This window comes from Pecten maximus, chromosome 7 (assembly GCF_902652985.1).
Source record: "Pecten maximus chromosome 7, xPecMax1.1, whole genome shotgun sequence".
NCBI lineage: Eukaryota > Metazoa > Mollusca > Bivalvia > Pectinida > Pectinidae > Pecten > Pecten maximus.
In genome coordinates, this window is record NC_047021.1 from 13,234,663 (window position 1) to 13,306,751 (window position 72,089).

General features: G+C 38.1%; 3 protein-coding genes across 3 annotated transcripts in view; 2 read left to right on the forward strand and 1 right to left on the reverse strand.

Annotated features, from left to right (window-relative positions):
* The first annotated feature begins 210 nt into the window (after positions 1-210).
* LOC117331662 (universal stress protein in QAH/OAS sulfhydrylase 3'region-like) lies at positions 211-35,519 on the forward strand. The gene is made up of 4 exons (XM_033890488.1): positions 211-632; positions 31,757-31,852; positions 32,228-32,334; positions 34,462-35,519. The coding sequence occupies exons 1-4, from the start codon at positions 545-547 to the stop codon at positions 34,657-34,659; spliced, it is 489 nt and encodes a 162-aa protein (XP_033746379.1). The 5' UTR covers positions 211-544; the 3' UTR covers positions 34,660-35,519.
* Positions 35,520-37,988: 2,469 nt separating this feature from the next.
* Positions 37,989-44,746, forward strand: LOC117331663. The gene is made up of 4 exons (XM_033890489.1): positions 37,989-38,185; positions 42,216-42,299; positions 42,770-42,873; positions 43,180-44,746. The coding sequence occupies exons 1-4, from the start codon at positions 38,071-38,073 to the stop codon at positions 43,315-43,317; spliced, it is 441 nt and encodes a 146-aa protein (XP_033746380.1). The 5' UTR covers positions 37,989-38,070; the 3' UTR covers positions 43,318-44,746.
* A 20,433-nt stretch (positions 44,747-65,179) lies between these two features.
* LOC117331664 (ficolin-1-like) overlaps positions 65,180-72,089 on the reverse strand; it is a 15,864-nt gene continuing 8,954 nt past the window's right edge. The window contains exons 3-5 of the mRNA XM_033890490.1: positions 68,510-68,606; positions 66,914-67,078; positions 65,180-66,078 (exon numbers count right to left, since the gene is read on the reverse strand). Of these exons, the coding sequence (XP_033746381.1) occupies positions 65,828-66,078; positions 66,914-67,078; positions 68,510-68,606 (513 nt within the window). The 3' untranslated portion in view covers positions 65,180-65,827. The remainder of the gene's footprint in view (positions 66,079-66,913; positions 67,079-68,509; positions 68,607-72,089) is intronic.

Genomic DNA, 72,089 nt, shown 5'->3' on the forward strand with positions numbered 1-72,089 from the left:
GACAGATTCGATTAAAGATTAACGAAACGAACTCCTTAAATGCTTCTCTGAAAGCAAAAGTAATTGTTTTAATTGTGTATGGGTGTTTGAGATGGCGTGAGGGTAATTAGAGTTTAAGATTTGACAACATTTTCTAATCTCGCGTGCCGACTGTCAGTCCAGGCTCAGTGGTTGGTGAGGCAGTGTGTATTGATTAGTGACAGGAGGCTCAGTATAACTCTAGGGCAACCGCGGTGGATACCTGTGTGTGATAGTACTCCGGGGTTATATTTACTGTATATTCCTAAACACGCCTCGTCCAGTGGTGTTGAGTGTCCAGTCAGCGTCTTCTTGACGTTTTACATATTACGTATTATCTACAGAGAAATGTGCCTATGTTGTAAAACAGACACATCTATGAATCTATTTACTTTGTGAGGTCAAAAGTTCAAATTGGGATACGGGCACGTGATATGTTTACGGATTTTATTAGTAGAGTGTGATTCACAGTGAGAGACATCTGATTTTTAAAATCCGGTAAAATTCTGCTACCAAGACTGCCATCATGGCTTCCGAGAGTGCCAGTAAACCAGCGGGCAAGACAGTGTGTATCGCGATAGACGGTAGCGACACAGCCAAATACGCCCTCGACTGTAAGTATCGACTACTGAACTCTAGGAGTCATGTTTATTAATATGCGGTTTAGGACTTGTTAACACGTTTCGTGAGTTATCCTGTACCAATGTATATAATATTATCTACGCAATGTATATTGTTTTATAAGACCGCACTGAAACATGACATGCATGATGAGTATAATATATCATTATGTAAAATACACTGGATTGTTAGCACACCTGTATCCTAAACACTTGTATTATAATCGTTACTGCCTACCTGCAGCAGACAACAAACTGGTGCTGAAATCTTAGACTGGCATATACTACATTCTTGGAGAACATTTTGATACATTTAAACTTTATCAAACTTCAACAAGGTTAGCATAATCATGAATTCCTTAAAATTTAGATACTTTAAATGCATTTAGTTCTGCTGTTATGCGGATGTTAAAACGTATTTAAATCAGTTACGATAACAGTGCTTTAACACTATAATGTCAACGGCTGTAGTTCTATCATACCTACATACATGTATGTAATTGGACTCGTGTAAAACTTGTTCCCGAACACGATGTGCTAACAACATGTGTTATCTATGAACTGCCTAAGACAAGGTCATCCTCTGCCTTAGATAAGGACTATTTACGACAGTTAATAGGAAATTACTGTTACAGATCCAGGACTTCACCTGTCGTGTACAAAGGTTATCTTCTCTGCTTTACTCTTGAAGGCAGAGGTCGTTTTCTTTAGGCGAGCGTCAAAGGAAATCGGGATATATTGTCTCTCAATAATGAAGATATCATCACGGAAGGAGCACCATGCTCCATATCATAAATATCGTTATCAGTAAAGTGTCGTCATCACGAACCTTTATCAAGGCAGTTTATCATCATTTGAAGACCACTTTTCCTTCTATACTGAACCTATGGGAGTACATATGCGATTTTTGTATTAGTTTAACAGTATGTCCTCTCTGGTCAGAAGCATAAATATGACTTAGTAATGTGTAGTGCATGCATACTTCTTATTGCTACTAGTGTACCCCAAGGAATATTGATGTATTCCAGACATGCCATTGACGTATAATAAATAATTAATTGTACATGTTTCTATATGTATAACACTAGCAGGAACATCAGAAACGGCATGTCTACCAATATAAGGACCGGAGGAAAACGAAATATGTATTGCCAATATCACGTTCATATCACTTTCATATTACATTCGGGCTGCCCTTTATAGTTATAATAGTATTGAAACGTACTAACTGTGTATAGACACTTCTGACATATGGAAATAATGCGTCCCTAGGTCAACTTTCATCAATAGTATTATAGCACACTGTTTCAGAGTAATATCGCTCTCACGTTCAACATGCTCTAACTCTAGAAATTCGTCAGAAAACGCCAACATACATGTAATGGTGTTCTGTCCTATAGTGAAATATGTATGACGAGTGTAATCTCCTAGCCTGCTATTTACCCGATAACCACCCGCTGTACACATTTCTACCCTAGTACGAACTAGGAATACACTCTTCCAGCCTTCTTTTCAACTGATAAACATGGCTAACAATGGATTCACTCTTCCAGCCTTCTATTCAACTGATATTTATGTTTTTATTCAGTAAAATGCGCTGTAAATATTTCTGTTCTAGTGCTAACAATGAATTCCCTATTTCAGTCTTGTATTCACCTGATATTTGTGTTTTTATTCAGTAAAATGCGCTGTAAATATTTCTGTTCTAGTGCAATACATACAATGATTCCTTCAAACATTGTTGAACCTGTTTGATTCAGTAAATCGCTCCATTTCATGATTACATTTGCTCCTGCGGTACACCATGATCGTCGTGTTTTGATTACATTTACTCCTGCGGTACACCATGATCGTCGTGTTTTGATTACATTTACTCCTGCGGTACACCATGATCGTCGTGTTTTGATTCAGTAAATCGCACCATTTCATGATTACATTTACTCCTGTGGTACACCATGATCGTCGTGTTTTGATTCAGTAAATCGCTCCATTTCATGATTATATTTACTCCTGCGGTACACCATGATCGTCGTGTTTTGATTCAGTAAACAATTCGGATAATGATCAAACTCATCCCTTCTCACAGTACTGAGTCTAATTCGGCATACACTATAAACATAGTCCCCACGGACCTGTCCTCACGAGGCAGTTAATATAATGAAATCAACGTGTTTCAAATTAGTTCGTTTGATTCCAGCGAATGCGATGCCCACAGATGTGAGTACTTAGCTACCATATGCTGCGGTGAAGTGAGCACTTGTTTGTCTTGTTTTCCCTCGAGATATTTATAATGGAGATGATGGCCTGTTATAAAAAGTGAGAAGGGCATGTAAATACCATATCAACGACATAATGAACATGTATGAGATGGCCAATGGCTACACGTTTGTTCTTGTCACATTGAGTTCCTCTGGCTTATAGAAACTAATTTTCGACTGTCATAAACAGAACACTATGCTAGCTAACGACTGATGAAAGATAATAAGGTCTTGTTTGACACCTTGTTAATACGTCGAAATTTCCAAAATACCAGACCATGGCGCATAAGTCGCATGTCTTGCATACAATCCTTCTTAAAATTCATATTCTGTAAACATTTTATAATTAATTTCTGTAATGATAAGTAATTGAACCGCGGGAACAATGCAGACAAATTGATGCAGAACTCTTCAAAGACGATTTGTTTTTATTAGAAGTTGTATTGGTTACCCAATCACCGTGTCAACTGTGCCGTCGTACCAGCTTCTAGCCCCAATATCGCTGTTTGTGACAAGTTTTATAAGCACTATCCCTGTAAATAGCTATGGTGGTAGACAAGAGTCCTGATAAACAATATCGACAAGTGCAAGAGTTACCTAATAGTTTAGGGCCGATTTATGTTACCTAAGTACACAACAATTTGTTGTACAGACTTCGATTATTATGTCTCTATGGCCGTACGTTATAATCACCATATACAGACTTTTCACCACATGATCGCGATACTGCTCACGCTGCCAAACAGTGTCAAAATACAAAGCTGATGGCACCTTCCGAACGAACGAATTAAGGTTGAGAGCAGTTTGCTGAATTTAGTGTTAATACTTTTAAAGAACTGCCAATATCTGATGTAAAGTATAAAAGTGCATCGTTTCCAGCAGACCTTATCAGTGCTGAAACTATTAATTATAGAAAGCCTGATCCTTTAAATGCACACTTTGGTGATAAAGTGAATGTGTAACTTTAATAGCTGTTGTTTTTATTTGAATAATAAGGATTGTTTTTCGTATCGGTTTCCCACAGAACACTATTGGCTCAGCCTCTTTGTCGTCTTATATCGTGATCGTTCCCAGCAATGTCACCTTAATGAACAGCTTTATCTCTTTATTCCTGTGACCAATTTGACGTTTGTTAAATTTTAATGACCACAACAGTCTAATCTGCCTACATTATGTATTCCCAATATTAAGTTTCTTTGTACCTTATAATTAAGACATGTTTGAAGTTCGTTGATGTGTCTGGTAGTTCCATGGTCGTTACCTGGGTTGGACCATGGTATGACCATGTGACTCAATACCAGGGGTGGACCTAACAGAAGACGTTTACCAGTACGGAACACCAGGTCCATGTTTTCTTCGTATTTTTGTTTAATGATGGTCTCAGTTTAATTCTGAATTTCGTTCATATATGTCTTAAATTTTATATGTTTTGAATTGGGATTACAGTTTCACTTACACCTCGATAGTTTCGTGATGATTTTATGAGCTATCAGGCCTCGGGATAGATGGATGAGTTCTCTAACGGTAAAAATCAGATGAAAAAATATGTGTGGCATATTCAGAAGTTCTGAAAGAAAATGTTACAATAGGTTTTAAAAGCACTTTGACCTCCGCTAGTTTGGAAAACACCAGACATACAATGTACATCGATCTTGTATAGATGGAATGGTGCAGTGAAAACGATAACTCTGGCTTAATGAGTTGAATTATTGTTTTTCTGAAGCGCTGAATATTTGCTTCTAAATTTCTAGGGACTATGTATGTATAATTGCCTTCAGGTTCCTGCGAAAAAAGCGGCGTTTCTCGCGGAGAGATTTTATTCTATTTGAAGAATACTTACGATTGAAGTTTTTGTATGCTGTTATCAGATACACTGTAACTTATATTGTATATTAGAAGACGGGTACTGTATGTGGTACAGGAAGTGATCCCACTTCCCGACCTGCCCGACCACGTGGGTTTCACGTGGTACTTCATTTTAAGATGCAGTCCAGTGCTTCCACCCGGGCCACCAAGAGTGATTGATATGTTAATAAAATTTGTTTCGCAATTGTTGTAAACGCAATAAAGTTAATATTTTGTCATAGTCAACATCTTATTTTGCGCGAGTTTTATGTTACATATACCATGTTTTCATTATAAAATGGCCAGTTAAATGTCAGCGTTATGTTCATTATTAATTAAGCTGTATACATAATTTGATAGTATACCCTATAAATGATGGGAATGAAGGTAGTGGAGAACCTGGACATTTAAAAGGCCCTCAGTTTTTATATTGATATCCCGTTGCGCTGCATCAGTATTGGCACATATACGCGGTATATAGATGTCCTGTTGAGAACCATTGATTTTACTGTACCGACATGTATTTACGTACCACTATAATGCTGGTAATGATCCATGAAAACCATATAACCCTCTTTATGTCGGACTAGTATATATACATATATAGCAATAATCGATAAAACAAAGAAGGTCTTTACAACATTTTGATAGGGTATCTTAAGAAGGCGATGATGTAAAGAGTTTGCCATATAGATATTCACTGAGGCGTGGTCAATTTCTGCCACAAACTGAAGGAGGTAACGATCGAAGGAATTTGTTCTTAAGGTAATGAAAATACTGTTAGCTTCTACCAGCATCTTAATGTGCATGACTAGCATCTGGTAAACAGGGTAAACGTTGATTTAAACACTAGTGAGTTTGAAATGTGATCCACTATTCCCAAAGGATGCTGTAGTGTCACGCTTGGTATCTAAAATATCATCGACTTAGCAGTAGTTCGTAGCTCGATAGTGCTGACAGATACTTCGAAGTGATCACAAATCTAGCCAAGCGTTTACTAATTTCATTAATACTGAAACGTTGAGATGCTAGGTTAAGATTGTCCGGAAGATCAACCAGAATAGTTGACAGAATCTATATCAGGCAATCATTCTCATTTCTCGATGAATTCACTGTGATACTTGTTTTCCCGCCGAGCTTCATTACCAGTCTGATCCCTTCGGGGCCTCGTGCACTGCTCAATCCAAATTTAATCATATCTCGTTTTCAGACATGATTATTTCTCGCGACCGTCTTTTATACATCCTCATTTACTGTTGTCTTCTGAAATCAACAGATACGGACATCAGCAGTTCCGAGTACATGTCCCAATTGAATTAAGTGTACTTTCAATGTTCATACCGATTTATTATTTTTTTAATCCCTAAAGGAGTAAGCTTATAAATATGATTTGTGTACCCTTGTTACCATTGTAATACATCGCCATGACGACGGTCATGTATTTAGCTGTCAGGATGCCCCCATTGGATCTGTAAATGGTATGTTAACGTTTTGTACTTGATGACTACTTGTTACACAAAGTTCGTAGGGAAAAATATGTCTATCAACTACACGATTTTCAATTAGGTGTATGTACTGTAAGAAACCTGAGATAGTAAATGTCAAAGATGTCATGAATATTGCATGATGTAATCAATGACGGCAAACATTTTATAATATCATTATGAACCGCGTTGTGATCTGTGTATAACGTATTGATTAGTAGACGACGTTGTGATTGGTGTTGCGATGTGTGGGCAGCCTTGTGATTGGTGGACGACGTTGTGATTGGTGTTGTGATTTGTAGGCAGCCTTGTGATTGGTGGACGACGTTGTGATTGGTGTTGTGATTTGTAGGCAGCCTTGTGATTGGTAGACGACGTTGTGATTGGTGTTGTGATTTGTAGGCAGCCTTGTGATTGGTAGACGACGTTGTGACTGGCGCTGTGATTTGTAGGCAGCCTTGTGATTGGTGGACGACGTTGTGATTGGTGTTGTGATGTGTGGCCAGCCTTGTGATTGGTGGACGACGTTGTGATTGGTGTTGTGATGTGTGGCCAGCCTTGTGATTAGTGGACGACGTTGTGATTGGTGTTGTGATGTGTGGCCAGCCTTGTGATTGGTGGACGACGTTATGATTCGTCGATGACATTTTTAAAGGTTGGATGATGTTGTGAAGGGTGATAGGGATTGTGAAATTGGGATGACGTTGTGGAGATAGATGATGATGTGAAGGGTCACTCGGCACGCGACCTCAGATTTGATAAGAAAGCTTCAATTTTGTAACTAGGTAACTATTCCTCTCGCAAACGTTCTAAATTCAATATTACGATTCATTAACTACACCAATAGTGTTTTCCTCACAGTCATTCAGGAGTGCATGTAAATGGTGTTCCGGCGAGCAAATTGCTTAATATTTTGACATTTTTCTACGCCTATCACATCCGGGGATTGCAGGAATGTGAAGGGTGGATGGATGGTGTTTTGAAGGATTGCAGGGATGTTAGGGGTGGATGGATGGTGTTTTGAATGATTGCAGGGATGTGAAGAGTGGATGGATGTTGTTTTGAAGGATGACAGGGGTGTGAAGGGTGGATGGATGGTATTGTGAAGGATTGCAGGGATGTGAAGAGTTGATGAATGTTGTTTTGAAGGATGGCAGGGGTGTGAAGGCTGGTAGGATGGTGTTGTGAAGGATGGTAGGAATGTGAAGGGTGGATGGATGGTGTTGTAATGGGTGGCAGGAGGTAAAGGGTGGGTGGATGGTATTTTGAAGGATGGTAGGGATGTGAAGGGTAGTAGGCATTGTGAAAAAGTAAATCAGGTTGTGAAGGGATAGTATTGTAAAGATTGAATGACGTTGTTTAGGTTGTATGATATATGTTTATTGTTGATATCAGGTGTTGTGAAAGATGGATACTGTTGTGGATGACGTCGCTGGGGGTTTTGATCTTAGCTGATTATGTTGTATCCTAAAATAAATCACAACGTGATTTCTAACGTCTGAACCTAAATGAAGATGAATTCCTTGACTCCGGGTTGGCTAGTACACTGATTGACCCAGTATGCAACTATCAAGGCTTAATAAAGGAATTATGCCATCTGGATTTCAATTATAAAATACCGAAATTACATGTATCTCAATAGCATACCCTTAAGATCCTCTCTATCAACTATTGATTACCCGTATTTCGAACTGGAACAATGCCACCGCAAAAATGTTGAATATGCCAACATTGTGCTAAGCCTAAGGAAGCTTTATCAGCGTGTACTGAATGCAGCTAGAAGGAAGGTTATTATCAAGATAAACGGTAACTATAAACAATATAAGGAAGAGTCTGTTTAATAATAGATGTTCTACATTATTCAATTATGTTTAAATTACTCATTATTTCATAATTAAGAATGACCTAAAGGGTCAACCGGATTTGACAACAGGACCCAGCGTGGCCATTTTCTTCTCTCTACCTTTATACGTATTGTCCAGATGGTTGTGATGTGCTACTTTCCATGAATCATCAAATATGCCACACCAAAATGAGTAATTGTGAACCAGGGAGCTAATCTTATTATAAAATAACCAAATAAGCCGCTCAGTTTGATGCTACCATCCCTAATTTGTTTCGATATTCGTCTTTCCTCATTGTCATTGATTTACTAAACAAACATATGTTGCGTCCACTGCAAGACAATTCGCCATTGCATGAACAGAGGTGATACAGAAACGTTTCTGGGAGGTCCCTTTGTAATAATTCATCAAAATTGCCAAGTCAAACCACTAATAAAATGAAACATTCCATTTATTTCATCAATCGTTTGATTTCTCGACGGCGATGATCGACATATCCTGACTGAAATTAATACCCAGTCATGTACGAAAGTTCACATGTAAAATGTATCGTTCAGGCATTTTTGGAATGTTAAAGAAAAGGAAGTACATTATGAATATCAGTAATAGAGTGATGTTTCATGCTACCTATAGAAGTCTGCATTGTCAAGTAAGATCGGTTGATTTAGGTACATCACGGGTTTTAGTGCGATTGGTCGGTATAGTGGATACATCATATCTGTCTTTTGTTGTTGACTACAGTTAGTCGGTATAGTGGACACATCATATCTGTCTTTTGTTGTTGACTACAGTTAGTCGGTATTGTGGACATCATATCTGTCTTTTGTTGTTGACTAGAGTTGGTCGGTATAGTGGACATCATATCTGTCTTTTATTATTGACTAGAGTTGGTCGGTATAGTGGACACATCATATCTGTCTTTTGTTGTTGACTACAGTTAGTCGGTATTGTGGACATCATATCTGTCTTTTGTTATTGACTAGAGTTGGTCGGTATAGTGGACACATCATATCTGTCTTTTGTTGTTGACTACAGTTAGTCGGTATTGTGGACATCATATCTGTCTTTTGTTATTGACTAGAGTTGGTCGGTATTGTGGACATCATATCTGTCTTTTGTTATTGACTAGAGTTGGTCGGTATAGTGGACACATCATATCTGTCTTTTGTTGTTGACTACAGTTAGTCGGTATTGTGGACATCATATCTGTCTTTTGTTATTGACTAGAGTTGGTCGGTATTGTGGACATCATATCTGTCTTTTGTTATTGACTAGAGTTGGTCGGTATAGTGGACACCATATCTGTCTTTTGTTATTGACTAGAGTTGGTCGGTATAGTGGATACATCATATCTGTCTTTTGTTGTTGACTACAGTTAGTCGGTATAGTGGACACATCATATCTGTCTTTTGTTGTTGACTACAGTTAGTCGGTATTGTGGACATCATATCTGTCTTTTGTTGTTGACTAGAGTTGGTCGGTATAGTGGACATCATATCTGTCTTTTATTATTGACTAGAGTTGGTCGGTATAGTGGACACATCATATCTGTCTTTTGTTGTTGACTACAGTTAGTCGGTATTGTGGACATCATATCTGTCTTTTGTTATTGACTAGAGTTGGTCGGTATAGTGGACACATCATATCTGTCTTTTGTTGTTGACTACAGTTAGTCGGTATTGTGGACATCATATCTGTCTTTTGTTATTGACTAGAGTTGGTCGGTATTGTGGACATCATATCTGTCTTTTGTTATTGACTAGAGTTGGTCGGTATAGTGGACACATCATATCTGTCTTTTGTTGTTGACTACAGTTAGTCGGTATTGTGGACATCATATCTGTCTTTTGTTATTGACTAGAGTTGGTCGGTATTGTGGACAAGAGTTGGTCGGTATAGTGGACACCATATCTGTCTTTTGTTATTGACTAGAGTTGGTCGGTATAGTGGACACATCAAATCTGTCTTTTGTTGTTGACTAGAGTTGGTCGGTATAGTGGACACATCATGCTCTTGTGTTCGTATATTCATGGTGATTTTTGATGAATGTTTTTGCAGCCAAATTACATTGAAGGTGGGTTTTGTTTGATGATTGATGTTTATCTGGGTCAAATCATGTCCATGTTGTGTTCCTGGCAGTGGCCGGTCGATATCAAGTCATTAAATGTGATTGTTCGACATGTACATATTAGTATTTGATTGTTGATGAGGTATCGCTTTAATTCTGATGATATGAACTATCTTCCTTGTCCTTTTGGATTTATATTTATGACGAAAGTGACTCTACTGAAGTTACATTTCAGATAATGTGTGTGCTCCATTTTTCAATATATTTCTAAAATTGGAGGGGGGGGGGGGGGGGGCATCAAACACATCGTATCACAAATCAAGTCTGAAAGTGAAGGTATGACATGTGTTGTAAATTTTGCCAATAAGTTTACAACCGAATACGTTGCTTGTGACAGCCTGTTTTCTCACACGAGGTAGAAAACAGTTAGATTTCAGATAAATTATCTTTTACTAAGATTCACCTTTACCAATAATATAGATCAATAACGTCATAGGGAAAAGTAGTTCCTAACGCTGAGGAACTTTTTCTTAACCTAGATTATATTGACCAGGAGGCACATCAAAGAAGGTAATGTTATATACCTAATACAGTGATAAAGTAAGTAAAAGACTCACATCTGACGTATCCAGTCATTTATCAACTTCAATCAGCTGATCTTAATGATGAAATCAATACTTGCTGCCTTTGATACTGAAGTCAATTTCGGCCAGCCTTCCCCCTGAAGGGTTATCTGTCATCCTGTGGATGTAGGTCTTCAGTGTGTCTGCCGATATTGGATCCACGAACATTCCATCAACATGATTGCCGAGTTTTTGTCGTGAGCAAATAATGCTAGTGTGTTAGGGGATACGTTATACTGTATCACACCTACACCTCTAGTGTGTAAGTCTCTATAGGATACGTTATACTGTATCACACCTACACCTCTAGTGTGTAAGTCTCTAGGGGATACGTTATACTGTATCACACCTACACCTCTAGTGTGTAAGTCTCTAGGGGATACGTTATACTGTATCACACCTACACCTCTAGTGTGTAAGTCTCTAGGGGATACGTTATACTGTATCACACCTACACCTCTAGTGTGTAAGTCTCTATAGGATACGTTATACTGTATCACACCTACACCTCTAGTGTGTAAGTCTCTATAGGATACGTTATACTGTATCACACCTACACCTCTAGTGTGTAAGTCTCTAGGGGATACGTTATACTGTATCACACCTACACCTCTAGTGTGTAAGTCTCTATGGATACGTTATACTGTATCACACCTACACCTCTAGTGTGTAAGTCTCTAGGGGATACGTTATACTGTATCACACCTACACCTCTAGTGTGTAAGTCTCTAGGGATACGTTATACTGTATCACACCTACACCTCTAGTGTGTAAGTCTCTATGGGATACGTTATACTGTATCACACCTACACCTCTAGTGTGTAAGTCTCTATAGGATACGTTATACTGTATCACACCTACACCTCTAGTGTGTAAGTCTCTATAGGATACGTTATACTGTATCACACCTACACCTCTAGTGTGTAAGTCTCTAGGGGATACGTTATACTGTATCACACCTACACCTCTAGTGTGTAAGTCTCTATAGGATACGTTATACTGTATCACACCTACACCTCTAGTGTGTAAGTCTCTAGGGGATACGTTATACTGTATCACACCTACACCTCTAGTGTGTAAGTCTCTAGGATACGTTATACTGTATCACACCTACACCTCTAGTGTGTAAGTCTCTAGGGGATACGTTATACTGTATCACACCTACACCTCTAGTGTGTAAGTCTCTAGGGGATACGTTATACTGTATCACACCTACACCTCTAGTGTGTAAGTCTCTAGGGGATACGTTATACTGTATCACACCTACACCTCTAGTGTGTAAGTCTCTAGGGGATACGTTATACTGTATCACACCTACACCTCTAGTGTGTAAGTCTCTATAGGATACGTTATACTGTATCACACCTACACCTCTAGTGTGTAAGTCTCTAGGGATACGTTATACTGTATCACACCTACACCTCTAGTGTGTAAGTCTCTAGGGGATACGTTATACTGTATCACACCTACACCTCTAGTGTGTAAGTCTCTAGGGGATACGTTATACTGTATCACACCTACACCTCTAGTGTGTAAGTCTCTAGGGATACGTTATACTGTATCACACCTACACCTCTAGTGTGTAAGTCTCTATAGGATACGTTATACTGTATCACACCTACACCTCTAGTGTGTAAGTCTCTAGTGGATACGTTATACTGTATCACACCTACACCTCTAGTGTGTAAGTCTCTAGGGGATACGTTATACTGTATCACACCTACACCTCTAGTGTGTAAGTCTCTAGGGGATACGTTATACTGTATCACACCTACACCTCTAGTGTGTAAGTCTCTATAGGATACGTTATACTGTATCACACCTACACCTCTAGTGTGTAAGTCACTAGGGGATACGTTATACTGTATCACACCTACACCTCTAGTGTGTAAGTCTCTATAGGATACGTTATACTGTATCACACCTACACCTCTAGTGTGTAAGTCTCTATAGGATACGTTATACTGTATCACACCTACACCTCTAGTGTGTAAGTCTCTAGTGGATACGTTATACTGTATCACACCTACACCTCTAGTGTGTAAGTCTCTAGTGGATACGTTATACTGTATCACACCTACACCTCTAGTGTGTAAGTCTCTATAGGATACGTTATACTGTACAACACTCAACCAAACTGATGATAGTCTAGTTAAAAGCGTGGTTGCAACGGACACATTGACTGAACATCTTAATTTGAGGAACACATCGTTAAGGTGACTGTTACGCAATAGTTAAAATGAAATTGAGAAAAAAAATGACCAAAATACTTCTAGTCGTGGAAAAACAATCTATGGGTGTTAAAGATTATGCTCTATTAAGACTCTGTAAAAAGAGCGGATATATTAAAGGAAACATGTTGACTGTTGTTGTTGGTTTTTTTTTACATCGAAACACGTGTTTGGTAATAAAACATCAGTGGTACTCTGAACAAGGCGAAACTGTTAGATGTTATTTCCTTTTTTGTTAGGTGTTATTTCCTATTGGTCCTAGTGGCCCTATCTGACAGTTCACTATTTGTGTCTGATGTGTTATAAAGTGTATACAGTGTTTTATTATAAGTTCTCGATGAAAAGTCTGACACGTTTATGTCTTCAAACCAAATCAAATTTCAAATAGGGAAGAAACAACCTTGAAGTCTCCAGTACCTAGGTAGACTATCGATTGTATGCAAGTTTTGTTTTTAAATGCAGTCCAAGGCCACGGCTTTCCCTACTGTATTAGACAATAAATATAGGGTACAACCTCTCCTGTACAAACATCTATGTAAGAATCTATCTGTGGCTAATAGTGAATGGCGACTGAAATATGGAAAAAGCTTAGGGTTATAACTATATAGATTCACTCTTGACCTTGAAGGAACTACAAAAGTTCACATGCATACCAAGATATACCGTATACGAAACTACAGTACACGCATGTATGTTAAAGGCTAGTATCTATAAACAAACATATTTACCCCAATGGTTATGTTAACAGGAAGCCTTACAAACACAGGTTTACCGAGAAATTGTACACCGAAACAAGTAATGCGTTTTGTGATCCGTTTTTCTATTCTTTTATGTCGAAATGTCTCGTGCAATATAAGTTACAACTTAAAGTTGAATAAGGATCATACGAACTGAATTTCTGGGAGGGTAAATGACTCCTGTTCCATCGCCGTCACGTGTTAATTCAGATAATCGGACATGTCGAAACTAACACCAACAAATGAATTATTTCCGTACAGGTCATTGTTATCCTTCAGCGGCATTTCTCGAAATCGGGGTTTTTCTTCTTTCAGCAGTCGATATCTTTCACGAAATAATGAAATAAGAAATAATTTGGAGAACATCTAACCGCCTATACACTCGACATTGGCATAAATAACACGAATATCGAATAACCTACGACACATAGGTATAGGAGAATGGTTAAGATAGGATGTGTGTTGTTGGATGATGTGTTGTGAGATGATGTGTTGTGAGAGGATGTGTTGTGAGATGATGTGTTGTGACAGGATGTGTTATGACAGGGTGTGTTGTGACAGGATGTGTTTTTTGATGATGTGTTGTGGGACGATGTGTTGTGACAGGATGTGTTGTTAGAGGATGTGTTGTGGGAGGATGTGTGTTGGGAGGATGTGTTGTGGGATGATGTGTTGTGGGAGGATGTGTTGTGAGAGGATGTGTTATGGGAGGATGTGTTGTGACAGGATGTGTTGTGAGAGGATGTGTTGTGGGAGGATGTGTTGTGGGAGGATGTGTTGTGGGAGGATGTGTGTTGGGAGGATGTGTTGTGGGAGGATGTGTTGTGAGAGGATGTGTTGTGGGATGATGTGTTGTGGGAGGATGTGTTGTGGGAGGATGTGTGTTGGGAGGATGTGTTGTGGGAGGATGTGTTGTGAGAGGATGTGTTGTGGGATGATGTGTGTTGGGAGGATGTGTTGTGGGATGATGTGTTGTGGAACGATGTGTTGTGGGACGATGTGTTGTGAGAGGATGTGTTGTTGGATGTGTTGTGAGAGGATGTGTTGTGGGAGGATGTGTTGTGGGATGATGTATTGTGGGATGTGTTGTTGGATGTGTTGTGGGATGATGTGTTGTGGAACGATGTGTTGTGAGAGGATGTGTTGTTGGATGTGTTGTGAGAGGATGTGTTGTGGGAGGATGTGTTGTGGGATGATGTGTTGTGGGATGATGTGTTGTGGGAGGATGTGTTGTGGGATGATGTGTTGTGGGATGATGTGTTGTGGGATGATGTGTTGTGAGAGGATGTGTTGTGACAGGATGTGTTGTGGGATGTGTTGTGAGAGGATATGTTGTTGTAGGATGTGTTGTGAGAGGATGTGTTGTGGGATGATGTGTTGTGGGATGATGTGTTGTGAGAGGATGTGTTGTGAGATGATGTGTTGTGGGATGATGTGTTTTTGGATGATGTGTTGTGAGAGGATTTGTTGTGGGATGTGTTGTGAGAGGATCTGTTGTGGTAGTGTGCACTGCGGAAGATGCAGTATCTTTCGATCGAGTGAGTCATTTCTGAACAAAAACAGTTAACAGCAATGCGACAACATGTTACTAATGATAGGGAATGATACAACGACATTGAATGCGTGAGACAGAGTTAAAACAGAAAGTTTTTATCCTAGTAATGTACTGAAAGGGTTACAATCGTCTCACTGCCAGTACGGCATACAGTATTGCTCTGACATCTGTACGATGTATAATAGAACTGTGGTAGGGATGATTATGATGACACGTTTCCACATGAGTATGTTTGCCTATTGATTGAGTTGTAGAAAACATTACTGATAAGACTGATGTTCTCTGTACTAAATCATCTTTGTCCGTCAGGGATGATAGAAAATCCTACTAATTAACCTCCAGTTAACCTCGACTCCTGTTTGTATACCCACATGTATTGTAATGTACCTACGTCACAGCCCTTGTTATCATTATCAGTTACGTTGTTCCTCTGATCACTGTCGTCTCACTGTGTGTGTCGTACAGCAATCTATATTAATCGTCAACAAAAGTGGTGTGTTACGCCATAAATGGTTTATTGAAGAGGCTAATTTCAAATGTATCGGACTTGTACCCAGATTTGGTATCCAGCATTAAGATGATAGATATTTTGAATTATATTAATGGAGGTATAAGTAATATGACTTTTTATCTGTTTCTTCTTTATTTCACACGTTACCGAACTTATTTACTTCTGACTGACTGAACCAGCACAGGGCTGGGATAAAAACTACACATTCTTAGATATTTCAATTTATTCCCGGGCCACGCGTTAAAATAAATAATTACTCATTTTTGGTACATGTCCTAATTCCCAAAGGATTACCGCAGAACCGATGTTTCTTAGGGGATGGCTATCTCAGAAGTTGTGACCCGGTCGACGGAAATGCCCTGTCTGGTTTACGATGCGCAGACAGGAAATGATAAACGTCAATGTTATCATATAGGCTTTCTATAGCAGATAATGGTTGTGGTCGAAACGGTCAGCCGAGGTTCATAACGTGGAATCAATGGACGTGTTGACCAGTTATGATCAGAGTGCGGCATTTTGTTGAAGCCTTATGTTGGAGTTATAAATATCTTATTGTATTGAATCTTTTGCCACTTACTGAAATACTTTGAAAACGACTATATGCAATGCTTAAGTTAGGGTTTTCCTCGTGCAATACTTGACCAGAATAGTGTGTACAACTGTTTAACTAGTGCGGGGCGCTAGATGAACTGAAATTTCAAAATACTTCTTCTATGTGTCCACATATGATAGAATCATATACTATTTGTGGATGAAAGGGATTTGAATTGCTTTACCAAACTCGTGCATGTTGGCCCTGACTGACCCAAGGGGCTGATATGTGGGCCCTAAAAGGAGAAATTACTGAAATAGCTCATAACTTGGTTGATGGTTGAGGCCCATAGACCTTTCTGTTATTTTAATACAGCTAGATGAATTGATAACTATCATAAACTCACTGTCTTGCATATTGATGACATCACCATTCCCAAGAATCATAAGATAATGATAGTCGACATGCCCTCGAAATTACAAATGTCATCAAAAATAAGGAATTCAGCTTGCATAATTATTCATTCGAACTCATTTTGTATAATATTTCATAACTCCTTACGAGTTTTGTAGTTAGGTAACATCTCATAAAGTAGAAAATGATAAACTCGTTTCAAGTATCTTATATAGAACAAAGGCAATGTCCACAATGTCAATATTGCTTATTAGAAAAGATGATACACACGGAAAGCATTTGGAAGTTGTAATGAATGTATTTTTTGGAATACAATCATGTTAAGCGCACTACATACACATATCTGTACACCGACAACTTTCGCTGAAGCTAGAGACGATCAAAGCTCCACTTCAATATTTAATGAATCTGGTCTGTTGACTCGGTTATCTCTGAATGCGCCAAGTTTATCGTCATATCGATTGTACTACAAATCCAGAAACATTTCCCTCGATCAAATTTGACACAAATTGATGTAATGCATCTAGAATAGGATTTTAAAGGATGAAGTTATTTAAACAATTATCGGAAAGTTTATTCCTAGCCGTACTTGTAATGTTACCAGCTAACACTTCGAACTCAACTGTCAGTCACCGTTAGTTTTTATGTTTGTCGGTAACGCTTTTTGCTCGTCGTTGAGTTTTGTCTAGTTTGTATGACGCTTAGTTTCCCTGGTTTGTATGAGGCTGAGTTTTGTCTAGTTTGTATGAGGCTGAGTTTCCCTAGTTTGTATGAGGCTGAGTTTTGTCTAGTTTGTATGAGGTTGTATGTTTCCTAGTTTGTATGAGGCTGAGTTTTGTCTAGTTTGCATGACGCTTAGTTTCCCTAGTTTGTATGAGGCTGAGTTTTGTCTAGTTTGTATGAGGTTGTATGTTTCCTAGTTTGTATGAGGTTGAGTTTTGTCTAGTTTGTATGAAGTTGTATGTTCCCTAGTTTGTATGAGGCTGTATGTTCCCTAGTTTGTATGAGGCTGAGTTTTGTCTAGTTTGTATGAGGTTGTATGTTCCCTAGTTTGTATGAGGCTGAGTTTTGTCTAGTTTGCATGACGCTTAGTTTCCCTAGTTTGTATGAGGCTGAGTTTTGTCTAGTTTGCATGACGCTTAGTTTCCCTGGTTTGTATGAGGTTGAGTTTTGTCTAGTTTGTATGTGGTTGAGTTTTCCCTTGTTTGTATGAAGTTGAGTTTTCCCTGGTTTGTGTGAGGTTGTATGTTCCCTGGTTTGTATGGGGTTGAGTTTTCCCTGGTTTGTATGAAGTTGAGCTTTCCCTTGTTTGTATGAAGCTGAGTTTTCCCTGGTTTGTATGAGGTTGAGTTTTCCCTGGTTTGTATGAGGTTGTATGTTCCCTGGTTTGTATGAGGTTGAGTTTTTCGTAGTTTGTATGAGGTTGAATATGAGGCTGAGTTTTTCCCTGGTTTGTTTGAAGTTGAGCTTTCCCTGGTTTGTATGAGGTTGTATGTTCCCTGGTTTGTATGAGGTTGAGTTTTTCGTAGTTTGTATGAGGTTGAATATGAGGCTGAGTTTTTCCCTGGTTTGTTTGAAGTTGAGCTTTCCCTGGTTTGTATGAGGTTGTATGTTCCCTGGTTTGTATGAGGTTGAGTTTTTCGTAGTTTGTATGAGGTTGAATATGAGGCTGAGTTTTTCCCTGGTTTGTTTGAAGTTGAGCTTTCCCTGGTTTGTATGAGGTTGTATGTTCCCTGGTTTGTATGAGGTTGAGTTTTTCGTAGTTTGTATGAGGTTGAATATGAGGCTGAGTTTTTCCCTGGTTTGTTTGAAGTTGAGCTTTCCCTGGTTTGTATGAGGTTGTATGTTCCCTGGTTTGTATGAGGTTGAGTTTTTCGTAGTTTGTATAAGGTTGGGTATGAGGCTGAGTTTTTCCCTGGTTTGTTTGAAGTTGAGCTTTCCCTGGTTTGTATGAGACAGACTTTACTTAGCTAATGAAGGGAAAGATGTAGATATATGACGTTGTACGTTCACTTTGCATGGAGTCACGTGGTATGTTTGTCCCATTGTTATCTCCAATATTTTGTTGTTGTGACTTCGTGTATTCCAAAATGGTTATCGAATTTCGATTGCGTAATCCTGAGGGATAAAAGAACTCGAATTATTATGAGGCACGCTATAAGAGACTGTTCCCGAGACAAATGCCATAATAAATTTCGTATGTTGAATATAATTGGAAACGTTCAACTTAACACAAATAAACGTTATCTTGCATCAACAGCAATTCAATGGGTAAATAAAACAAGCAGACGAGTAATGAATAACTAATAATGACATTTTTATCAGTTTTGTCCCGCGGAGGAATAGCTCCTAGAATTTGATTGATCAGAGTCAGTCCTTATAGAAACACTCATGCGATGATCAACTCATGCTTCCAGCAATTAACAGATATCTTAAAAATATCATGCTGCATATGACGCTTCATGTTTCATAATGTGTCCTAGCTAAATGAACAACTTAAAATCAATGATAGTGACTCTAGAAATCAACAAGTGTTGGACTAAATCATCATAGAGTCTGTATCATTTCATGTTTATGTTGTGTCCGTAGAATGTTAGATTTTACAACGATGAAAACGAACGTCGAATCGTATCACGTTGCATGTGAAGCTCCCTACCGCTTATGGTCAAGCATTCTGATGACAACAGGATCCTTGCAGTCTCGGGGAAACAGTTCATCTGATTGGTTCTAACACCTTGACAAACTAGTTTTGACATACGACTTTTAAGGCTTGAGTATCAAGAGAAACACAGATAATCACGCTAACTCCAATCTATTTACGATAAAAACTGACACATTAGTACATCAGTCTTCACACCCTTACCTAATTCACACTGACTGTGTTACGATACGCCGTTGACACGTCCATTCTATGGGAGCTTCCTATTTTCTGTTCGGAAACTATCTGGACAAATCATTTCCTCAGTTAATGACATCGGTTCATGATGTTTCTACTTTCGGAACATTAAATTATCAACAGTATGACAATGCATGGTTGGACATAACGATTGCTGACGCCTAGTTTTGTAATGGTGATGTATGCTACAGATTAGACACCATTTGACATTAATGCAACCGTTTTCGTGTACAAGGGATGTTTAATTATACACTTGTGTTTTAGAAAATGGCGCAATTACTGAAGCATTAATTTATCTGGCCAATCAGTAATTGTGAATATGACATCAACATGTGCCTGACACTCCAGTTCGGAACACCTCTACTTTGGTATATTTGTCCGTTTAGGTAATTCTATACCGGCGACTATACGGCTTCACACGTGTTAGTAATAAGTATCGTCTAGAAGGGTACCACAGTTGCATTACAATAATCAACTGAGCCACGTAGATATATTTACATAAAAAGAATATCAATAAACAGAGTAGTTCGAATGATTTTTGTTTCCATTTCTCGGAAACTTTTTTTATCTTATTTTTTCATTACCACATAGCGGTATTTCGGTGTATATAACAACAAGAGTTTGATTTAACGAGACATTAAGGTGGCCACAGCACAGACAAAGTATAAATAAAATGGTCGACTTAGGCGTGTTTTCTGTACTATAAAAGCAGGAATTGAATAATTCATGAAACTGTTATAAATCGTTCGTACGCTGTACTGCATGCCTTTCTGATCGGCTCACTTGTCCACGGTTGTTAGGTACTGTAACAGCATCACTAGGATGAAAGGGGAACTACCACAGCATTGTAATGCATTCCAATTACGCAAATTTCTAGTAACTTTGTATTGAAAATGTATTTCAAGAATTTCATAAACCTTCTTTATCAATAGTTAATAGAATTGCCAACACACTTAGGAAACACTATTCGATGTGTCATTCATCGTATTGCAGTGGTATGACAATTTCTGGGTTCGTTTCAGGACTTGTACAGACCACTATAAAAATTATGTATGATATTAACGTCTGTGGTAAAAACACCGTAACCACCGGCCCTATCCCCTGACTTCAGCTGTCTGTACAAAAGACTCTACTTCAGCTGTCTGTACAAAAGACTCTACTTCAGCTGTCTGTACAAAAGACTCTACTTCAGCTGTCTGTACGAAAGACTCTACTTCAGCTGTCTGTACAAAAGACTCTACTTCAGCTGTCTGTACAAAAGACTCTACTTCAGCTGTCTGTACAAAAGACTCGACTTCAGCTGTCTCACAAAAGACTCTACTTCAGCTGTCTGTACAAAAGACTCTACTTCAGCTGTCTGTACAAAAGACTCTACTTCAGCTGTCTGTACAAAAGACTCTACTTCAGCTGTCTGTACAAAAGACTCTACTTCAGCTGTCTGTACAAAAGACTCTACTTCAGCTGTCTCACAAAAGACTCTACTTCAGCTGTCTGTACAAAAGACTCTACTTCAGCTGTCTGTACAAAAGACTCGACTTCAGCTGTCTCACAAAAGACTCTACTTCAGCTGTCGGTACAAAAGACTCTACTTCAGCTGTCTGTACAAAATACTCTACTTCAGCTGTCTGTACAAAAGACTCTACTTCAGCTGTCTGTACAAAAGACTCGACTTCAGCTGTCTGTACAAAAGACTCGACTTCAGCTGTCTGTACAAAAGACTCTACTTCAGCTGTCTGTACAAAAGACTCGACTTCAGCTGTCTCACAAAAGACTCTACTTCAGCTGTCTGTACAAAAGACTCTACTTCAGCTGTCTCACAAAAGACTCTACTTCAGCTGTCTGTACAAAAGACTCTACTTCAGCTGTCTGTACAAAAGACTCGACTTCAGCTGTCTCACAAAAGACTCGACTTCAGCTGTCGGTACAAAAGACTCTACTTCAGCTGTCTCACAAAAGACTCTACTTCAGCTGTCTGTACAAAAGACTCTACTTCAGCTGTCTGTACAAAAGACTCTACTTCAGCTGTCTGTACAAAATACTCTACTTCAGCTGTCTGTACAAAAGACTCTACTTCAGCTGTCTGTACAAAAGACTCGACTTCAGCTGTCTCACAAAAGACTCTACTTCAGCTGTCTCACAAAAGACTCTACTTCAGCTGTCTGTACAAAAGACTCTACTTCAGCTGTCTGTACAAAAGACTCTACTTCAGCTGTCTGTACAAAAGACTCTACTTCAGCTGTCTGTACAAAAGACTCTACTTCAGCTGTCTGTACAAAAGACTCTACTTCAGCTGTCTGTACGAAAGACTCTACTTCAGCTGTCTGTACAAAAGACTCTACTTCAGCTGTCTGTACAAAAGACTCTACTTCAACTGTCTGTACAAAAGACTCGACTTCAGCTGTCTCACAAAAGACTCTACTTCAGCTGTCTGTACAAAAGACTCTACTTCAGCTGTCTGTACAAAAGACTCTACTTCAGCTGTCTGTACAAAAGACTCTACTTCAGCTGTCTGTACAAAAGACTCTACTTCAGCTGTCTGTACAAAAGACTCTACTTCAGCTGTCTCACAAAAGACGCTACTTCAGCTGTCTGTACAAAAGACTCTACTTCAGCTGTCTGTACAAAAGACTCGACTTCAGCTGTCTCACAAAAGACTCTACTTCAGCTGTCGGTACAAAAGACTCTACTTCAGCTGTCTCACAAAAGACTCTACTTCAGCTGTCTGTACAAAATACTCTACTTCAGCTGTCTGTACAAAAGACTCTACTTCAGCTGTCTGTACAAAAGACTCGACTTCAGCTGTCTGTACAAAAGACTCGACTTCAGCTGTCTGTACAAAAGACTCTACTTCAGCTGTCTGTACAAAAGACTCGACTTCAGCTGTCTCACAAAAGACTCTACTTCAGCTGTCTGTACAAAAGACTCGACTTCAGCTGTCTGTACAAAAGACTCTACTTCAGCTGTCTGTACAAAAGACTCTACTTCAGCTGTCTGTACAAAAGACTCGACTTCAGCTGTCGGTACAAAAGACTCTACTTCAGCTGTCTCACAAAAGACTCTACTTCAGCTGTCTGTACAAAAGACTCTACTTCAGCTGTCTGTACAAAAGACTCTACTTCAGCTGTCTGTACAAAATACTCTACTTCAGCTGTCTGTACAAAAGACTCTACTTCAGCTGTCTGTACAAAAGACTCTACTTCAGCTGTCTGTACAAAAGACTCTACTTCAGCTGTCTGTACAAAAGACTCTACTTCAGCTGTCTGTACAAAATACTCTACTTCAGCTGTCTGTACAAAAGACTCTACTTCAGTTGTCTGTACAAAAGACTCTACTTCAGCTGTCTGTACAAAATACTCTACTTCAGCTGTCTGTACAAAAGACTCGACTTCAGCTGTCTGTACAAAAGACTCTACTTCAGCTGTCTGTACAAAAGACTCTACTTCAGCTGTCTGTACAAAAGACTCTACTTCAGCTGTCTGTACAAAAGACTCTACTTCAGCTGTCTGTACAAAAGACTCTACTTCAGCTGTCTGTACAAAAGACTCTACTTCAGCTGTCTGTACAAAAGACTCTACTTCAGCTGTCTGTACAAAATACTCTACTTCAGGTGTCTGTACAAAAGACTCTACTTCAGCTGTCTGTACAAAAGACTCTACTTCAGCTGTCTGTACAAAAGACTCGATTTCAGCTGTCGGTACAAAAGACTCTACTTCAGCTGTCTGTACAAAAGACTCTACTTCAGCTGTCTGTACAAAATACTCTACTTCAGCTGTCTGTACAAAATACTCTACTTCAGCTGTCTGTACAAAAGACTCGACTTCAGCTGTCTGTACAAAAGACTCGACTTCAGCTGTCTGTACAAAAGACTCTACTTCAGTTGTCTGTACAAAATACTCTACTTCAGCTGTCTCACAAAAGACTCCAATTCAGCATGGTAGATTCGTGGCTTATCAAACCGAAATATCAAGGATAAAATCTGCATCATGCGTGCGGATACAGACATCCATCGTATAAGGAAGTGTTTTCGTAATATCAATTAAGAAGTATATCATTAATACACTGTTTTGTCAATTTATTTGTTATATATATCACGAAAAAAATATATATTTCAAATATTAATACCATACGATCAAACTGATTCGTGTGACCAGTCAATTCTCCTACGAACCCTTCTTGTGCCGATCAGCTGCTGTTGCTCATGTTCTGTGGATTGGTCACCACTTAAGAGTGATTAATTAGAGTTGACAAAATTTGATATTTCAAATTAATAGCTCGGTTTATGTTACAACAATACAGGACTGAACAAGTCGCGAACATCGTATCGAATTACATTTTAATGCAACAGTATACATATGTTTATGTCAGGGAAATAGAGTGTAGAGGTAACCAATATGTAGGTATATGTGTATGTATATAATAAAACAAAAACATTTCACAAAATTACAATAAGTCAAAACCAATTTGCTGGCTACAGGGAAACCTACTAGTTTGCTGACCAACAGAAATGTCTATCCAGTAACCCCGAACACATCCCCGAGGTACAAGTAACACATCAGCTATCTCGGTCTTGGGAAACATTTTATATTCTACCCTGGAGGACAGAAATTTGATGACCATGGAATTCGCTCTCCGTGTTTGTCACAGAGGAGCCGAATCGTTACTGTGGGAATATGTAAGCATCACGCGCAGTGTCAATAGAGTACCATCTAATAGGGGTTTAGTGCTCAATAAATCTGTTCTTTTAACATAACACAGAATCAGCCTCTGAGGGGTAGAATTACTCTCACTTTTTGTAAGTATACCTCTATTATTACTCCTTTGTGACTATTGTGTACATACATACAGAATATTACTTCTCCCTTGTGCCTCATACATAGGGATATCAACCTACATTCTATAGTTTACATTCTCTGTGTCGGTGATATCTAAGAATATAAAAACAAGGATATTCGTGTGTAGAATACTGGTTATTGTGTTAGTCTCTTGATATGTATGTTTCAGAGGTTGGTTGAGAAATTAGGCGTCGCTGAAATGAACGAAAACAGAAATACAATATTGTGGTGTTAAAGGGTTGGATCCAGGTCATAAATATGGTTTTATTGTTGGACGGTTCGATCACGATCATAGATTTGGATTTGGTTGATAGTTCATTTTGAACTTGCGGATTTTGGTGTCCGAGGAGTTCATTTTAAGTTGTCAGTAATGGCGTTGCATCACTAGACATGTTAACGGAACTGTCAATGTTTTACTAAAAAACGACACAATAGCAAGTGTCGACAATCACGTGCAAGGATGACATTCTCAAAGTAATATTTATATTTACACTTAATTCAGACTCAATGAACCTACCACAGTTAACTCAAGTCATTTTTCAATGAACTATATCAAGTCCGGCGTATGAATACAACGTACCTGCTTGCCCTATGAACTTTATGTCAGCTGCTTCGTTCCAAAATATGGCTGGATTCTTGTCAAACTCGACCTTCAACCATTGTTCTTTCCATTTCGAGATTGCAAAAGACAAATGAACTGACGAAGTGTTTTCTCCTTCCTCGTAGACCGCCATATTGTTTTTGAAATTTACGGTCTGGGATCGTCACGGTCTGCTGTTGCTCCGCGGAGCTTGGACTATACTTTTTAATTCCTTTTCGAAAGTGATCATATTTATATGAAATAAATTCCATTAGAAATAATATTTGTTTTAATTCGTTATTAAGTTTGTTCACGAAAGAAATCCTGAAAGTAATAACCATATGTAGACGAAGAGTGATTACGTACATTTCGGTTAGTTCAGTGGAAGACTTGCACAAGTCCCTATTGTGTCAAAGACAAATATTATACAAAAATATCAAAAAAATATAAATATAAGGATTGAATAAATTTACAATAGAGATAACATCATGTTTTTCATTATCATACTTTTGAGGTACCTCTATGGATGCATTGTAATTTGTAAGGTAAGATCGAGATCAATAAATACACGTAGCATCTTCCATTTGTTTCTTTTTATTTATGTTCGGTATAATTAAAACATATATAATCATATACAACTCACCACCGAAACGGAAAGAGTTTCTTCAATAGTGAAAAACTTGCTAAAATCGACAAACTTGCATTAGAAAGGGATAGTAATGAAATATTATTTTTAATTTGTTTAGTCTTATCCATACTTAACATTAAAGAAAACGTACAGCCGTCTTTAACAATGTTTGTACTGTCTATTGTCAGAAAGACTGGGGTTATTTCAAAATCGATACCCACTAAGCGCTTACTCTACCGATGACCAGGGTGAGAGCCACTTACAATATTGTAAGTTTATATTACGTCACAGCGTAATGCAGATTACGTGAATTATTTATAGTTGTGTAAACACGTTAGGGACTGGCAGCATGTCTCACCGTCCGTGTTACCAGACTTAATACTTGTGAGCTGAGAGAGAAGATGACTCCTGTATCTTACTCTATGTCGTTAGAGGCGACTGTATTGTGGGGCTCCCTGCAGGGTCGATGTTTTTTCTCCTATGTGCAAGAATAAGGTCCGCTGTATCCTACTGCTTGTTAATTAAAGAAAACGACTGAAAATGGGCCCCTAGATAATCAGGGATTTTCTTCCATGTCTTCTACTTGGGGACATTGAGGAGATCAATATGGATCTTCTGTCCCAATAGTAACACTTGGGATATTTTCCTTTCATTTCCACTTGTCAGTCTTTCTGTGCTTTATTTTCTTACTCTATGTGTCCCCTTGACGCAGTTCTCATATCATCCCCACTGTTGACATCCGTCGTCATATGACCTTGACATCCGTCGTCATATGAACCTGACTGTCGACATCCGTCGTCATATGACCCTGACTGTTGACATCCGTCGTCATATGACCCTTACTGTTGACATCCGTCGTCATATGACCTTGACATCCGTCGTCATATGAACCTGACTGTCGACATCCGTCGTCATATGACCCTGACTGTTGACATCCGTCGTCATATGACCCTTACTGTTGACATCCGTTGTCATATGACCCTGGCTGTTGCGATAACGTTAAACCACCACACAAACTTGATACTGGTATTTGTTACTAAATGTGTCGCTATCTGCATCACTAGATACTCGATTTTGTGTTACCAAATCTATGACTTGTACCAATATACCAGCCTACCGAAGGTATGATAGATCGTCAAGATTTGCAAAATCCTGCTGGCTGCTGAGAAGAAAAATTCGTTGATGAAAGTGCATTGGGGTGAACTGATGCTGCCAGGAAATCGGGACAATTTAGCAGTATATCTATTCATCAATCTTGTGCTCTACGTATTCTCATTTTGTTTCGTTAGGTGCTTATTAAAGCCGGCAGAGCTCTTACTTGTACGGATGCTTGATATTAGAAAGCAAGGCTAGTGTTATGATTCCTTTAGAAGTGTTCTCTCCAATAACAATATGTTTTCGGGACTCATCGATAATCGCATGCCTAATACCTAACAGATATTAATCATACTGTCAATGTCTGAAACCTCATTCTGTATTCCAGACAAAGAAAATGCATGCATACATGTATATTGTGAACGAGTTAGGCACATCAGCCGATGTGTCAGCCCGCAGCCTATGCAAACACTCTAGAGTGAATATTTTGGTTCTATACTACAAAGCACACGATCAGTCTATACTGTCCTAAACTGTAAATTTCTATAACTATATAGCTTATGTAGCTAAATCTGACGGTACACTGGAATATCTCAAAGATGAAATGATGAGTTAAGTTTTGTATATTGGATTTTAGAATACGCTTCCCGAGGGAAATGGATTAATATAAGCTTTAAGCTTGTTTCTAGATCCCTCACCAATGTACAATTTGCAATGTATATGTACACTTGTATTGAATATAAATTAATATTGTTTAAACTAAGGGATACCATCTGAAATAGGTTATATTTCCCCAGCAATGTCACTTTTATACTGTCCAGTGTTAGCCATTCCGTTTTCCTCTATCTCGCGTTTTATCAGTAGAACTGTCCTCCATTGACTGATGGCTTTGCGCCGGATACTGCGTTATAATACATATTGTTAAAAGATTGTTTTTCCTTCCTGTGGTCTGCTTCCATCCATCGATTGTGCGCTTATGTTGTTACATTGAAAGTCTATACCAATGATACAGTGTAGTCGTGATGTTAGAAGTTTTTTTTTGTTTTTTTTTTTGTTTATGTTGCTTTCCCTTTCTGTTTGTGTTCTGTTTACATTTTCCACATTCATCAATAATATAATGATTTTCATTTGTGTGTGTGTGTGTTTTTATCAGGTTTGGAATAAATACCGCAATATAGTATATTTTCTGTAAATATAAATTCTTCCCAGAAGATTATCGTCAAGCGGTCCACACCGGCAGGTCGTAAACGTAGTCTCAGATGTCGTCAAGTGGTCCACACCGGCAGGTCGTAAACGTAGTCTCAGATGTCGTCAAGTGGTCCACACCGGCAGGTCGTAAACAAAGTCTCAGGTGTCGTCAAGTGGTTCACACCGGCAGGTCGTAAACATAGTCTCAGATGTCGTCAAGTGGTCCACACCGGCAGGTCGTAAACGTAGTCTCAGATGTCGTCAAGTGGTCCACACCGGCAGGTCGTAAACAAAGTCTCAGGTGTCGTCAAGTGGTTCACACCGGCAGGTCGTAAACATAGTCTCAGATGTCGTCAAGTGGTCCACACCGGCAGGTCGTAAACAAAGTCTCAGATGTCGTCAAGTGGTCCACACCGGCAGGTCGTAAACGTAGTCTCAGATGTCGTCAAGTGGTCCACACCGGCAGGTCGTAAACATAGTCTCAGATGTCGTCAAGTGGTCCATATCGGCAGGTCGTAAACATAGTCTCAGGTGTCGTCAAGTGGTCCACACCGGCAGGTCGTAAACGTAGTCTCAGATGTCTGTGAGGAGAAGATACCCAAATGAAAAGTCAATATGGTGTTACAACCGTCGACAACTTCTGTATATCCTGTTGATTCCACTGAATCCCCAATGGTTCACATTAAGTGTGCTCATGTCATCCATCTTACTGGATGACGCGGGTGACAATACAATAACCGAACCGGTTTATTTAATTCACGGACGGGTCCGTGTCTATTGACTCCGGATTAGGCACCTGTATGCCAGCAGATTCCAATAGATTCCGAAAGGTTTACACAATCAGATTTTTTTTTATTACAGTATAGACGTTCTCGGGAAAGGGTCAGGCAATCGTGACAGGAACGTGTTATAATGCTATCCGTCTGCAATTTCCAGTAATTTGTTTTTAAGTTTGGTGAAGTTCAGTACAATATGGTAGAAAAACACCGACTTGTTATTGTGATACAACCACTGAACTGATATAGAGAGCCACAGTATATTCTACCTGAAAAGTGTTATTTACAAAATAGTTCAATTCACTATAAAATAGTTTTGATGCGGTTTAAAGCATTGACTAATGTGTTTATGCTACAATCCCAATAAATGTTCTTTTCAGTTAGGATTCTTACGAACGGCTTTTTTCAATCTTTATTAAAAACAACATTTTGTGCATTTTAGACGGTATATTTGAAACATCTGTTTTGGATGTTGCAAATCCACAGCGTTAAGAAAACAAGTGTTAAACCTTAATTGCTTGCGTTGTTTTCGTAAAAATATCCGAAACATGCCAGAGAAATACACTTCCGTTATAAGACTGAACCCAGACTTTTCCCGTTAGTACCCATCTAAAACATTCACGTTACAACCCATCTAAAAAATTTACGTTACAACCCAACTAAAACATTCACGTTACAACCCATCTAAAACATTCACGTTACAACCCATCTAAAACATTCACGTTAGTACCCATCTAAAACATTTACGTTACAACCATCTTAAACATTCACGTTAGAACCCATCTAAAACATTCACGTTACAACCCATCTAAAACATTCACGTTACAACCCATCTAAAACATTCACGTTACAACCCATCTAAAACATTTACGTTACAACCCATCTAAAACATTCACGTTACAACCCATCTAAAAAATTTACGTTACAACCCATCTAAAACATTCACGTTACAACCCATCTAAAACATTTACGTTACAACCCATCTAAAACATTCACGTTAGAACCCATCTAAAACATTTACGTTACAACCCATCTAAAACATTCACGTTGGAACCCATCTAAAACATTCACGTTACAACCCATCTAAAACATTCACGTTACAACCCATCAAAAACATTCACGTTACAACCCATCAAAAACATTCACATTACAACCCATCTAAAACATTCACGTTGGAACCCATCTAAAACATTCACGTTACAACCCATCTAAAACATTCACGTTGGAACCCATCTAAAACATTCACGTTACAACCCATCTAAAACATTCACGTTACAACCCATCTAAAACATTCACGTTGGAAGATATCTAAAACATTTATGTTAAAAACCGTTTAAAACAATCACGTTAGAACCCATCTAAACCAGACAGAATCAGTCCCATGACCATCACTTATAGGTTCGTGATTTAACATAAAACAAGTACATCAATATTCAGTTAACAGATCTGCTACCATCCCTGCCGTGACCACAAATACATATCGTTGTATGTTAATGAGGTCCTATACTAACACAACCCTCCACACATTACCCCCAATAGAATATGACAGTTCCGATGTAATTTTGCGTTGCCTGGTTTGGAGCCTGTAAACAAGATAACCTCATTTGTCTCCTTTACTGTTACTTTTATTTGAAACTAGTCGTATCTGGTCCAAAAGATTTGACAGTGTCACGGCACCGTTGGAAAACACATTTCTAATTATTTGCTGTCTGATGTGCTGTCTTTGCTACATGTCAAATAGGCTTGTTTTTGTGTGTGTTGTCTTAGTAGTCATTACAAAATCAATGAAAATCATACAGATACGTGGTCCCATCGCTTTCACTATTAATTATTATTTTGCACTTATTTCTATTGTGTGGTATATATGTTTATTTCAAATGGCTTCACGTATCAAAAAATGTTTGAACTAATTTACTTTCGGAGCCTGATTATTTTTCTACATTCCCTTTTGTCTTGAGGGATGTTATATCTGCTCATCCTAGAATTGATTTTCCTGCAATCATAACGAGGTTAAGTCCTCCACCATTAAATAATTGAGGTTGATAACCAATTGATCGATGCACAAAATGATAACGGGAATCCACTCTTAGCCGCAAGGAGTCACTTTGGTATTCAGAATGCACTGTCACACGGTTTTGTTACTTTGCTAAATCATTATGATTAATTTCAAAACTTGAAACCGATCTTTTTTATTTATTTATCTATTTATTGTAAAGAAATGATTGTCCAGGTGCATATTCATGTTTTTAGACTCATTCCAAATTCCTTTTGTGCCAGTCCCGGAACTAGTCCAGTTTAGCTCAATTCTAAGTAGGGTTTTTTTTCAGATGATCAGCAATGGTATTTGTTAGATAGATATGACAGAAGCTACGATTCCATGACTGATGACCATTCTGCCAATTTATTCAATTGGAAAGTAATATTTTATAGTTGTCGTCATGAAAGTATGTTTTCAATACTGTCACCTGATAGACAGAATAAACGAGCATGCTGCAAACGAACTGAACGTGTGACAGGAATAGACTGATGATATGAGGAATTGCTAAATGGTCTCGATTATCCTCATAAAATGATAACATAAGTCATGTTAAAAAAAACATTGAAAGTATTTCATAACAAACCTATGAATTTCCATTTTGTAGGGAAGGTACCAAAAAAAAAATGAACGTCATATCGACGGCTCCAGAACGCACTACTAACGCAGGATGCCTTATCGTCGCTGAACTATATCAAGTCAATTTTACGTCTTGATTAATTATAAAGAAATACTTTGACTTGATGTTTTGACAAATTGATTGCTATCAATAAGTTACATTTGGAGCAACCTCACATACGCCATAGCACTCTTGCGTTGCTTTGTTACATGGTACGTTATTACATTACTGTGACGTTGCTATGTTACATGGTACGTGATTACATTACTATGCCGTTGCTATGTTACATGGTACGTGATTACATTACAGTGACGTTGCTATGTTACAGGGTACGTGATTACATTACATTGACGTTGCTATGTTACAGGGTACGTGAAGAACGTGCACAAACCGACCGATAACATCATCCTCGTCCATGCCGTGGAGCTCAATGAGGTCCTTCATAATCAGCAATGGTACTCGTGTAAGTACGGCAATGATGACGGAATAAGTAGTCTGGTAGATTTGTCTTTATCACTCATTCAATACAAACAAGTTATTGTATAAGTACATTAACAACATGCATACTCCGGGGTTTACGTCTTTCCGTTATATATATGCATTATCTAATGAATAATAATAAAACAGAGAGTAACAACAGGATAATGTAACCACAATCATTAAACAAGGGCAAAATATGAACAATAATCAAGATTTATTTGGAGACTCTGTAAAAGTTCAAATCTCACAGTATGACTTAATAGCATTCCTATAGTTTGATCCATCAGATAATGCTTTATACCAGACATAAACGTTTTAGAACATGTAAATAATTTATGTTTTTGTTCCTGTGTTACAGCCCCCTACACATTTGACAAAGATGTTCTTTTTACCTTACTTGAGGACGAGAAGCGTAAGATCACACACAAGCTCGAGGAATTTGCCGTCCTCCTCAAGGACCGACAGGTAATTCTAAGTATGGCTTCTCTATAAGTGACAATATTGACAGGAAAATCTGTATATAACCAGTGTGTAATCAGCAGGTAGATCCAATGAGTACTCTATGCGACCATGCAATATACCGACTCTCATTTTGAGAACGTTATTCACTCTTGATTTACTTGGTGAGTGTCGCCGAGGAAATAGGAAATGTTTACTGGTATAAAATACCTGTTGTTATTAGCCGAGGAAATAGAAAATGTTTACAGGTATAAAACACCTGGTGTTATTAGCCGAGGAAATAGGAAATGTTTACAGGTATAAAACACCTGGTGTTATACTCCTTATACACTTTCAATACCTTCGTGTAAATCTGTATTTAGTTGATATTTTGCCCTGGTTTTATCGATTAACAGTAAGATTTCTCTTCTTTTGGAATGACTTGATTGTTTATACAAGTTGTACCCAGTGTAATGCTTCTAATCCAGACAAGTTGTTACGCGAATAGCCTTCAAGTGTAACCTGAATTACTTCCAATCAAATCGTTCTTGCTATGTACACATGCAATTGTTCTACCTCCATACTTGAACCCCCATATGCCAATCACTCGCCGAGCTTTTCTATATACTAGTAGATAGCATTGCATGTACATGGGGTTTCAGCACTAGCCTCTGGCTGAGTTATTCGTCATATTCCATAAAATGACTTAAAACGCATAACTTAATTTTACTATTTTGTACGATATGCTATGAGTAAAACCTTATACAGCTATATGTATATGGCAGGCATTTTATAGTATGATCGAAAAACACCCATGTGTGAAATATACGATGTAAAAAGAATGAAGTTCATAATTTCCTGATCATTCGATCTCGTTCATGAGCAAGGGATTATGTATGAAACTCTATTCAACAGATATCACAAGGCTCCATCACAATGATTTGATGTGTTGTTCATGTGTGTTAAACATATTGACGTCATGACCCATATCCCTATCCGTGTATAAAAATCAACATTAACATTCTGAAGCATTGACGAAAACAAATACTGACGAAACGAGTGCAATATATGATCAAAAGGCAGATTTAATAGGTTATGAAAAAATCCACGTTGAAAGCGATATCTAACAGACTATATTAACCTCTTCTGCTTAATTTGTGATACCAGAAACATAGATTTAATGCCGTGTTCTTAAAATCGTAACCTGGGTGATGATAACAGCACCATCAGGCATATCATAGAATTTCGGATACGTCTTACGTCATATCGCCAAAGGAAATAGAATGTTTCCAATCAGATCATGCTACCATCATCCAGTCGTTCTTGTCAGTGTACGCATTTCCACTGCAGGTTGGGAGAGCAGGAATGTTGCTACCGAATAAGGGAAATAATTACACTAAGGACAACGAAATCATCACATTTTTTACGGCTTAGTGGCAAGTTATCTTTGTTATGATGTTAGAGAATGTCAATCCTTGATGTAATCTTGTGCAGGGTATATATATCTATATGGTCAATAAGTTCCTTGATGTTATAAAAGAACACATCAACACTACAATATGTAAAGATGAGTACTTTGTAAAGTCTTCACACGCTTATCAATCAAATTGGCCACGTGTGAAACAAATTCAAGTCGGTTAAGAAAGAGGCAAATTTAGTACCCATATATTTACCAATACAGTAGACTGTTGTTTGTTAAATCTTTTCACCAAACGCAACAAAGACATTGTTGTCCAAAACCCAAATCCAGTTTGCACTCGGCATTCTACATCTTGGCCTTAGTCGCGTGTTTCTCTAACATCCTCATGTATTTTTGTAACGCTACGAATGCCTTTCCCGAGTTTTCAATGTTATGTATCGATGTACAAATTAGTATCTTTTATAAGCTAAAGAAGAACCTCAAAGAGGTGTAACATAATTTTCTTTGAATCAAATTGGATTGCATGCAATTACGTCTGAATGGTATGAAGCCTTACTGATCCGGCCAAATTGAAATCGTTTCGACTGAATTATAACTAGCAAAAATTAAACTAGAAAAGCTGTTCGTGGTATGCGGATTTTTTTTTCAACGGCGCCAGAATTCGGACACATTTCAAAATACCACTCAAATTCTGCAAACTTTATTTAAATGTAGAACGTTTGTATCTTTGACAGCTTGCTGGGTCAGTGAAGAGTGCTCACGCCAGTAGCCCGGGTGAGGGGATCATAAAGGCTGCAGTGGAGAATCATGCGGCCCTTATAGTGACAGGAACCCGGGGGATGGGGTCCATTCGGAGGACTTTCCTAGGCAGCGTCAGTGACTACATTCTACACCACAGTCCAGTGCCAGTTATTGTGTGCCACAAGCCTTAATCACGCCCCTCGTTGGACTATCGGAACACCTCTGCTTTATTCCAAGTCGATGTGTCCCACCTGTACATAGATCACGGCCTACTATATATGGACAAGTCTGTTCGCTATTATTCAGATCAGGAATTGGTGTATGATGCTGAGCCGCCATTCGGCACAGGCATATGAATTAATATGTGGGTCAATCAAGCGTTGCCGAAAGTATTCATGAATGGCAACAACATCCCTCAGGTGATTATCATACTCACGCATGCGCACTATGTACCATATAAATATATAGATACAAAACATTTGGTCTTACCTTTGTGCGATTTTCTTCACCAAAGCTGTCAAAATAGAACCCTGTTATTAGATGGAGCATTACTCCTCCCGACGACGCTTACGTCTAGTTGTCGTACCAGCATTACAGTAACGTGATGAGTGAATGGCATCATACATCATAGATCACATGATTGTTATTGTAGTTACCATGTATACAGATTTTATGATAATGTGATTGATCATACCACCGAATAGAATGCAATGAATACATTTGCGCAAAATAAGTCCGCTGAAATGAAAACATTATTTATATATCCGGTAAAATCATATGTCTACACCGCAACCCAAGCACAAGACAGAACTCAGACAAAAAGACAAAAATGAACATTGTTGTGTAAAGAGTACGAGAACGATTATATACCTTATTACGGACTTTCGTGATCTAATGATACATGGAAACATCAGAACATCAAGTATACGAATGTCACGGTAGAGTTATCGTTCCTTGATTGATTAGAATGTTATAATCATGTTCCCACTGTGTTTGACTGATTGAGAGAATGTCACGTGATTGGAAATAAACACGTTTTCATTATAATTGGTTATAGTGTTTGATCCTTTGTCGATGTAAAATTACATTTTGTCTGTCACATCAAATATGCAAAGGAATAGACATGTTCATTAACAACAGAAATGACAACAAAGTCAAGAACAATTACAAAAACAAGAATAATGACCACAACAAATGCAAAGATAACAATGACTACAACAATCACAAGAACAATGACCACAATAAAAACAAGGCAATGACTATAACAATGACAAGAATACTGTCAAAAACAAGAACGATGACTACAATAACATATACAAACAATGACTACAGCAATAACAAAGACAAACACGGGATTTCCATCCAGGAAATGTTCGAAAAAATGTTGTTTCCCCTTCGTCTTTTCTTCGCTTCCATTCTATGACTACCGTGATCTTGAACTTTGAAGGTCAAGTTAAATCATTTGCATAACTTTGCATTCAGGCTAAAGATGTGTTAATTATCAGGTCTGAATGTGAGGAATGGAAAAAAACATGTAAAATTATTTTTTTTAGACAATTTTGAATTTTGGCGGGATTTTGTTTGATAGTTAGAACTTAAATGTTCCACATACCTTCATAAGAGCATGTTTTTCAAAATGTGATAAAAAAAGTTTTGAATTTTCGACCTCGGTGACCTTAAATGAAGGCCAGGGTCAATGAAAAGTAAAAACTTTTGTAGCAACTGGTACATGCTATCGATGTACCAAATATCAAGTCTGCATGCATTAAGATTAAGAAAAGAAAAAAATTAAAGGGACCTTGGCTTTAACCTTTGAACGTATGATCAGCAAAATGTTTTTCTATTGTGTACTAGAATTATAAACGTTTTATTTATTTAATCTTTTTTTATGAATAAAAGTTTTTACAAGAAGTGTTAAGAAAAACCATAACATGAAAAACATAACGAAAACTATCGGGATTGCCATCCGAAATAAAAATCCCTTATAAAAACAATGATTATATATATATATTTATAACAAAAACAAGAACAGTGACTACAACAAAACAAACAAGAACAATGAATAATACAACAGCCAGTGCAGCACATTTATTGGTGATTCGTTTTAAAGGTGGGCGAATATTTAGCTAATGTACATAAATTTTCAGATAAATGTCTTGTAATTGAATTGTGTGGCGTCATTTCTTCTTCACTTGACACTTTGTTTGATTTATTTTGTTAACATCCTATTAACAGCCAGGGTCATTTAAGGACGTGCCAGGTTTTGGAGGTGGAGGAAAACCAGAGTAACCGGATAAAAAAACCATCGGCCTACGGTCAGTACCTGGCAACTGCCCCACGCGGGTTTCGAACTCGCAACCCAGAGGTGGAGGGCTAGTTAAGTGGACTTCAATGGTATTTGGTGGACATTTCCAAATTTAAAGGCTTTTCATTTTAATCGTGTCGTGCTTATATCTACATGTCAGTGTAGTTCCCTTATCCCTTGACCTCTGTCACACAATAAAATCAGACGTTCCTAGCCTACCCGAAACCATATAGCAGACCCAGACTGTATGTGCTAAGTCACTCGTTTTCAAGTTACATACAGGTGACATTCATTAGATCATGACCAAAACCTGGCAATCCAGATGTAAACCAAAATTTATTTTAGCAAATTTCCTCTTGACTTTTAATGAGTCTATTTTAACTACAATGACCAGTAAAAGACAACATGAGTATCAGTAACATTAACACCTTCGGCAGCAATACATAAAGGACGTAAACCTCAAACTGTCTGTTATAACAAATATCGGACAGACTGATGCGAATTTAAGGGAAATGACAATTAATGGCGGAAATGTGTCTCTCAGTTAAGTGTTGGGATATATTTTACATCTGTAAGGATGTTACATATAAACAGTGTTCCGTGATTCAACATTTCAGGAAGAATGAAAGTTTCATGGGAAATCTGACTACGGGAATATATATTTAAATTATATGTTACATTTAATAAATATCTATTTTCACATTCATTATTTTACTGTGTTTTCCATTGTATAGCATAACTATGTGCTCATTCAAAAGCTTTAATTTAGCTTTCCAATATGTTACCTGTAGCTGTGGAATAAGTTACCTTACTTATTGGTCAGCTCCAGGTAACGTTTGTGACAACATATGATGCCTATGACTTCTGTAGGATATATTGCATAAATAACAATGGATTGCATCACATCTATGTTTTAACCAAGGAACAACATTGACAACAATAACAACAATTGGCGACGTGGTATTAGACACTATACACAAAAGTAGTAACAACTTAAACCATAACCACAAAATAGGTATACAGTGTATACAACAAAAACGTTATAATTACTCATTAACATGACATGAGCTATGATTATGCAAATTTTAGTCTTTACAAATAAAAATGTTTTGAATAACCGGTACATTAATACAATGTAGCAGTGTATGAATGCTGCCCGTTTACACTATAACGAGCGAGTTCCGGACCATATCCGGCAAAACAGACTACTACAATGTACAACGGGTTAAAACCTAATATATTTAGTTCACTTTAACACACAGTAAGTTAGGCTTTTGTTAAACACTGTAATAAAACAATGTTAAAATTTAGATCCGACGCTTCCTCTACAGTAAGTGAATCTTCTGAAAATAGATGGCGAAAAGTTGTGATCGCCATGGATGGAAGTGAACAGGCCAAGTACGCCCTAAAATGTAAGTTCACGTTTTTTTTGAGGTTGTAGCTAATATTAATTACTTTTCTTCTACCCTTGACAGGCGATTAATGCATGTCCTTGTGGGAGCACAGGCACGATTGGTGGCACCCGTAGACGTCAGTTGAAGATTTTTGGCTATGAGCAGTGAACGATAAAGTCATAACATTATGTAAAAATATGTTCCCTCTAGGGAAATGTGTTTTGTAGCGCTTATCTGGTATTATAGGTTTACCGATAATGATGTCAGCGTTACAAACCATATAACGTGAGCATATCATGGTGTGTCGTAAGAAACTAATTGACAAGTTGACACAAGTAGATTTAACAAAGCATTCGCCTATACATAGAATATTGCACACATACATATGGATATGAAAAAAACAATACCGACAAAAAAGCTAAATCGTATTTCTAACTCAAAATCGATTAAATATTGGTAAAAAATGATGAAATATATCGATTTGCATGGAGACACTTGAAAAAGACCAGCTCTTCTGGAGATAAACGTCTTCAAAATAATCCCGCGACATCACACTGGCCATATAGAATCTTAGAGAAATACTGGAATAGGATCATTTTATTTCAACAGATGCTATTGTTTTATTGTCTTTTTAATAGTAACATGATTAGACAAGTTGTACAACATCATAATAGCCCTTCACATACATATGTAGGTCTACTGGTTAGACAGGATCCTCCACTAAACGAGAGAGCAGAGACAAACCTTACCAGTGTATACATCTTTTAACTTAGCAGTTTATAAAAAGTATCAAACTACATTATACATGTTATAACATCTGTATATACATACAGATACTCTAATGATACCTTGAGATGGGCGATGTTGTGAAATGTATCCTAACAACTATTCACATCTAGTTTTTGTAATATGTCTAATGGTGATTCAATGGCCTCTCTTATTTAACTCAACAACACCTTTCTTCCAAATGTTGAAAGAATCCATATATAATATTGCTTATCAAAATGCAGGACTAGATTAAACACATGCACTGATTAGACTAAGACAAGTTTCAGGGTGTATTCGTGGTAAATCAGTCAAAATTACACACAACAAAGTAAGGATGCAATATCTATCTGAAGTCATTCGTTCGTCGTGAATGTTACTGAAATCGCTTGCTGGACATGCCTACATCTGCTGAAATTTTTGACAAACTTTAAGTAGTTTACAGTATTTTGACAACATTGTAAGCTTCTATCGTCTAAAGGAGTATTTTAATATTGTTTTTAACTACACTACTTTACTATTTGACTGCAGGCTTCTAATAATTAAATTAATGTTCTAGTGATAGCAGTGCGGTTCAAACTTGGAAAGGTTGGTCAGACCAATCCTTTTTGAGATTGTATTCAAAGCTAATAATTGATGTTGAATTCACTGCATCACACTGCATTGAATGTACTCAAGTATCTCGGACGGTTTACCCGTCGTTTGAATAACTTCTTGTTACGAGAGATAATTGATACATATGTATGTTGTGATCAGGTACTCAAGGATGTTTTTTTAAGTCCTACTATTCTCTGATTATATAGGAACGTGTACCGAAGGACGGGTCTCATTTGGTTAGTTTATATCAACGAGGTAGCACTCTAAAGTAAACAAGACAAGTGGCTTTTGCAATATGGACGAAATCGGTGAAAGAGCAGTGATCCAATACTTGCATAAACAAGTTTTACACCGAAGGATATCCATAATGATATGGTAGCAACACTAGGGAAAGATGCCCCTTCATATGCTACAGTTAAAAGGTGGGTGCCGAAATTTAAGCGCGGCCGACAGAGCCTTGAGGATGACTTCCGTCCTGGGAGGCCCGTCAATGCTGCAACCCCAGAAATGGTCATTAAAATTCATGATATTGTTATGACTGACAGACGAGTCACAGAAAGCTCTGTAGCCAGTAGAGTTGGCACTTCACAAGAAAGTGTACATTCCATTCTGACCGAGGATCTTGCAATGAGAAAGCTTTCGGCCCGATAGGTACCAAAACTTCTGATAGTTGATCAGAAGCACACCACGTGCACATTATCGCGTGCTAATCTTAACCTTTTCGAAGAAGATCCTGCCAATTTTCTTCAGAGTTTTGTCACTACAGATGAAACATTGGTCCATCATTTTAACCCAGAGGCCAAACAAGAATCGAAACAATTGAAGCACCCTGGCTCTCTTCCACACAAAAAGGCAAAGACTGTTCCATCAGCTGAGAAGGCTGTGGCCTCGGTTTTCTGGGATGCAGATGGTATTCTGCTGATATATAATCTCCAAAAGGGACAAACAATCAATGGCACATACTATGCTTCTCTCCTGAGGCAGTAACAGGAATATACTAAACTTAAGCGCCGCAGAATGCTCACTAAAGGTATGTCATTCCATCAGGACAATGCTCTTGTTCACAAGTCTGTCATTGCAATGGCTGGCATTCTCAATTGTGGCTTTGAATTGATTGAGCATCAACCTTTTTCAATTGATCTAGCTCCTTCAGACTTTCATCTTTTTCCAAAACTAAAAAAACTATTACAGGCACCCACTTTCAGTCCGATGATGACGTCATACATTCAGTAGATGACTTTCTGAACAGTCAAGAAAAGGAGTTCTATAAAAGTGTCATTGAGGCCCTTAAACACCACTGGCAAAAGTGTATAGATACTGAAGGGGAATGTGTTGAAAAATAATACAATATGTCCGGCAAAGTTCAAATCCTTCAATATGAGTCTACCAACATATCAATCCGCCTCGTATGATTCCTTGTTCTATGGCAGTTATTTTGCACGTTTTGTCGTTCTTCATTATGTCTCATTATTTCCAGAAATCTAAATTCAATAAGCTCGCTCTTTCTAAACTCCAGGCAGGGCAGCAAACCAGACAATAATTCTTTTACATTCCAAATTGTAGATATTTGGAATAATATTCCGGTTCAAATTGCAAACGCAAGCTCAATCCGGCACTTCGAACAACTGTTTGACGAACACGATGATTATCAAAAATTATGTCAACGTATAAATTTTATAACAATTGATACCATGCACATGTCATGTACATCACTGCATTTGTCGGATATGGACATAAAGGATACAGCATTTGTAATTAGAGCACCGATTAATATGTCGTCCACTGTACATGTAACTCAAAGACCTGTTTTCAATTTCGACAGTTATGATATCCTGATGGTGTAGACTACAGGTTCAGTTGGGTGTCCAATCCTTATGTGTTTATGATTAACTTTGTCCAATTTCATTTTCTCTCCATTCACAAAACGCATCCATGTCCTCCTGAATGATTTACCGATTGATTTTCTTTCCTGTATATTTTTGAGTCGTTAATAAATAGCTTAGCTGTACTGGTGATGTTGTTTGGGAGGTAATTGATGTTTATTGTGAAGAGAAATGTGCCGAGCACGCTCCCTTGAGGAACAAAAAACTCGTGTTTTTCCTAACATAAAACAATGAAATGCGTTTTTCCTACTGACTATATCCTCTCATTCCCTATCCGACGAGCTTGCTTGTTCCTGAATGGTTCTTTCTAAAGAAAACTCCCCGGCAGGGAAGTCATCGCCGGAATCATATTCTAACAAGGTTACTCTCATCTATACAGTATTTGACTGAATTCCTTTTCCATATTTTCCTATAGTTAAATCCTTTTTTGGGCCGATACATGATCTTTAACGACGCATTCCTAAATTCCTCTCATCTTCCTTATTACCATTTTCGTCTGGTCTTTGGTCGGGATAATTTATCCTTGGTCAAGCTTTTTTACAGTTCACTCTTGTTTTTTACCCAGAGTAACGCCATCTTGATTTAATTTGGCTATTTGAATATGAAGATGACTTCCATAAGTTGTACCCATAAATACTGTTTTGTTCATTCTACGACTTTACGGCTTTCAAAAAGTGTTGGACATTGGGACATTTTCCACTGTGGAGATTATAATTTTGAACATGGTCGGTCGACCGGAAATAACTCACCAATATTTGTACGGAATCCTTTGATCACATTGTAATTTTGCTGTTTTCACGCAGGGTATGTTGCCAATATATACCGGCAGGGGGACAGAATAATCTTGGTACATGCTATGGAACATCACCTCGCTAGACTCCTTACAGGTGAGTAAGTTACCTTTAATGATACGGGTCGATCTATCATTATCGGTTTGTGTCTTTCCGAAAGCTTTCGTCATCGGACAGAAGATATCAACGCTTGTTTCATGTTATATGATCAGTTATAAGCAATGACAAAGCATGTAAATAGAGACACATTATAAATTATTTCAATACATTTCACTACTCTTGAAATGACTAAACAATTGTTCGACCTCTCGACGACCTGAGTAGGACTTGTACATCTACACTTCTAAATATAGCCCTTCGTCATCACTTCTGCTGTTCCGGAGTTCCACACGTAAGCTAATGTATGTTTTGGAGGGGACTGCAATGCACTCTGGGAAAGATCGTTATCAACCATGTACCAATTGCAGAAACAAAAACGCACCATCTGAATCGGGCTTTTAATCTTATTAAACATTGGACTCAAAACGAACCCATGTTACAATATATACTTGTCTTTATCTTTAAAGATACCGAAAAGGACACAGACAGAAGTTCAAAGGCGGACGAAGAAGAAAGAAGAAAACTGAAAGCCAAGCTAGACTCTTACCAACAACTCCTTACTGACTTCAAGGTATGTACATACTCAACTAAGTCTGTTTACTAAATTTACAAAAAACATGTCCCTATAAGTATCGGACACAGCAATTGAAGTAGCAATTAACAAATAATTCCCCTAGAGATATTTCAAAATATAGAAAGAGTATGGCATTAATGTAAACGAATTTAAGAATTCTTTATCAATAAACCATATGCAACTATTTTGAAACACGTTCGAAACGAAAACTTTTCAAAATAGTACCAAACGCGTATGTAAGAGAGACAACTCTGACAAAATAACGGACTTGGTATCTTTTTAACTTTCGTTTCACACCGGCAGTTGATGGGAGAAATCAAGCCAGTTTCGGATAAGACACCAGGAAAGGCCATCCTGTCGGCTGTAGAGGAGCTACACGCTGACGTGCTGGTCACCGGGATCACGTGGTCATGGTACTCTTCGACGGGCCATACTGGGTAGTGTCAGTGAATACCTACTACACCGGATACAGATACCTGTGATCATATGTAGAGAACACTCGTCTGAATTGTGATCATCTGTAGAGAACACTCGTCTGAATTGTGATCATCTGTAGAGAACACTCGTCTGAATTGTGATCATCTGTAGGGAGAACTAGACTGACTCGTGATCATCTGTAGAGAACACTCGTCTGAATTGTGATCATCTGTAGAGAACACTCGTCTGAATTGTGATCATCTGTAGAGAACACTCGTCTGAATTGTGATCATCTGTAGGGAGAGGGCTCGTCTGAATTGTGATCATCTGTAGAGAACACTCGTCTGAATTGTGATCATCTATAGAGAACACTCGTCTGAATTGTGATCATATGTAGGGAGAGCGCACCTGAATTGTGATCATCTGTAGGGAGAGCGCACCTGAATTGTGATCATCTGAAGGGAGAGCTCGTCTGAATTGTGATCATCTGTAGGGAGAGCGCACCTGAATTGTGATCATCTGTAGAGAACACTCGTCTGAATTGTGATCATCTGTAGAGAACACTCGCCTAAATTGTGATCATATGTAGGGAGAGCGCGCCTGAATTGTGATCATCTGAAGAGAACACTCGTCTGAAATGTGATCATCTGTAGGGAAAGCGCGCCTGAATTGTGATCATCTGTAGGGAGAACACGTCTGACTCGTGATCATCTGTAGAGAGAGAGTTCGTCGGGCGTGTGATCATTTGTAGGGAGCATCCGTCTGAATTGTGATCATATGTATGGAAAGCTCGTATGACTTGTGATGATATGAAGAGAGAGTTCTTATGACTTGTGATCATATGTAGAGAGAGCTCGTATGACGTGTTATCTGATGTAGAGAGAGTTCGTCTGACTTGTGATCATCTGTATGGAGAGTTCGTATGACTTGTGATCTAATGAGGAGAGAGTTCGTCTGACTTCAGATTATATGTAGAGAGAGCTCGTCTGACTTGAGATCATCTGTATGGAGAGTTCGTATGACTTGTGATCATCTGTATGGAGAGTTCGTCTGACTTGTGATCATCTGTATGGAGAGTTCGTCTGACTTGTGATCATCTGTATGGAGAGTTCGTATAACTTGTGATCATCTGTATGGAGAGTTCGTCTGACTTGTGATCATCTGTATGGAGAGTTCGTATGACTTGCGATCATATCAAGAGAGAGAGTTCGTCTGACTTGTGATCATATGTAGTGCATGCAGGGAGAGTTTTTCGTGTGCGTGATCAATGTACCCGATAGATTCGCATAAATCATAGGTTTTATTAAAGCGTATGCCATAACGTCGAAAGCTCTTTTACGAGAAGCAGCGACTTCAAGGTTAAAACTTCTCATTCTTGTATGTATAATGATTTCACTTCTGTGATAAAATACATAACCAAAGCTAAGTCTTGGTAATAAAATGTGTGAATTCATAAACTGTTTGTCATTATCTAAAAATGTCAACAAGTCATCAGCATTTATTTTTAGTTGTGCATTTGAACGTGAAAGTTGATCGAAATTACCAATCTATGTCGAGATTCAGATTTCTTTTTCGGATTATAAATTGGTTGATAACAAACATATGCCTATTGAAAAGATCACAACTTGTACGGGAACATATATGGAAAAATGTCATCCTCACCAAGGGCGTTCCGTAGAATATTGAAACCTTGTGTCACCTTTAACATCAACTATGGTATATGGGTATTAAAATATAAAATGTCACATCCGATATATGTACTAGTATTAACAGTCAACACCTTAGAAAATTAACTAGAGATGATAGTATCCAGTCAATCTAGTCATGTACTCTTCCAAAACGACCTTCGTAAGCAGGAAATGTGTCGAGGGATCTGAATAAGGGCAATATTAACGGATATCCTCTGTATTTAAATTTCAGAGACAGTAGCGTCTGTTATATAGTATGATCCCATTTAGATAGGGAAGACTCTGTCATCTTTTTCAATTAAGCGGATTTATTGATAGTTTATTAAATAAACTTGGAGGTGACGCCAGCTGTAAGGCAATAAATCCAGCAGCCAGCAGTCATCGTCCATGACGATAGACCCAGAGGGACTTGAAAATGTGTTACAGTCTATATGTATTTGGACCTCCCCTAGTGTGTAAAGCACATTTTCAGACATTTTTTTTTTTATTAATTTTTTTTGGGGGGGGAGGGGGGGGGGGGAGGCTAGTTCGGTAAGAATGACACCATCGGTGTTCCTTATCGCTGCATTACTTCCCTGGTCAATCGTCCAGTCCAATAGTTATTTTAATGTGGTTAGAGCATTAAATGAGCATCTTGGATTGCCATTATTACATGTCTGCAACTAGAATTTTAGGTAATCGCGGAATATTACAAAGAAAGTGGTAAAGACCATATCCAACTGTAAACTAACTACAATCATTTCTACATATAAAGCTGTACACATTGAACTCGTAACTTACATCACTTTACACGTGTCTGTTTACCTCGTTTGGTTGTAGGTGTGTTAATCTTTCATTGATGTGCCAGTTCATTGAGTACATGACGGACACTCGTTGTGACAGAACTTTCCTGTAAACAAACAGCGAACAAGAAAGTTCATCGGCATGAAAGGAGGAGTTATCTTTCTTCTCTTGTGTAGATTTTTATATCTTGTCTGTGGAAATGTAAATACACAGGCAAAAAGTGGAAAATAGGACCATATTCACCACATTTGATATCGTGCTTCTAAGCATTTATCAAAATATAATCACATCAATATCACGTGGGAAGTGTAGTCCAATCAAACTTTTTTTTCATTGAGACTTATTGTCCTTTAAAAGTGTAGAAAGTGGGGCTTCTAAAAGCAAACCAAGGGGGTACCATCGCGACTGGATAATGGAGTTCGAAAATTAAAGGAAATCAATGGAAAGTACCCAGAATATACAGCACGCGCACTAAAAAGCCAATACACAAAATAACACAGAATACAAATGTATAGGTTACGTACACAAAATAACACAGAATGTAGGTTACGTACACAAAATAACACAAAATATAGATTACGTACACAAAATAACACAGAATGGAGGTTACGTACACAAAATAACACAGAATATAGATTGCGTACACAAAATAACACAGAATATAGGTTACGTACACAAAATAACACAGAATATAGGTTACGTACACAAAATAACACAGAATGTAGGTTACGTACACAAAATAACACAGAATATAGGTTACGTACACAAAATAACACAGAATATAGGTTACGTACACAAAATAACACAGAATATAGGTTACGTACACAAAATAACACAGAATATAGGTTACGTACACAAAATAACACAGAATATAGGTTACGTACACAAAATACAATGTAACACAGAATATAGGTTACGTACACGAAATAACACAGAATATAGGTTACGTACACAAAATAACACAGAATATAGGTTACGTACATGAAATAACACAATGTAGGGTCAGTACACAAAACAATACACAATATAGGGTCAGTACACAAAACAACACACAATGTAGGGTCAGTACACAAAACAATACACAATGTAGGGTCAGTACACAAAATAACACACAATGTAGGGTCAATACACAAAACAACACGCAATGTAGGGTCAGTACACAAACCAATACACAATGTAGGGTTAGTACACAAAACAACATACAATGTAGGGTCAATACACAAAACAACATACAATGTAGGGTCAGTACACAAAATAACACACAATGTAGGGTCAGTACACAAAACAACACACAATGTAGGGTCAGTACACAAAACAACACACAATGTAGGGTCAGTACACAAAACAACCCACAATGTAGGGTCAGTACACAAAACAACACACAATGTAGGGTCAGTACACAAACAACACACAATGTAGGGTCAGTACACAAAACAACACACAATGTAGGGTCAGTACACAAAACAACACACAATGTAGGGTCAATACACAAACAACACACAATGTAGGGTCAGTACACAAAACAACACACAATGTAGGGTCAGTACACAAAACAACACACAATGTAGGGTCAGTACACAAAACAACACACAATGTAGGGTCAGTACACAAAACAACATACAATGTAGGGTCAGTACACAAAACAACATACAATGTAGGGTCAGTACACAAAACAACACAATGTAGGGTCAGTACACAAAACAACACACAATGTAGGGTCAGTACACAAAACAACACAATGTAGGGTCAGTACACAAAACAACACACAATGTAGGGTCAGTACACAAAACAACACACAATGTAGGGTCAGTACACAAAACAACACACAATGTAGGGTCAATACACAAAACAACACACAATGTAGGGTCAGTACACAAAACAACACACAATGTAGGGTCAATACACAAAACAACACACAATGTAGGGTCAGTACACAAAACAACACACAATGTAGGACCAGTACACAAAACAACATACAATGTAGGGTCAATACACAAAACAACACACAATGTAGGGTCAATACACAAAACAACACACAATGCAGGGTCAGTATACCGTATGCACTCTTTGTTCTGTTGATAAAAAAAGAATTGTAACATATACATCAATGTCCCCTTCATTCATTTGATTTGTTCCGTTTCCTGTATCATATTACAAAATCTAATACTAATCATAAACGATAAGAATGTTACCATGGACATAAAATTCCCATTAACATGACTGATAATAGATGAATTCAGGTTGAAATAATTATTTTGTATGCACGCGGACCGCGTTTGTTATAGTCGCGATTTTCATTATCTTTTTGACAGTCATTGTTGTATGTATCTTTCATTTGAAAATAGGAAAGGAATTTTAGTATATTGATTTTCTGAAAGTACGACACCAATTCGAGTCTTTATTTATCACCTAGAAAGTTCAGTGATGATGGAAAAACACTCCAAGTATTAAAATACTTAGAGATCTGTCACTCAGTACCATACACTGCAGTCAACACATTCCTTTAATTCAGATTGAATTTGACGAAAGTATTTCAAAGAATTCATCACCAATATCCCCTTTGTGTCCCCCTCTAGCCCACGGGGAGCATGATCCATTGTTTAGGCATAACTTGTTCTCCTTCCCAAAGGATGTTTCCGACCTTTGACCTAATCCTTTCATTCCTACAAAAGAAGGGTTTGAAAGAAATTACAATATTTCCCCGATTGGGCACCACCCCTCAGGCCACTGGTGGGCAGACCCATCGTTTATACAAAATTTGTTTCCGTTTTTTCCAAGAATGGTTCAGGCTAAATTTAGATCAAATCCTTTCATTTCTTCAGAAGAAGATTGGGCCACGCTCGAGAAAATAAAGTGTAAATTTGGTAAATGGCAAATTACCGTGCAGACTGCCCTGTCCGTTCCTGTATATTACGCTTAATTATAAATATTTCTTCACATATCAGATGCAATTCAATAATTAACCTATTTATAAAAAAACATCTATGGAATTTGTCTCACATTTTGGTGCATTGCGTTATATGTTATCTCCCCAACAATAAAGGTCACTGATGTCCTACCTGATTATCTCCCCACAACAGTGAAGGTCACTGATGTCCTACCTGATTATCTCCCCACAACAATAAAGGTCACTGATGTCCTACCTGATTATCTCCCCACAACAGTGAAGGTCACTGATGTCCTACCTGATTATCTCCCCACAACAGTGAAGGTCACTGATGTCCTACCTGATTATCTCCCCACAACAATAAAGGTCACTGATGTCCTAGCTGATTACCCCCACAACAGTAAAGGCCACTGATGTCCTACCTGAACATCTCCCCACAACAATAAAGGTTACTGATGTCCTACCTGGTTATCTCCCCACAACAGTGAAGGTCACTGATGTCCTACCTGGTTATCTCCCCACAACAGTGAAGGTCACTGATGTCCTACCTGATTATCTCACCACAACAGTGAAGGTCACTGATGTCCTTCCCGATTATCTCCCCACAACAGTGAAGGTTACTGATGTCCTACCTGATTACCTCCCCACAACAGTGAAGGTTACTGATGTCCTACCTGATTATCTCCCCACAACAGTGAAGGTTACTGATGTCCTACCTGATTATCTCCCCACAACAGTGAAGGTTACTGATGTCCTACCTGATTATCTCCCCACAACAGTGAAGGTTACTGATGTCCTACCTGATTATCTCCCCACAACAGTGAAGGTCACTGATGTCCTACCTGATTATCTCCCCACAACAGTGAAGGTCACTGATGTCCTACCTGATTATCTCCCCACAACAATAAATGTCACTGATGTCCTACCTGATTATCTCCCCTCAACAGTAAAGATCACTGATGTCCTACCTGATTATCTCCCCACAACAGTGAAATCACTGATGTCCTACCTGATTATCTCCCCATAACAATAAAGGTCACTGATGTCCTACCTGATTACCTCCCCACAACAGTGAAGGTCACTGATGTCCTACCTGATTACCCCCACAACAGTGAAGGTCACTGATGTCCTACCTGATTACCTCTATTTATGACGACGAGAAAAAGTAAATCCTTTTCCTTTCCGTGTGAAGATGCAGCTGAGGATCTGCATGAAGTTGAATACTTTTTTTTCAATAAGAACATATATCATTAGTTTTCAACAGGAAAACGTGGAATGCTTCATGCTGCTGTGTATTTGTGGTTTGGCGTTTAATTAATTAACCTTGATTACGTTCAAAGGTGCTGGTTTCTAATATAAATAACGTATGTCTAAGGCGTAGGGTATTGTAATACATCCTACCAGGCTTAGAACCAGGACGTCAATAAAATCGCTTTGATTTTAACAAGTGTGTGATTGCTGTAGAAAGAGACTGTAATTTATGGTTAAATGAATGAGCCGAAGATTCTTTTTTTCCCTTGCTTTCCAACCAAATTTTCTATGGCATGCTAGATCAACAGGAAATGGAACGGCGACATGAACACAATTTAAGAATAATTATGAGTGTTTTATATTCACAGCGGTGCTATTTAATGGTCACGACATCAATGTTACAATTATCACGACATCGCAGTAGAGATCTCTAATTCTACCAGGGTCACGTCGGCACGAAACCAAAACCTAAATCTTAGACCACGTCAGCATAGCACCAAGGTCTATGGGGAAAATTTCATGACAGGATAACACAAAAGTTTAGGGGGGAAAGGTCATGTAAGGGTAACACCAAGGTCTAGGGGGGAAAGGTCATGTCAGGATAACACCAGGGTCTGGGGGGAAGGTCATGTCAGGATAACACCAAGGTCTAGGGGGGAAAGGTCATGTCAGGATAACACCAAGGTCTAGGGGGGAAAGGTCATGTCAATGTCAGGATAACACCAAGGTCTGGGGGGAAGGTCATGTCAGGATAACACCAAGGTCTGGGGGGGGGGGGGGGGGGGGGGGGGGGGGGGGTCATGTCATGATAACACCAAGGTCTAGGGGGGAAATGTCATGTCAGGATAACACCAAGGTCTAGGGGGAAATGTCATGTCAGGATAACACCAAGGTCTAGGGGGAAAAGGTCATGTCAGGATAACACCAAGGTCTTTTTTTATCGCCCCGTGAAGATTCAGGGTAATTTAGAGGCGGAGTATCCGTGTAGTAGATGGTGTGGTGCAGTGACTACCTCACTATACATCACACGGGAAGCTCGTTGCATGCCATCCAAAGCAGTGTCTTGTCAAAGGACGAAACAAGGACAGTCCAGACCGGAAGGTTTCACAGCTTCCGACACGGGTAGGGAGCGTTGAACTACGTATCGCCGGCGCTCTAACCGACTGAGTTATCGTGGCACCAAGATCACGTCAGCATAGCACCAAGTCTACTAAAAGTATTTGTACATGAAACAAAACATCCTATAAAAAATCTTATCCATAATTTAAATTCAAAATCCCATTATCCTGTCATGACTGATGTCTGCTATGAAAAGGATTTTTATGTAATGCCTGCTGTCGTTTAATAAAGCCGCAGTATTATCATCATTAAAATAATTGATGAGACTTTTCCTTGCCAAGCCTACAATCCGGGTCTACAACAGCACGTACAGGTGGTGGAGTTCTAACAATGGTGATAGTCTTTGGTAATTACGTACAGGTGGTGGAGTTCTAACAATGGTGATAGTCTTTGGTAATTACGTACAGGTGGTGGAGTTCTAACAATGGTGATAGTCTTTGGTAATTACGTACAGGTGGTGGAGTTCTAACAATGGGGATAGTCTTTGGTAATTACGTACAGGTGGTGGAGTTCTAACAATGGTGATAGTCTTTGGTAATTACGTACAGGTGGTGGAGTTCTAACAATGGTGATAGTCCTTGGTAATTACGTACAGGTGGTGGAGTTCTAACCATGGGGATAGTCTTTGGTAATTACGTATAACCTACTCTGGTTCTGAAGTGTATTGACCTATACCGTATTAAACGTACCGCCACATCGGTCGGTTTAATATCTGGTTTGTAAATATTTACTTCCGAAGATGACCTTGAACTGATCAACCATTTCTATTAAAAGTAGATATGTCTAAATGATAATTGATTTTAAAACAATGTGATCAAATGCATCATGCTGTCAATACGGCAATACCTACACTTTAAGTATTCCTCGTGATTTCAACACGACTATTCACGCTTGTCTGTGTGTATGACAGTAACCTTATTTTGTATAGCGATCTTGGTAATGTCATTGTGTTATTGGAGGACATTCCTACTGTTGGTCTGAGAGAACGAAACATTTTAATGTACTGTTTTGTATCCATCAAAAAGAATTCTACTGGTGAGAGTATTAATGATTCAAGTGTGGACAATGATTTCTATGACGTTTACAAATGTGACAACATGTTCAAGAACGAGTTTATGGTAATTTTACTCATGGTTGTCCATCAATGGACTGTCGTAATCAGGCTTTTAGCCCCTATATATTCCTTTCATGGAAAAGCAACCATTAATCCTAAACATTGTCAACAGTAAGCTTCATCACGCTTTCAACGACAGAAATACCGTGACTCTGTGATTCTCTATTAGACAGGAATTATGAAACAAGGCCTGTATAATATGATGGGGAGTATAAAACAAGGTCTGTATAATATGATGGGGAGTATGAAACAGGGCCTGTATAATATGATGGGGAGTATAAAACAAGGCCTGTATAATATGATAGGGAGTATAAAACAAGGCCTGTATAATTTGATGGGGAGTATAAAACAAGGCCTGTATAATCTGATAGGGAGTATAAAACAAGGCCTGTATAATCTGATGGGCAGTATAAAACAAGGCCTGTATAATCTGATGGGCAGTATAAAACAAGGCCTGTATAATTTGATGGGGAGTATAAAACAAGGCCTGTATAATCTGATAGGGAGTATAAAACAAGGCCCGTATAATATGATGGGGAGTATAAAACAAGGCCTGTATAATATGATGGGGAGTATCAAACAAGGTCTGTATAATATGATGGGAAGTATAAAACAAGGCCTGTATAATATGATGGTGAGTATAAAACAAGGCCTGTATAATATGATGGGGAGTATAAAACAAGGTCTGTATAATATGATGGGGAGTATAAAACAAGGCCTGTATAATATGATGGGGAGTATAAAACAAGGCTTGTATAATCTGATGGGGAGTATAAAACAAGGCCGGTATAATATGATGGGGAGTATAAAACAAGGTCTGTATAATTTGATGGGGAGTATAAAACAAGGTCTGTATAATCTGATGGGGAGTATAAAACAAGGTCTGTATAATCTGATGGGGAGTATAAAACAAGGCCTGTATAATATGATGGGGAGTATAAAACAAGGCCTGTATTATATAATGGGGAGTATAAAACAAGGCCTGTATAATATGATGGGGAGTATAAAACAAGGCCTGTATAATATGATGGGAAGTATAAAACAAGGTCTGTATAATATGATGGGGAGTATAAAACAAGGCCTGTATAATATGATGGGGAGTATAAAACAAGGCCTGTATAATATGATGGGGAGTATAAAACAAGGCCTGTATAATATGATGGGGAGTATAAAACAAGGCCTGTATAATATGATGGGGAGTATAAAACAAGGCCTGTATAATATGATGGGGAGTATAAAACAAGGCCTGTATAATATGATGGGGAGTATGAAACAGGGCCTGTATAATATGATGGGGAGTATAAAACAAGGCCTGTATAATATGATGGGGAGTATGAAACAGGGCCTGTATAATATGATGGGGAGTATAAAACAAGGCCTGTATAATATGATGGGGAGTATGAAACAAGGCCTGTATAATCTGATAGGGAGTATAAAACAAGGCCCGTATAATATGATGGGGAGTATAAAACAAGGCCTGTATAATATGATGGGGAGTATAAAACAAGGCCTGTATAATATGATGGGGAGTATAAAACAAGGCCTGTATAATATGATGGGGAGTATAAAACAAGGCCTGTATAATATGATGGGGAGTATAAAACAAGGCCTGTATAATATGATGGGGAGTATAAAACAAGGTCTGTATAATATGATGGGGAGTATAAAACAAGGCCTGTATAATCTGATAGGAAGTATAAAACAAGGCTTGTATAATATGATGGGGAGTATAAAACAAGGCCTGTATAATATGATGGGGAGTATAAAACAAGGCCTGTATAATATGATGGGGAGTATAAAACAAGGCCTGTATAATATGATGGGGAGTCTAAAACAAGGCCTGTATAATATGATGGGGAGTATAAAACAAGGCCTGTATAATATGATGGGGAGTATGAAACAGGGCCTGTATAATATGATGGGGAGTATAAAACAAGGCCTGTATAATATGATGGGGAGTATGAAACAGGGCCTGTATAATATGATGGGGAGTATAAAACAAGGCCTGTATAATATGATGGGGAGTATGAAACAGGGCCTGTATAATATGATGGGGAGTATAAAACAAGGCCTGTATAATATGATGGGGAGTATAAAACAAGGCCTGTATAATATGATGGGGAGTATAAAACAAGGCTTGTATAATATGATGGGGAGTATAAAACAAGGCCTGTATAATATGATGGGCAGTATAAAACAAGGCCTGTATAATATGATGGGGAGTATAAAACAAGGCCTGTATAATATGATGGGGAGTATGAAACAGGGCCTGTATAATTTGATGGGGAGTATAAAACAAGGCCTGTATAATATGATGGGGAGTATAAAACAAGGCCTGTATAATATGATGGGGAGTATAAAACAAGGTCTGTATAATATGATGGGGAGTATAAAACAAGGCCTGTATAATCTGATGGGGAGTATGAAACAGGGCCTGTATAATATGATGGGGAGTATAAAACAAGGCCTGTATAATATGATGGGGAGTATGAAACAGGGCCTGTATAATATGATAGGGAGTATAAAACAAGGCCTGTATAATATGATGGGGAGTATGAAACAAGGCCTGTATAATATGATGGGGAGTATGAAACAGGGCCTGTATAATATGATGGGGAGTATAAAACAAGGCCGGTATAATATGATGGGGAGTATAAAACAAGGCCTGTATAATATGATGGGGAGTATGAAACAGGGCCTGTATAATATGATGGGGAGTATAAAACAAGGCCTGTATAATATGATGGGGAGTATGAAACAAGGCCTGTATAATATGATGGGGAGTATGAAACAGGGCCTGTATAATATGATGGGGAGTATAAAACAAGGCCGGTATAATCTGATGGGGAGTATAAAACAAGGTCTGTATAATATGATGGGGAGTATAAAACAAGGCCTGTATAATATGATGGGGAGTATAAAACAAGGCCTGTATAATATGATGGGGGAGTATAAAACAAGGCCTGTATAATATGATGGGGAGTATAAAACAAGGCCTGTATAATATGATGGGGAGTATAAAACAAGGCCTGTATAATATGATGGGGAGTATGAAACAGGGCCTGTATAATATGATGGGGAGTATAAAACAAGGCCTGTATAATATGATGGGGAGTATAAAACAAGGCCTGTATAATATGATGGGGAGTATAAAACAAGGCCTGTATAATATGATGGGGAGTATAAAACAAGGCCTGTATAATATGATGGGGAGTATAAAACAAGGCCGGTATAATCTGATAGGAAGTATAAAACAAGGCCTGTATAATATGATGGTGAGTATAAAACAAGGCCTGTATAATATGATGGGGAGTATAAAACAAGGCCGGTATAATATGATGGGGAGTATAAAACAAGGCCTGTATAATATGATAGGAAGTATAAAACAAGGCCTGTATAATATGATGGGGAGTATAAAACAAGGCCTGTATAATCTGATGGGGAGTATAAAACAAGGTCAGTATAATATGATCGGGAGTATAAAACAAGGCCTGTATAATATGATGGGGAGTATAAAACAAGGCCGGTATAATATGATGGGGAGTATAAAACAAGGCCTGTATAATATGATGGGGAGTATAAAACAAGGCCGGTATAATATGATGGGGAGTATAAAACAAGGTCTGTATAATATGATGGGGAGTATAAAACAAGGCCTGTATAATCTGATAGGAAGTATAAAACAAGGCCGGTATAATATGATGGGGAGTATAAAACAAGGTCTGTATAATATGATGGGGAGTATAAAACAAGGCTTGTATAATCTGATGGGGAGTATAAAACAAGGCCGGTATAATATGATGGGGAGTATAAAACAAGGCCGGTATAATCTGATGGTGAGTATAAAACAAGGCCGGTATAATATGATGGGGAGTATAAAACAAGGTCTGTATAATCGGTTAGGGAGTATAAAACAAGGCCTGTATAATATGATGGGGAGTATAAAACAAGGCCTGTATAATATGATGGGGAGTATAAAACAAGGCCTGTATAATATGATGGGGAGTATAAAACAAGGCCGGTATAATATGATGGGGAGTATGAAACAAGGCCTGTATAATATGATGGGGAGTATAAAACAAGGCCTGTATAATATGATGGGGAGTATAAAACAAGGCCTGTATAATATGATGGGGAGTATAAAACAAGGCCTGTATAATCTGATGGGGAGTATGAAACAAGGCCTGTATAATATGATGGGGAGTATAAAACAAGGTCTGTATAATATGATGGGGAGTATAAAACAAGGTCTGTATAATATGATGGTGAGTATAAAACAAGGCCTGTATAATCTGATAGGGAGTATAAAACAAGGTCTGTATAATATGATGGGGAGTATAAAACAAGGCCTGTATAATATGATGGGGAGTATGAAACAAGGCCTGTATAATATGATGGGGAGTATAAAACAAGGCCTGTATAATATGATGGGGAGTATAAAACAAGGCCTGTATAATATGATGGGGAGTATAAAACAAGGTCTGTATAATATGATGGGGAGTATAAAACAAGGTCTGTATAATATGATGGGGAGTATAAAACAAGGCCGGTATAATCTGATGGGGAGTATAAAACAAGGCCTGTATAATCTGATGGGGAGTATAAAACAAGGCCTGTATAATATGATGGGGAGTATAAAACAAGGCCTGTATAATCTGATGGGGAGTATGAAACAAGGCCTGTATAATATGATGGGGAGTATAAAACAAGGCCTGTATAATATGATGGGAAGTATAAAACAAGGTCTGTATAATATGATGGGGAGTATAAAACAAGGCCGGTATAATATGATGGGGAGTATAAAACAAGGCCTGTATAATCTGATGGGGAGTATAAAACAAGGCCTGTATAAACTGATGGGGAGTATGAAACAAGGCCTGTATAATATGATGGGGAGTATAAAACAAGGCCTGTATAATCTGATGGGGAGTATAAAACAAGGTCTGTATAATATGATGGGGAGTATAAAACAAGGCCTGTATAATATGATGGGGAGTATAAAACAAGGCCTGTATAATATGATGGGGAGTATGAAACAAGGCCTGTATAATATGATGGGGAGTATAAAACAAGGTCTGTATAATATGATGGGGAGTATAAAACAAGGCCTGTATAATATGATGGGGAGTATAAAACAAGGCCTGTATAATATGATGGGGAGTATAAAACAAGGCCTGTATACCCTGATGGGGAGTATAAAACAAGGCCTGTATAATATGATGGGGAGTATAAAACAAGGTCAGTATAATATGATGGGGAGTATAAAACAAGGCCTGTATAATGTGATGGGGAGTATAAAACAAGGCCTGTATAATCTGATGGGGAGTATAAAACAAGGCCGTTATAATATGATGGGGAGTATAAAACAAGGCCTGTACAATATGATGGGGAGTATAAAACAAGGCCTGTATAATATGATGGGGAGTATAAAACAAGGCCTGTATAAACTGATGGGGAGTATAAAACAAGGCCTGTATAAACTGATGGGGAGTATAAAACAAGGCCTGTATAATATGATGGGGAGTATAAAACAAGGCCTGTATAATATGATGGGGAGTATAAAACAAGGCCTATATAATATGATGGGGAGTATAAAACAAGGCCTGTATAATATGATGGGGAGTATAAAACAAGGCCTGTATAATATGATGGGGAGTATAAAACAAGGCCTGTATAATATGATGGGGAGTATAAAACAAGGTCTGTATAATATGATGGGGAGTATAAAACAAGGTCTGTATAATATGATGGGGAGTATAAAACAAGGCCGGTATAATCTGATGGGGAGTATAAAACAAGGCCTGTATAATCTGATGGGGAGTATAAAACAAGGCCTGTATAATATGATGGGGAGTATAAAACAAGGCCTGTATAATCTGATGGGGAGTATGAAACAAGGCCTGTATAATATGATGGGGAGTATAAAACAAGGCCTGTATAATATGATGGGAAGTATAAAACAAGGTCTGTATAATATGATGGGGAGTATAAAACAAGGCCGGTATAATATGATGGGGAGTATAAAACAAGGCCTGTATAATCTGATGGGGAGTATAAAACAAGGCCTGTATAAACTGATGGGGAGTATGAAACAAGGCCTGTATAATATGATGGGGAGTATAAAACAAGGCCTGTATAATCTGATGGGGAGTATAAAACAAGGTCTGTATAATATGATGGGGAGTATAAAACAAGGCCTGTATAATATGATGGGGAGTATAAAACAAGGCCTGTATAATATGATGGGGAGTATGAAACAAGGCCTGTATAATATGATGGGGAGTATAAAACAAGGTCTGTATAATATGATGGGGAGTATAAAACAAGGCCTGTATAATATGATGGGGAGTATAAAACAAGGCCTGTATAATATGATGGGGAGTATAAAACAAGGCCTGTATACCCTGATGGGGAGTATAAAACAAGGCCTGTATAATATGATGGGGAGTATAAAACAAGGTCAGTATAATATGATGGGGAGTATAAAACAAGGCCTGTATAATGTGATGGGGAGTATAAAACAAGGCCTGTATAATCTGATGGGGAGTATAAAACAAGGCCGTTATAATATGATGGGGAGTATAAAACAAGGCCTGTACAATATGATGGGGAGTATAAAACAAGGCCTGTATAATATGATGGGGAGTATAAAACAAGGCCTGTATAAACTGATGGGGAGTATAAAACAAGGCCTGTATAAACTGATGGGGAGTATAAAACAAGGCCTGTATAATATGATGGGGAGTATAAAACAAGGCCTGTATAATATGATGGGGAGTATAAAACAAGGCCTATATAATATGATGGGGAGTATAAAACAAGGCCTGTATAATATGATGGGGAGTATAAAACAAGGCCTGTATAATATGATGGGGAGTATAAAACAAGGCCTGTATAAACTGATGGGGAGTATAAAACAAGGCCTGTATAATATGATGGGGAGTATAAAACAAGGCCTGTATAAACTGATGGGGAGTATAAAACAAGGCCTGTATAAACTGATGGGGAGTATAAAACAAGGCCTGTATAAACTGATAGGGAGTATAAAACAAGGCCTGTATAATATGATGGGGAGTATAAAACAAGGCCTGTATAATATGATGGGGAATATAAAACAAGGCCTGTATAATATGATGGGGAGTATAAAACAAGGTCTGTATAATATGATGGGGAGTATAAAACAAGGCCTGTATAATATGATGGGGAGTATAAAACAAGGCCTGTATAATATGATGGGGAATATAAAACAAGGCCTGTATAATATGATGGGGAGTATAAAACAAGGTCTGTATAATATGATGGGGAGTATAAAACAAGGCCTGTATAATCTGATGGGGAGTATAAAACAAGGCCTCTATAATGTGATGGGGAGTATAAAACAAGGCTTGTATAATCTGATGGGGAGTATAAAACAAGGCCTGTATAATATGATGGGGAGTATAAAACAAGGCCTGTATAATATGATGGGGAGTATAAAACAAGGCCTGTATAATCTGATGGGGAGTATAAAACAAGGTCTGTATAATATGATGGGGAGTATAAAACAAGGCCTGTATAATATGATGGGGAGTATAAAACAAGGCCTGTATAATCTGATGGGGAGTATAAAACAAGGCCTCTATAATCTGATGGGGAGCATAAAACAAGGCCTGTATAATATGATTGGGAGTATGGAATAAGGCCTGTATAATATGATGGGGAGTATAAAACAAGGCCTGTATAATATGATGGGGAGTATGAAACAAGGCCTGTATAATCTGATGGGCAGTATAAAACAAGGCCTGTATAATATGATGAGGAGTATAAAACAAGGCCGGTATAATCTGATGGGGAGTATAAAACAAGGCCTGTATAATATGATGGGGAGTATAAAACAAGGCCTGTATAATATGATGGGGAGTATGAAACAAGGCCTGTATAATATGATGGGCAGTATAAAACAAGGCCTGTATAATATGATGAGGAGTATAAAACAAGGCCGGTATAATCTGATGGGGAGTATAAAACAAGGCCTGTATAATATGATGGGGAGTATAAAACAAGGTCTGTATAATATGATGGGGAGTATAAAACAAAGTCTGTATAATATGATGGGGAGTATAAAACAAGGTCTGTATAATATGATGGGGAGTATAAAACAAGGCCTGGATACCCTGATGGGGAGTATAAAACAAGGCCTGTATAATCTGATGGGGAGTATAAAACAGGGCCGGTATAATATGATGGGGAGTATAAAACAAGGCCTGTATAATCTGATGGGCAGTATAAAACAAGGCCTGTATAATATGATGGGGAGTATAAAACAAGGCCTGTATAATCTGATGGGGAGTATAAAACAAGGCCGGTATAATATGATGGGGAGTATAAAACAAGGCCGGTATAATATGATGGGGAGTATAAAACAAGGCCTGTATAATATGATGGGGAGTATAAAACAAGGCCTGTATAATATGATGGGGAGTATGAAACAAGGCCTGTATAATATGATGGGGAGTATAAAACAAGGCCTGTATAATATGATGGGGAGTATAAAACAAGGCCTGTATAATATGATGGGGAGTATAAAACAAGGCCTGTATAATATGATGGGGAGTATAAAACAAGGTCTGTATAATATGATGGGGAGTATAAAACAAGGCCTGTATAATATGATGGGGAGTATAAAACAAGGCCTGTATAATATGATGGGGAGTATAAAACAAGGTCTGTATAATATGATGGGGAGTATAAAACAAGGTCTGTATAATATGATGGGGAGTATAAAACAAGGCCTGTATAATCTGATGGGGAGTATAAAACAAGGTCTGTATAATATGATGGGGAGTATAAAACAAGGTCTGTATAATATAATGGGGAGTATAAAACAAGGCCTGTATAATATGATGGGGAGTATAAAACAAGGTCTGTATAATATGATGGGGAGTATAAAACAAGGCCGGTATAATATGATTGGGAGTATAAAACAAGGCCTGTATAATATGATGGGGAGTATAAAACAAGGCCGGTATAATATGATGGGGAGTATAAAACAAGGCCTGTATAATCTGATGGGGAGTATAAAACAAGGCCTGTATAATATGATGGGAAGTATAAAACAAGGCCTGTATAATATGATGGGGAGTATAAAACAAGGCCTGTATAATCTGATGGGGAGTATAAAACAAGGCCTGTATAATCTGATGGGGAGTATAAAACAAGGTCTGTATAATATGATGGGGAGTATAAAACAAGGCCTGTATAATATGATAGGGAGTATAAAACAAGGCCTGGATAATATAATGCGGAGTATGAAACAAGGCCTGTATAATATGATGGGGAGTATAAAACAAGGCCTGTATAATATAATGGGCAGTATAAAACAAGGCCTGTATAATATGATGGGGAGTATAAAACAAGGCCTGTATAATATGATGGGGAGTATAAAACAAGGCCTGTATAATATGATGGGGAGTATAAAACAAGGCCTGTATAATATGATGGGGAGTATAAAACAAGGCCGGTATAATATGATGGGGAGTATAAAACAAGGCCTGTATAATATGATGGGCAGTATAAAACAAGGCCTGTATAATATGATGGGGAGTATAAAACAAGGCCTGTATAATCTGATGGGAAGTATAAAACAAGGCCTGTATAATATGATGGGCAGTATAAAACAAGGCCGGTATAATATGATGGGCAGTATAAAACAAGGCCTGTATGATATGATGGGGAGTATAAAACAAGGCCTGTATAATATGATAGGGAGTATAAAACAAGGCCTGTATAATATGATGGGGAGTATAAAACAAGGCCTGTATAAACTGATGGGGAGTATAAAACAAGGCCTGTATAATATGATGGGGAGTATAAAACAAGGCCTGTATAATATGATGGGCAGTATAAAACAAGGCCGGTATAATATGATGGGCAGTATAAAACAAGGTCTGTATAATATGATGGGGAGTATAAAACAAGGCCTGTATAATCTGATGGGGAGTATAAAACAAGGCCTGTATAATCTGATGGGGAGTATAAAACAAGGCCTGTATAATATAATGGGGAGTATAAAACAAGGCCTGTATAATATGATGGGGAGTATAAAACAAGGTCTGTATAATCTGTTGGGGAGTATAAAACAAGGCCTGTATAATATGATGGGGAGTATAAAACAAGGCCGGTATAATATGATGGGGAGTATAAAACAAGGCCTGTATAATATGATGGGGAGTATAAAACAAGGCCTGTATAATATGATGGGGAGTATAAAACAAGGTCTGTATAATCTGATGGGGAGTATAAAACAAGGCCTGTATAATATGATGGGGAGTATAAAACAAGGTCTGTATAATATGATGGGGAGTATAAAACAAGGTCTGTATAATATGATGGGGAGTATAAAACAAGGCCTGTATAATATGATGGGGAGTATAAAACAAGGCCTGTATAATCTGATGGGGAGTATAAAACAAGGCCTGTATAATATGATGGGGAGTATGAAACAAGGCCTGTATAATATGATGGGGAGTATAAAACAAGGCTTGTATAATCTGATGGGGAGTATAAAACAAGGCCGGTATAATATGATGGGGAGTATAAAACAAGGCCTGTATAATATGATGGGGAGTATAAAACAAGGCCGGTATAATATGATGGGGAGTATAAAACAAGGCCTGTATAATCTGATGGGGAGTATAAAACAAGGCCTGTGTAATATGATGGGAAGTATAAAACAAGGCCTGTATAATATGATGGGGAGTATAAAACAAGGCCTGTATAATCTGATGGGGAGTATAAAACAAGGCCTGTATAATCTGATGGGGAGTATAAAACAAGGTCTGTATAATATGATGGGGAGTATAAAACAAGGCCTGTATAATATGATAGGGAGTATAAAACAAGGCCTGGATACCCTGATGGGGAGTATAAAACAAGGCCTGTATAATATGATGGGGAGTATAAAACAAGGCCTGTATAATCTGATGGGAAGTATAAAACAAGGCCTGTATAATATGATGGGGAGTATAAAACAAGGTCTGTATAATATGATGGGGAGTATAAAACAAGGCCGGTATAATATGATGGGGAGTATAAAACAAGGCCTGTATAATATGATGGGGAGTATAAAACAAGGCCTGTATAATATGATGGGGAGTATAAAACAAGGTCTGTATAATATGATGGGGAGTATAAAACAAGGCCTGTATAATATGATGGGGAGTATAAAACAAGGCCTGTATAATATGATGGGGAGTATAAAACAAGGCCGGTATAATCTGATAGGAAGTATAAAACAAGGTCTGTATAATATGATGGGGAGTATAAAACAAGGCCGGTATAATATGATGGGCAGTATAAAACAAGGCCGTTATAATCTGATGGGCAGTATAAAACAAGGTCTGTATAATATGATGGGGAGTATAAAACAAGGCCTGTATAATATGATGGGGAGTATAAAACAAGGCCTGTATAATATGATGGGGAGTATGAAACAAGGCCTGTATAATTTGATGGGGAGTATAAAACAAGGCCTGTATAATCTGATAGGGAGTATAAAACAAGGCCTGTATAATATGATGGGGAGTATAAAACAAGGCCTGTATTATATAATGGGGAGTATAAAACAAGGCCTGTATAATATGATGGGGAGTATAAAACAAGGCCTGTATTATATAATGGGGAGTATAAAACAAGGCCTGTATAATATGATGGGGAGTATAAAACAAGGCCTGTATAATATGATGGGGAGTATAAAACAAGGCCTGTATAATATGATGGGGAGTATAAAACAAGGCCTGTATAATATGATGGGGAGTATAAAACAAGGCCTGTATAATATGATGGGGAGTATAAAACAAGGCCTGTATAATATGATGGGGAGTATAAAACAAGGCCTGTATAATATGATGGGGAGTATAAAACAAGGCCTGTATAATATGATGGGGAGTATAAAACAAGGCCTGTATAATCTGATGGGCAGTATAAAACAAGGCCTGTATAATATGATGGGGAGTATAAAACAAGGCCTGTATAATATGATGGGCAGTATAAAACAAGGCCTGTATAATATGATGGGCAGTACAAAACAAGGCCTGTATAATATGATGGGCAGTATGAAACAGCAAATGTTTTCGTTTTCATACAGTACCGCCTCAGTCACCACAAGGTTTCAGAAAACAACAATATTTCCATTGATTGGTGTTTGGACATTACATTGCGGTATGTTAGAACATTTAATTCTGATATAAGAATGGTGATGTTTTCGCATTCCTACAAATAGCACTTATTAACATAATAGAATGAAATCCAAAACGCAGTCAAAAGCAAGAACTTCAAGGAAGCACTCCACGCAATCTAATGAAAATTAGACTTGTAATTTTCATTCCTTTACGATACTCAACGATACTCTACGACGCACTGATTGGCAGAGCTCAAAGGTCATGCTGAGATGACCTCCTACGGGGTATTGTTAGATCTTGTACTGCAGTGTACCGTAGAGGAGCGGACATAACAAGTCTAATTTTAATTAGATTGCACTCGACGAAGTAGGAGGTGAAATAGACAGAACATGATATATGTTTTTGCTAACTAGTTCTATATCATTGTAACAATAACCTTAACCTTTGACCCCCATACCTGGAAAGCAATTCCCAAACAAGCAATGGATAAATATGATCTCCGATAGGAAACGACCAAGCAGAACGGGACATTTCTGCAAAAACCTATTACCTATTTAAAGTAAAAATGACTTTGACCTTTGACACCCAGATATGAAAGACAATCTCGAGTAATTACTTTCTGTCAGAATGGAACAGCTGACATCTGAGAGGCATAAACCTAACAGAAATAGTGGAAATCGATTTCTTTTGTAACAATGACACTGACCTTTGACCCCCGGGCCTGAAAAACAAAGTTTGGGAGGAAACGGCCCGAAAAACCTTGAGATATCGCGAGACTGACAAACAGACGGACCACGGAACACGAGGAAAGGGCTGATGATGGTAGCTTATAAATCATGTTATTTTGATAAAGTTTGGTTGAATATAACAAAAATTGGTTATTTGATTTTCACTTTTTTCATTTAATATAGATTATAATAATTCGTTATTTAGGTTTTAGGCAGGTGATATGGTCTCTGCATGTATTTCATATTTCCCAAGACTTGGAAAACCTAAATAACTAATAACATCACAAGCTCTCTCTCTAAATGATTAATTATATCGATTATTTTCATTCGCCATGAGTTAAACGAATTAAAATGCTAAATGTATTTCATATTTCCCAAGCCTTCGAGAACCTAAATATCTAGTAATATCACTGGCTCTCTCTTGATAATCAATTATACTATTTATTTTCATTTGCCACGAATTTAACGATTAGCTCCTGCATGTCAAATAAAATTGACAATATCAATGTGAGGAGTGTTTATGTCATATGGCATTCATATTAACTATAAACACAGCCTTAGATAAATCATGAAGTAGTAATCGGAAAGTACTATACATTTGATTATTTACCTACTATTTCCTACTACCGAAGTTAAATAATTTGACGAGCAGATATAGCGAAGCGATAATGGTAAAGCTGTACAGAGAAAGAAGACAAAGTCATGACTCTACACCATTGTTTAGCACTACTATTCGGTCACGTGATGAGAGTCCCGTGTCACTGTGATGGACACTGTTAACGATATAGCACATGGACCCCTGTGTATTACACCGGAACTGGTCTTATCTTCATTTCGGTCTTCTTTAGGACGAATAGCTCCCAGTTTTTAAACGATCCCCAGATGATACCATCCTCTGCCTTGATGCCGTACTTGCCATTGATATTGGATTTGTAGCAGTCACTGTACCAGTAGCCTCCGGAGTGTGTCTGCGCACAGTTGACCGACTGAGCACCATCGTTGTCGGCGTCTGCTGTGGAAAAGGCATGGCCGTCGTGGTCGAACTTGAGTGAATCTCCTAAAGAAACAGGAAAAAAGTTTACTAAAGTATATATATACCATTGTTTCGTCAAATGTGACTTCATGTTCCATACAAAGTGTGGTTGAGTGAAACTAGAATTGTAGACAGGGTAGCTGACTAATAATGACTGCGCTCCTCAATCCACACTTATCCCCACTGTCAAAAACGCTTGTTAAATAAGCGGGAAGAAATAGCAGGTCAAACCAGTAAGTACAAGTGCACAACTTCAGTGTACAAAGCTACAAACAAGGGGCACCTCACAAAGATTACACAGTAGAAGGATTGCCCTCACAAAATCCTGACACGGACAGCCGTGCGAGCGAACGACCAACCTGATTCAGGTATCCCGGAGTACCCGTCAAAAGACCTGCGGATACTGACGTACAATTCCAGAGTAGCCATCAACAGACACCATTTGATATACTGACCTACGTCCCGAGAGTATCCGTCAATAGACAACACGTGATACTGACCTACGTCCCGAGAATACCCGTCAACTGACGCCACGTGATACTGTCCTACGTCCCGAGAGTACCTGTCAACTGACACCACGTGATACTGTCCTACGTCCTGAGAATACATGTCAACTGACGCCACGTGATATTGTCCTACGTTCCCAGAGTATCCGTCAATAGACACCACGTGATACTGTCCTACGTCCCGAGAGTACCTGTCAACTGACACCACGTGATACTGTCCTACGTCCCGAGAGTACCTGTCAACTGACACCACGTGATACTGTCCTACGTCCCGAGAGTACCCGTCAACTGATACCACGTGATACTAACACGTGTCCCAGAGTACTTTTCAACTGACGCCACGTGTTACTAACCTGCGTCCCCAGAGTACCCGTCAATAGATAGTTGGTACTTGGATTCGGCATCACCGACAGAGAATGAGCGATAGTTGGCCACTTTCCGGTTCCCTTGGAAGTCCTCGAGGACAATCCGTAACTCGTACAGCCCACTGGCAGTTAGGGCGTGGATGTTCTTGTTCCCTGTTAAATACCATAGATGCCATTTTTGTCGATTTAGAAATTGTCCCCAAAACTGGAACTCATATATATATATACAGTGTATAAGGTCAATGTGACATTTTTCCAATCAGTTACATTTATCTTATTATCAAACTCAATGTTAGAAAGACTCGAAACAAATGGAGTGAATCTATCTATTTCATGACTAACATATTTTTAACAAAACCCGATTACGCAATGGGGAAGATATTAACGATTTTTTTTACTCATTTAATAAAGAATAGAAATAAAAAAAGACAAACAATTTTCTTCAAAGCTAGTTGTAATGAAGCGATTCACAGTCAATAGTCTGATTAACCTTTGGTAAGGATGATATTGTGTTATACCAACTTGGTAAAATCAAATATTAACTGAGATTGTACCCAGTTGGTTTAACATTATATCGACCTCACCAAAGGTGCATAATTGGTAATTCTACCATGTTTGCTATGCAACGCTAGTTTTGATTGGTTTAAAACCATGTATTATTTTCCAATAATACACGCTCGTGCCAATAATACACGCTCGTGAGTCACGGCTGTTACAATTTTATATATCTAAAATTCACCCGTCGCATAAAAGGTTACTATAGCCGAGTGGGCTAATGGGTTAGTCTTTCAATACATTTTTATCACGACGCTAGTTCGAATCCTATGGAGGCCCCCCTCTTTTTTTCTTTTTCTTTTTTTTTTATTCTTTTTTTTTTAATTTTCAAAATCAATGCCATATGATAGATGCTTTTGATCGTAGTACTGTATTGCCTGTATATTTCATCAACAAATAATGCAATACTCAAGAAATAAATTACAAGGTTTTCTCGGGGTTTCTTTGCTGTTTTTCTATTAGAAAGAGGTCGATCTCAGAACTAAACAGTACATGGTAGAATAGAAATAATCAACTTTGACTCGTGTATTGTTGCAGGATATACAACTCGGACTCGGATATTTTGCAATTTTAATTAATAACTCAGGCCTGCGGCCTTCGTTATCAATTTAATTGCAAAATATCCTCGTCCTCGTTGTATATCCTGCAACAATACACGAATCATCGTTAATTATTTCTTAAATATCAACAAACATTAACACGTGTTAATTAAATTGCCATTTTGTAACTTGGGAACAATATTACATCTTCTGCAGTCAGTGGTAATTCTGACAGGGACTCATTCCTCTCATATATAAATACTATTTTTTAATGTGTTTGTTTAAATGAATTATTACGATTCATTAACGTCAACAGTGTTTTCCTCCTCGCCATTCGGGAGTAGACGGTTTTCTGGCAAACAAAATGAATGATCCGATGTAATGTGCGTAGATTATCGTGAAATATCGCGAGATTTTCCTTGTGATTGCATTGTTGCCGTGATTTCACAAATGTTTACATAAATCGTGGAATATCTGTGATACAACTTACCAAGCCAGTGTTCCGACGTTACATTACCGAAGCCATTCTCATAGTCTTTCCAGTTACGGAAAAAGTTCTCGCTGCCGTCTTGTCTCCTTTGTATGACCTTTATCGGGGAAATATGAGCGTCATTTTATAATGATTTTATGATTCATCAATAATAACATATCTACACATCAATGTTTTGTGTCCCATTCATCCACAACACAATGTTTCCAGAAATAAAATAACTGTGCTATCAAAGAGTTGTAATTAAATAAGTCTGACCGACAAAATATCTCTCGTTCTTTCTGAGTCACACGCGTTCACGCAAGGAGGTCATAACATACACAAAATGATAGACACATGTTCTCCTAATGAGGTTTAAAACATGATAGATAGATCTATTTTCGGATATTGTAAGGTTACGTAAATTGTTGGTGACGTTGCCGAATAGAAGTGGTATATAATGCTATCTGATACTACTGCTGCTATTTAGCGATATTTACTGATGCAGAACATAACTCGTCGCGGTAAATGTCGTTCATTGCCAGCACGACACCGCCTACACAATGGACCCTGATATGGAAAGTATAGAACATTACTGGTAATTGTCGATAGAAAGCGGGCTTACAGAGCAACAGACTCAGTACCTTCAAAAACAGTATGGACAAACTGTCTTCCTCCTCAAACAAACTACAAATATGTTAATCCCATTGAGAGACAACTAAGATATTCGCACATTTCAATTCAAAAAGAGATCGAATAAGATAAAGTAGAGATACAGTGGAGACATATACAGTAGAGACACATACAGTAGAGATAGATACAGTAGAGACAGATACAGTAGAGACAGATACAGTAGACACAGATACAGTAGACAAAGATACAGTAGACACAGATACAGTAGAGACACATACAGTAGAGACACATACAGTAGAGACAGATACAGTAGACACAGATACAGTAGACACAGATACAGTGGAGACATATACAGTAGACACAGATACAGTAGACACAGATACAGTAGAGACACATACAGTAGAGACACATACAGTAGAGACACATACAGTAGAGACAGATACAGTAGAGACAGATACAGTAGACACAGATACAGTAGACACAGATACAGTAGACACAGATACAGTAACCGATACGTAGAACAGATACGTAGAGACACATACGTGAGCACATACTTTGAGACAATCAGAGACCAGAACAGTAGACACAATACGTGGAGAAATCAGTAGAATTTGAATTTTAAGAAATACGTAACCAGAACAGTAGCCCACAGATACAGTAGACAAAAATCAGTAGACACAATACATAAAAACGATCAGGGATAGATACATTTAGGACCTACAGTAGAGACAGATAAAGTGGAACTATCAGTGAGACAGAATAAGAGCAGTACAGTAGGGGGGCGAAAGTAATACATCGTAGAAAGTACGTAAGATAGATACAGTGGGAAAAACAATACAGTGAGTAAAATACAAAAAGAGACGATACAGTAGGTCAGATACAGTATCGAACAGTAAGACAGAACTAGAACAAGTAAAAAATATAGTAGAGCCCACTCATAGAGACGATACAGTATAGAAGATCATTGACAGTACCGTGGGAACAATCAGAAAGGGACAATACAGATAACAATCAGTAGACAGATACATTTAGATCAGAAAGTAGAAAACATACGTTAGAAGATAAGTAGAAACAAAATTAAGTTTAAGTACAGTAGAGACTACAGTAGAGACGATCCCGTAGACGAAAACGGTAGAAAAACCCTAAGTAGAGACAAAAACAAAAAAAACACATACTAGATATAGATACACAGAGACAATACAGAAGGGGACAGTATGTAGCCCAAAGATACATTAGAGACGATACGTAGAGACAGATACACAGGGGGACAGATACAGCAGAACCATACAGTAGAGACAAAATACATAGAGAAAAACGTAGGGACAGGATACAGCAGAGACCATACAAGAACAGTACATAGACCCCAGATAAAATAGAACAGATACAGAAGACCTACAGTAGAGAAGCTACGTAGGGGACGATACTAGACGGTTCCAGTGAGCGATACATGAGACAGTTTAATAGAGACAGATCGTAGGAAAGACAGCAAACAGATACAGCAGAGACACATACAGTAGACACAGATACAGTAGACACAGATACAATAGAGACAGATACAGCAGAGACACATACAGTAGAGACAGCTACAGTAGAGACAGATACAGTAGAGACGGTTCCAGTAGAGACAGATACAGTAGAGACAGATATATTAGAGACAGATACAGTAGAGACAGATACAGCAGAGACAGATACGGTAGAGACAGATATAGTAGAGAAAGATACAGTAGAGACAGATACAGCAAAGACAGATACAGTAGAGACAGATACAGTAGAGTCAGATACAGTAGTCAGATACAGTAGAGACAGATACAGTAGAGACATACAGTAGAGACAGATATAGTAGACACAGATACAGTAGAGACAGATACAGTAGAGTCAGATACAGTAGAGACAAATAAGTATAGACAGATACAGTAGAGACACATACAGTAGAGACAGATACAGTAGAGACAGATACAGTAGAGACAGATACAGTAGAGACAGATACAGTAGACAGATACAGTAGATACACATACAGTAGAGACAGATACAGCAAAGACAGATACAGTAGAGACAGATACAGTAGTCAGATACAGTAGAGACAGATATAGTAGACAGATACAGTAGAGACAGATACAGTAGAGACAGATAAGTATAGACAGATACAGTAGAGACACATACAGTAGAGACAGATACAGTAGAGACACATACAGTAGAGACGGATACAGTAGAGACATACAGTAGAGACATATATAGTAGAGACATACAGTAGACAGATATAGTAGAGACAGATACAGTAGAGACAGATACAGTAGAGACAGATACAGTAGAGACAGATAAGTATAGACAGATACAGTAGAGACACATACAGTAGAGACAGATACAGTAGACAGATACAGTAGAGACATACAGTAGAGACAGATATAGTAGACACAGATACAGTAGAGACAGATACAGTAGAGACAGATACAGTAGAGACAGATAAGTATAGACAGATACAGTAGAGACACATACAGTAGAGACAGATACAGTAGAGACACATACAGTAGAGACGGATACAGTAGAGACATACAGTAGAGACAGATACAGTAGAGACAGATAAGTATAGACAGATACAGTAGAGACAGATACAGTAGAGACAGATACAGTAAAGACAGATACAGTAGACAGATACAGTAGAGACATACAGTAGAGACACATACAGTAGAGACAGATACAGTAGAGACAGATACAGTAAAGACAGATACAGTAGACATATACAGTAGAGACAGATACAGTAGACACAGATACAGTAGACACAGATACAGTAGAGACAGATACAGTAGACACAGATACAGTAGAGACGGATACAGTAGAGTCAGATACAGTAGAGACAGATACAGTAGAGAAAGATACAGAAGAGACAGATACAGAAGAGATAGATACAGTATAGACAGATACAGTAGAGATAGATATAGTATAGACAGATACAGTAGAGACAGATACAGTA

Coding starts and splice junctions, on each gene's coding strand:
- LOC117331662 (XM_033890488.1), top strand. CDS start 545: ATGGCTTCCGAGAGTGCCAGTAAACCAGCGGGCAAGACAGTGTGTATC. Junction 633..31,756: donor AGCCAAATACGCCCTCGACT/GTAAGTATCGAC, acceptor GCTATGTTACAG/GGTACGTGAAGAACGTGCAC. Junction 32,335..34,461: donor TCCTCCTCAAGGACCGACAG/GTAATTCTAAGT, acceptor TATCTTTGACAG/CTTGCTGGGTCAGTGAAGAG.
- LOC117331663 (XM_033890489.1), top strand. CDS start 38,071: ATGTTAAAATTTAGATCCGACGCTTCCTCTACAGTAAGTGAATCTTCT. Junction 38,186..42,215: donor GGCCAAGTACGCCCTAAAAT/GTAAGTTCACGT, acceptor GTTTTCACGCAG/GGTATGTTGCCAATATATAC. Junction 42,874..43,179: donor AACTCCTTACTGACTTCAAG/GTATGTACATAC, acceptor TCACACCGGCAG/TTGATGGGAGAAATCAAGCC.